Source organism: Bombina bombina, chromosome 8 (assembly GCF_027579735.1).
Source record: "Bombina bombina isolate aBomBom1 chromosome 8, aBomBom1.pri, whole genome shotgun sequence".
Classification (NCBI taxonomy): domain Eukaryota; kingdom Metazoa; phylum Chordata; class Amphibia; order Anura; family Bombinatoridae; genus Bombina; species Bombina bombina.
In genome coordinates this window covers 261,136,881-261,208,969 of record NC_069506.1, presented here as the reverse complement: position 1 = coordinate 261,208,969, position 72,089 = coordinate 261,136,881, and the positions used below count along the sequence as shown (strand labels likewise).

General features: G+C 35.9%; 1 protein-coding gene across 2 annotated transcripts; it reads right to left on the bottom strand.

The window, feature by feature from the left end:
• Positions 1-18,832: 18,832 nt before the first annotated feature.
• LOC128638175 (zonadhesin-like) lies at positions 18,833-50,991 on the bottom strand. 2 transcript variants are annotated; one of them, XM_053690040.1, is made up of 5 exons: positions 50,659-50,991; positions 23,865-23,949; positions 22,472-22,517; positions 20,266-20,313; positions 18,833-19,273 (listed from the first exon to the last, which is right to left on the bottom strand). In XM_053690040.1, exons 3-5 carry the CDS (start codon positions 22,509-22,511, stop codon positions 18,909-18,911), a joined length of 453 nt encoding a protein of 150 aa, XP_053546015.1. In that variant the 5' UTR covers positions 22,512-22,517; positions 23,865-23,949; positions 50,659-50,991; the 3' UTR covers positions 18,833-18,908. The 2 variants fall into 2 exon arrangements, with proteins under 2 accessions (XP_053546015.1, XP_053546014.1); XM_053690039.1 differs by lacking the exon at positions 23,865-23,949.
• Between the last annotated feature and the right edge of the window lie 21,098 nt (positions 50,992-72,089).

Genomic DNA, 72,089 nt, shown 5'->3' with positions numbered 1-72,089 from the left:
GCCGGCATCTAAACTTACATTCTTGCTTTTCAAATAAACATACCAAGAGAATGAAGAGAATTTGATAATAGAAGTAAATTAGAAAGTTTCTTAAAATTGCATGCTCTATCTGAATCACGAAATAAAAAAAATTGGGTTCAGTGTCCCTTTAATATCACAATAGATTGAGAGCTGAAATCCCGATACTTTAAATTTTTTGGGTGTGCAGACCCTTATAGCATCACATTTAGCTCTAGGCCGCCACATTTGGTTCTTTACTGCAGCACAGTTTTTATGTGCTCGCATTAGGTTGTTTCTAAGCAATGGTACCGCACACTGGTCTGCATGCACAGTCAGATCAGAGAAGGGGAGGGGTACCCAACAGCTTTTATAAAAAATTGGGGAATTCCAGTTATAAGAGACTATGAATATTATATATGATTTTAATGAAATAGTGACGATTTGAGGATGATCTCCCCTTCCTAAGAAAAAATAAATTTAAAAATAAAATATTGTAGTTGGTCTTTGGCCTTGGTAATTTGTGGCACCATCTCCAGCTCTATATTTCCTTTTCCAAATGTCTTTTTACCCTCTCACTCCCCTTCACCCCCCTATGTCTCACCCCCCCCTCTTCTCTCTCATTGTTCCTCTTTATCTTGCAGTCTCTACCACACTCATCCCCATGTTTTTGTCTCTAATGCTATAAGTTGACTGAAGGTGATAAAAGCAGATTTTGATAACTGCTCCAACAATAACTACTACTTTACTCATTTGCGTTTATAATGAATTTGAATGCACTCTTTTTAAATGGGGGGCATTTAGCAGTATATGTACTGTACATAAACGCGCACACACAGTAAGCAGTACTGTTAAACAATTAGAAACAAAGCCTATGCACTGTAGGTCATGTATTTAAGGGGTGTAAATGTCAAAATTAAATCATTTTGTGATTTAAAAAAATAAATCAAACTAACTTTTATCAAATGCATCTAGTTATCTTTGATAAAACGGCTCTTTGTCAGAAGAGGATACGGAGGTAGGTTCAGAAGCATGGATGTGAGCACTATAGCAATGTTTATAACAAGCTGTCATAGAAGATCTCAAAACACAAGTATGCTCATGAGCCTACCTCAATATGGTGTATCTGTACGATGAACATTTGAAATTCATTTCCCTTTAACACTACAGCTATTGATCATGTGACAGTGTTGTATCGTACACAAATTCAGAACTTTGAAAGGAGAATTTGAAACTAATTTGATTTCCTTCCAAGTATGCTTTACTCCCCAGCACCTATTTATACTATAATCGCGTTTGTAACATGTCCGTCGCCGTCAGCAGTTGCGCACGCATCCTCAAAGGAATGTTGGCAGTGCAAGGGTGGTGGATTCTTTCACCACCCTGCCATTTTCGGAATCCACCGGGATGCAGCGACGACAAACTGTGCATTACAAAACAAAAAAACTACCACACAACCTAACCGTCGTACAAACTATTAAGGAAAATAGATAAACTAACCGCCCGCAATAAGTAAAAAACAAAACAAACATTATTAGCCCCTAAATCCGCCAAGCACAACATCGCAAACTACCCTAACCCCTAATCCGCCAACCCCCCACAACGCATTAAACCTAATTTACCTATTAACTCCTAAACCACCAACCCCCACAAAGCAAAAAACTAATTTAATGACTAAGACCCCAAACCTAACATCCCCTAAATTAACCCCTTAGTTAACATTAAAAATAAAATACTACATTAAAATTTATTTTTTTTAAAAAATTTTTACATTAATCTAAAACTACAGAAAATAAAAAGGCTAACATTACAAAAAATAATAAACACTATCCAAAATAAAAAAAATGAAACCCAATCCCTATGAAAATAAAACGCCCCCCCGCAAATAAAAACACCCCCTAATCTAAGCATAAACTACCAATAGCCCTTAAAAGGGCTTTTTGTAGAGCATTGCCCTAAAGAAATCAGCTCTTTTACATTAAAAATAAACAAAGTCCCCCCTAACAGTAAAACCCCCCACCCACCAAAAAAAAAAAAAAAAATGTAAGTACCTATTTGGGGCTTTAGTGGTAGTTTTTTTTTCATTTATATTTGTTTTTTAAGTTAGGGTTTTTTGGGCAATTTGAAAAGGAGCTGAATATCCATACAAATGCCCTTTTAGGGGCAATGGGTAGTTTAGGTTTATTAGTGTTATTTTTTATTTTATTTTGGGGGGTTTGGTGAATGGGGGGGGGGTTACTGTTAGGGGGACTTTATTTTTAATGTAAAAGAGCTGATTTCTTTAGGGCAATGCCCTACAAAAAGCCCTTTTAAAGTGATGGAAATATCTCCCCTTTTTAAAATCAGATCTGGAATGTTTAATTCATCATGTGCAATGAAGATGCGCTATAACATATATAAGTTATTAATATAGATATGAAATTCAAATACTGCATGCTCCTCCGCCCACTTCAAAAGTAAAATGTTCTGTGAGCTAAGAGATTGAATTGTTGTCCAATCAGCACTCTCCCCATATGGCACTTTTGTTGTAGCTAGAGCATTGATCGGAGAGTAATTCAATCATTTAGCTGACAGGAAATTTTACTTTTGAAGTGGATGGTGTAACGTGGGGTATTTGAATTTCATATCTATATTAATAACTTATATATGTTATAGCGCATCTTCACTGCACATGATGAATTAAACCCCATCTAAAATAGTGCTTACATTCCAGATCTGATTTTAAAAAGGGGAGAGTTTACCATCACTATCGGTAGTTTATGATTAGGGGGTGTTTTAATTTTGGGGGGCTTTTTATTTTCATACTAGGGATTAGGTTTCATTTTATTATTTTGGATAATGTTTATTTTTTTCTGTATTTTTATGTTTTGAAGCTGGGGGAGGGGTTACATTTTTCACACATAGACTGCCCTCTGGGCAGGTTTATCAACTAGTAGCAGCATGAAGCCTAAATGCATATAATAAATCGTGCAGCCTATATACAAAGCAGAATATATTTTCATGATGCATATTCTTAATTTATTTGTAATACAAGCTTGTCCTCAGTACTTACCATAGTTGTCTGGATATTCATTGGATATCACGGAGGTCTGATGTAGTACTGCAAAGGAAAAGGGATGCTTAGATTAGAAAATTGATTTTGGATTACTGTCCCTTTAAATAAATAATTAAATTATACTAAATACATTGGTAAAACCAAAAAAAAAAAAAAAAAAAAAAAAAAAAAAATTTATATATATATAAAAAAATGTTTTAACACTGCAATAATCCAGCATGTGCATAATTTACTTTATTGATCTCCTCACCTTATAAAAAAACAAACTGTATTTATGTTGAAGATTAGTAAAGTGCTTTTCTAATATTCCCCAAGCCTTCTTTCCTGGCACTGCAAAAAAACAAACAAAAAAAACATGCACCACAGGGTTGTTCTTCAAGTCATGAAGGAGGGTATTGGGGATATAAGAAAATCACTTCATGGGTCATAAACAAATACAACTTAACTTTTTTATAAAAAAGGTAAAAATATCAATAAAGTAAATTATACATACACACAGAGAAGTGCACTCACAGGAACGAACAACTGGCTCAATACCATCGTTAGCCTGTTCTATGGCGATTTACCACCTGGGTGCAGCTTCTTTTAGCCCAGTAATGCATTTCACAGAGTAGAACTCTTCTGTAGTATATCAGTCCTGAGCAAGGAGTCCACATCTGGTTGCCCCTGGACTGACCGTAATAGGCGGGATCCGACTGATATATTACAGGAAAGTTCTACTCTGTGAAAAGCATTACTGGGCTAAAAGAAGCTGCACCCAGGTGGTAAATCGCCATAGAACAGGCGAACAATGGTATTGAGCTGGTTGTTTGTTCCTATGAGGAGGATAGAAAAAAAAAAAAAAAAAAAAAAAAGACATAATTTCATTTTTTTTTATTTTTATTATTATTCAGAGTATACAAATTTACTTATATTATCGAATTTGCATTGTTTATGGTATGCTTTGTTGAAAAAAAAAAAAAAAAAAAAAAGATACCTATGTAGGTAGCCTGCACATGTCTGGAATGCTACACGGCAGGAAAATGTGCTGTCATCTAGTGTTCTTGCAAAGGTACAACATGGTTGCAAAACTGCTGCAGACACATGTACACTCCTGAGCTTGTTTCCCTGTTTTTTAACACACACATATATACATACATACATACAAATAAATGTCCTCCAAAAAGAGATAAGCACAGTCTTACATTACCACAACTGCCATTTTTTCTACTTTGGGGACATGATTGTTCTAGGATATTGATGCTGGCAGAACATTTGATAAAGATGTCATAACGACATCGAAACGTTATGGATGTATTTGCTTTTTGACATGAATTAAAAAATTGTTTTCTCTAAAGACCAGTGAGTGCCTTCTTGCAAAACGAGGAATATATATATATATATATATATATATATATATATATATATATATATATATATATATATATATATATATATATATATATATAAATAAAACACACAAAGAAAAAGGTGATAATAGAAGTAAAATGTGAAATTGGTTTACAATAACATGCTCCCTTTAATATGTTGTATTGTGAGTAACAGTCCTTTCAAAATTAAGAGTTTATCTTTCAACAAATCTACAATCAGCTAAAAGATTTTTAACTTTTATACCTGATTGTGTGTGACGCCAAAAGGTTATAACATCCTAGATCTAGTAAAATGCAAGAAGGCACCTATTAACTATCAATAATCAGGAAATTGTTACCAAATATCCAGTTCATTTGCTAGATCAGGATCTCCAATGAGGAAAACGTTTTCATCTGTATACAGCATTCCTGTTTTTTAACCATTCATAAACAGGTTCAGCAAATGTAAACATTTAAAGGGACAGTCCAGTCAAAATTAAAACTTTCACGATTCATATAGGGTATGCAATTTTAAACAATATTTCAATTCACTATCATCAAATTTGCTTTATTCTTTTGGCATTCTTAGTTGAAAGTTAAACCTAGATAGGCTCATATGCTAATTTCTAAACCCTTGAACACCGACTCTTATCTGAATGCATTTAAGAGTTTTGCACATCTAGAGGGCTTTAATTTATGTGTGATATATATATATATATATATATATATATATATATATATATATATATATATATACACACACATATACATATATACACCATTGTGCTCATGCACATGGAGCTACTTATGAGAGGGCACTGATTGCCTAAAGTGCAAGTCTATCAAAGCACTTGAAATAAGGGGGCAGTCTGCAGAGGCTTAGATAGAAGTTAATTACGGGAGGTAAAAAGTGTATTAATATAACAGTGTTCATTATGCAAAACTGGGGAATGGATAATAAAAGGGATTATCTATCTTTTTAAACAATACAAATTCTGGAGTAGACTGTCCCTTTAAATATTGGCCTTTGTCAAAGGTTTTCCCTCTCAGTCTTTAGTGTGTGCAGTTGCGGTACTTACTGATGGCGAGCAGCAACATAAAGGGAGTATTATGCAGCATTTTGACCTGTGAAGAAAATATCCCCATTACTAAACCATACTATATTCAGATCACCAGGAAGCGTAGCCCCCAGCATTTACTAGTACCAGTTATACCTGTTGTATTTGACAACGTTTCCTCCTCATCTGTAACCAAATCATTTCCCTGCAATAAACTATGGGCTATTCTATTTATAATTTGCTTCCTCTGGGAGAAGATTTTATATAATAATGTTTATGCAGATTATTATGAAATAATTAAACATTATGTTTAGTTAATTACAGCCTCATACATTGATATGAGGAAGATTCCAGAATGCAAATTAATTTTGTTTGCAAATTACAGTGAAACCATAACATACGTTGCTAGGTGTATTTTGTATAATTTATTCCTAAGGCACGGATTACAAAAGCATTTGCAAACAGGAGCAAGTATAAGGAAAAGTCAGTATGTACTTAACTCATTCCTTACAGACACAAACATTATGCTGTTATCTTACAATATGGCATCCTAATTAAAGTACTCTGCATTCTAATAGCTTCTTTAACCTCTTAATGACAGCTGTAGTTTCTACATAACAGGTAATAAAGCGTGAATATCCTATAGGACACGCAACCTACAGGGTATGTCAGCATCATTAAGGGGTTAAAGGGACATGATTCCTAAAAGGTTAAAGCACCATATTGATGCATCATAACTATAAAAAGATGACTAGAAAATATCACCTGAATATATTTATGTAGAAAATGACATTTTTCCTGAAAATTTCATCAGTAGCCACATCCTATTGTAAAGGGCCTTTAAAGATCCAATCAGGATGCTATTCCCTGGTTTTACAAGGTAGTGTGCATCTGACATGTGCAGGGACTGTCACTTTATTATCCTCCTCAGTTTAAGGAAGTTCACCATAAAATCTCGCAAAATTTGGGTAAAATCCCAGGAGGAGATCACAGTAAAGCAGAGTGTGAACTCAGCACTAATAATGCTGATTAGCTGCCCCCCCCCAAAAAAAAATTCAGATGACAGTTAAAATAAATAAATAAATATTTGTAGCTAAATATAACTTTACAGGTAATTTTTTTGCATAGAAATCTTTATATGATATTTTCTTGTCATCTTTTTATGGATATGCTGTGTCAGTTTCAAGTGATTTAGCATGAGAGTATCATTTACTTTTAAGTTGTGATCCATTGTTCCCCCAAACACTTAGGGCTTAGATTATTAAACTGCAGATAAACTGAGTAGGCCGCATGTGCTGATCTGTTTTATAAGATTGACAAGTCCTGCTTTTGGACAGTTGGTTTTACAATAGCAGGGGTGGGGCAATAATAAAACTGCTCTCCCCCAATCAGGCAGACAGGCCCCCCAAATTATCCTTTGGAGACTACAACCTCAATAGAAGGGTCCCTTGCAATACTCTCCCTTTTCGTAGCATGGAGCCCAGACATTTTCTCACATAAAAACCAAACACACACACCAATTGGTTTATTGCTCAACCAATTAGGTTGGAGGAAGGGTGGTTCTTTTGGTACCCTGTACGGCGCTGATGCCCTGAGCTCTATGTGCCACAATCTTACTAACATCAGCAAGATCACACCATTTCTGGGGCAGTGCAGAAATAGTAGTGCAGGAGATTACCAATGCAGAGAGAGACACTGTGTCCCTCTCTGCATCAGGTTGCAGTGGTGCCAAAAGTTGGGGGTGTGGGAAGGTCAGGAGGAAAGCGGGTGGCCGGTCCATCGCTGGAGGGGGGGGAGGGAGCACACTGCAGAAAAGGGTTTAATGGTGGAAGGGAGAGATCCACTACACTACAGAAAATATGTTATTGGAGAGGAGAGTGGGGCCCTGGAAAACTATTGCTTGGAGGGTCATCGACTGCACTTCAGATAGAGATATATATATATATTATATCTATTTTTTTTTCTTTTTAATAGAGAATCAAGGTATATGGTGGAAACTAGTTAGAGGGGGGAGGGATCACACAGCAGGACTGCTCACAGGCTTGCATTTAGTGTACTATAGGATGCGTTACTGCCTATTACTAGAGGATCTCACTATCCCTCAAACCAGACTGTGCCCCAGCTCCTCCAACCAACAGCAGCAGTGTTTTCTGAAGCATTTCTGTTCTCTTTCCAGGGGGAATTTAGTTATTCCTGCGAAAATAGTGCAGGAACTCCGTTCCCATGCATTCCCGCTGGACTTACCCCTGGGTTTTAAGTTAGAATATAAAACATGACTGACTATAAATACACACACAACCCTGAAGTTAAAGGGACATGAAACACATATACATACATTTTTTTTTATCATGATACAGATAGAGAAAAACAATTTTAGAAAGAGATTTCCAATTTAGTTCTATCAAATTTTTGTGCTTGTTATTCTTTGTTGAAGAGATATCTAGATAGGTGGTGTGCACGTCTGGAGCACTACATGACAGAAAAATAGTGCTTCGATCTAATGCTCTTGCTAATGTAGAACATTGTTGCAAACCTGTGTGTCCAAAGACAAAAGCAAAAGAGGGCACTTCATGTGTATATCAATATCTCTTTTTCAAGGTGTAATAGAGAAAGCACAGGGTAGACAAAGTTGCAGCACCCTGATGTGCTGGTAGAGGCGGTCTGGAAACTCACAGTACTCCAAGCTCACTGGACATCAATCTGCATTACACCATATTTTATGGACTTCAATTAACTTTTTATATGAGAGATAAGTTTACACTTGTGACTCATACTTAATCTATACAATTCTTACTGTGTTCAGGTACTAGCTCCCCCTAGGGGCTGTTTATAATCCTAAGAGTTGGTATTGTGGCAACTGGCGGCCATAGTATTGCAGACACATGCACACTCCTTAGAAATATGAAACCCTAATATTTTCTGTCATGATTCAGATAGAAAGTTGCTTAAAACTGCATGCTCTAATTTACTCCTATCATCAATTTTTCTTCGTTCTCTAGGTATCTTTATTTAAAATGCAGGAATGTGATGCTTAGGAGCCAGCCCATTTTTGGTTCAGCACTTTGGTAGTGCTTGCTGTTTGGTTGCTAAATGTAGCCAACAATCAACAAATGCTACCCAGGGTGCTGAACCAAAAATGGACTGTCTCCTAAGCTTACACTCCTGTTTTTCAATTAACGATACCAAGAGAACTGAAAAAAAAAAAAATGATGATAGGAGTAAATTAGAACGTTGCATGCACTGAATCATGAAAAAAAAAATTGGGTTTCATATCCCTTTAACTTACCATCCTGCTTTTTATCAAAGGATAAAAAGAAAGGACATTTGATAATAGAAATAAATTGAAAAGCTGTTTAAAACTGCATGTGCTATGATTAAATAAAAAATTGGGGTTTTATGTCCCTTTAAAGATGATTAGTTGAAATAAATGATAGATTACTAAAATCTCATTCAAATGCATTGACGTAAAACGCATGAATGACAAATTAAACTGTTCCCAAGCTGTCACAGTCTTATGAAAGCAGGGTGTTCTGAAGTACACTAGAAAGAATTGTCTTTTCATAATCACTGTAAATGATCCCAACATCTATTATTCAATCCAGAAATAGTCATTTAGAATGCAAATGAGAGTACTGAAAAGTGATCAAAATGTTGTAAGTTAAATAAAAATATTAGATTAGGCTTAAGCAGTGTAGTAACTAAAAAGGACATGAACAGTTTCCAGTTTACTTCTGTTATCAATGTTCTTTGTTCTCATTGCGTTATTTGTTGAAGAAAATACCTAGGTAGGTTAGCATGCATGTGTCTGTAGCTAGGGTTGCCACCCAGCCATGTTTTCCTGGACACTTACGAGTTACACATGCTGCAACATGTATTATACCTGATGAACAGCACAACACAGTTCCCTCCCTGTACACCCTACAACATGTGCAACTCATAAGTGTCCAGGAAACATGGCAATCCTATCTGTAGCCCTATAGGGCAGCAGTTTTGCTAGAATGCAGCATTTGCACCTTGCATAGTATTTTAATAATCATATTTGCAACAATGTTGCCATATATTGATCAAAACAAGTGCCTGCTCCCAAAGCTACTTACCCAATAGAGGTAAATTAAGTGTGTTTTTTAAATTGTACACTCTATTTGAATCATGAAAAAAAAGTGGGCTTCATGTCCCTTTAATACCTAGTGCAATATAGATTTAGCTGTATGGCTACTCACCATTACCCAATGTTGCACTCATACAATAGAATGACTTATTTACTGGCTATGTTAAAACTAGGTACTTACAGCTGGTACTAAACTTACAGCATATCATTTTCATAGCAACTAACAAGTGAGACAAATGTAATCTACACTCCAGGACATAATGATTACTATTGCTTTATGTGTAGCTTAAAGGGACAATATACACCCATTGTCTTAACTGCAAGTAACAGACACTACTATAAAGAATAATATGCAAAGAAACTGATCTAAAAATACAATATATTAAAAAAAAAACCCACACACTTACAGAAGCTCCCAATTTGCTCTGTTGATGAGGTTAGATTAGGACACCCACTGAAATGGGCTGAGAGCAGACTCTCCCTTCATATGAAAAGACCCATTACACAAACAGGAGCAAAATTGAGTCTGTATACATCGCTATCCATCTAAAACTTTGGGGCTTGGTTAGAAGTCTGAAAATCAGCACAATGTTATTTAAAAATAAGCAAAACTATACATTGTTACAAAAACACTCCCAGATGGGTTATATAAATGGATCATCTACAAATCATTTATGCAGAAAAATTTAGCGTACAATGTCCCTTTAATAGTGTTTTGTTCTGAATAACATATGCTGACAAACATGACATTGTAGTATCTAACCTGAAAAAGCAGAATTTGGATTGTGCAAGCTCGCTGTCATAAAATCAGTGTTACTCAGTTTCATATCACCTTAGCATGCAAGGGTTTTAATATAGCTCTGCTTTAATTATAGGTGAATCAGTCAAACACGCAGGTGCACTCATTATCTACCTGATCTGGAGAGATTGTGAAATCCTGGCCTGTTTGGTTGTTTTAATGACTGGCGCTAGAGCATACTCCTCTGAGTGATTTTACTTGTTAACTACAGCATTTGTTAACTACAGCATTTTACTTGTTAACTACAGCATTTTACTTGTTAACTACAGCATTTGTTAACTACAGCATTTTACTTGTTAACTACAGCATTTTACTTGTTAACTACAGCATTTTACTTGTTAACTACAGCATTTGTTAACTACAGCATTTTACTTGTTAACTACAGCATTTCCCAGTTCCAGTCCTTAGGAGTCACAAACAGACCAGAGAAGTAATGTTATGGGAATATGTAAATACCGACTAGAAGCAGAATGCATACAATTTCTGTGCTGTTTTAACCTTTTAAAGGGACATCAAACTCAAGATTTTCCTTCCATGATTCAGATAGAGCATTGGTTTTTAATCCTGACCTCAGATCTCCCTAACAGGCCAGATTTTGAGGATATCTGAACTTGAGCACAGGTGAAACTATCAGCTGATTAGTAACCATGGTTATTTTACCTGCTCTCATCCAAATCCTGAGAACTTGGCCTGTTAGGGAAGCTTGAGGACAGTGAAAACCAGTGAGTCAGAGCATACAATTTTAAGCAACTTTATAATTCTATTATCAGTTTTTTTAATTCTCTTTGTATCTTTTGTTGAAAAGCAGGGACGTATGTTTAGGGGCCGGTCCATTTATGGAGCACTATATGGCAACAGTTTTGCAAGATTGCTATCTATTTACAAGAGCACTAGATGGCAGCTCTATTTGCTGCCATGTAGTGATCCAGATGACTACCTAGGTATCTCCTCAACATAGAATATCATGGGAACAAAGCACATTTTGCTTCATTCCTTTGGTATCCTTTATTGAAGGAGAATCAATACACTACTGGGAGCTAGCTGAACACGGTAAGCCAATATAACACGTATATGTGCAGCCAACAATCAGCAGCTAGCTCCCAGCTCCTGAGTCTACCTAGGAATGGTTTTCAATAAAGGATGCTAAAGAAAAACACAAATTAGATTAAAAAAATTTTATTGGAAATATGTATAAAAGTGTATGCTCTATCTGAATCATGAAAGGCCATTTTTGTGTTTTATGTCCCTTTAAATTTTAAAATATATTTATTCTCTTAATTCATCAGTGATGGTAAAGTTTTGCATTATGAAAACACTAGGCTGAATCTATAGCACAAATTAAACAGGACTAATTCATGATTTTTATGTTTAAACGGTTTAAACCATAACTTTATTTTATAGTGTTCTATTAAAACACCTCATTGAAATCACTGAGTCTCGTAAGGCTAGGACAGGTATTGGTTAATAGGTGGAAACATCACCTCAGATAAAAAAAATAGTTTTGCACTGGGTCGGCGGGAAGGGATGTTTTTTTAATATAAGATGCATTAAATAAATGTATAATTTAGAGCAGTTGAACCAAAAAATCATGAATTAAGGGCCTGTTCATTTCTGCTATAGATTAAGGGGACAGTACACTGTAAAATTGTTTTTATATTAATGTATTTTCAATGACTTGTTATACCAGCTGCAGAGTATAAAATATATGAGAAATTGCATTTTCAGGGTTTATTTATGTATATGAAGTAGCTGTTTTTTGTGCATTTAAACCACTGCCTATTACAATGGGTTGAGCCTCAGTTTAGGTAATATCATATCTCATTATGTTATCACTTTGTGTACATACACTTGCTTCCTTACCTTATATTTGTCTGGAAAACTAAAGCTCAATACTTAGAGAGAACAATGGAAAATGATAATGGTATTACTTAACTATCTTGCACCCCACTGGGAGTGTCATTTCTTCTGCTGGCTGTGTTTACTTAGGCTTATCAATAGCTTAGACTCCAGTATCAAAACTTTCAGTATAGGTTGGGATACGTCAAGCTAAATCAGCTATTTCAAAGGCCAAAATAGGGGTAAAGGAGCTACTTGTAAACAATTTAATACACTCCAGCAGGTAAAATGGATCATTGGGAACAAATTAAATGGGAGAATTTTTTTGGGTGAACGCTAAACTTTGCTATCATTTTAAAGGGACATTCTAACCATTTAACAGTGGTCTTTTTAATATGCACTGCAGTTTCCTGAAAAATATTTCTGGGTTAAAAATAAACTTATTTTTCTTTCATATCCATGATAGATATTTGATTATTTTAATGTTCCATTTAATCCAGCATGCAGGCTGATGAAAATAAATATGCATTCAACTATTCACAATGTTTAACTCATTGAGTGCCCTATTAGTGGGTAAATTCTCCTTTACCAGTTGCCATGCAGATTTCACATTTTGCTGGCTGGGGAGCAAAGGAAAAGAAATTGCAGGCAAGTTTGCCCTTATATTTATAAATGTATTGTATATACTGTATATGGCAAGCATTTATGCAATTCTTTTTTCAAATATTACAACAGAAGAGAGCATATAAGGGAAACTTGAGTTTCAATATGGCTGTTTCCATTACTTTGTAGAAGCTAAAACACTAAGGGCTAAATTACAAGTGGAGCGCTAATTTATGGCTCCATTAAAATTGCCCATTACAAGTGGCTGGTTATTGGTACTGCGAGCTCGCGGTAGCAATTAGCACTCATAAAATTAATCAGAGATCAGCTATCTGGTTAATGTTATAAATGTGCCCCAATTGCCCAAAAAAAACAGTGGGTTGTGGCATTTTAATTTCTAAAAAAAAAAGCGGCCCTGAAAAGTGCCTCTACATTGCGGTCAATGGGAATGGTGTGTTTCCTGTAAATATATATGTATATGCTTCTATACATAAATATTTATGTGCAACTTACCCCCTTTGCTGCACTAGTTCTCATGGCGTGACTGATGGCACGAGAACGAGGCTCCCATTGGAGCTTATAGAAGGGCGCTCCTGTGAGCGCAATGCTTCCATGCAATGCGAACGCGAGGTCATGTTCGCATTACATCTAACTCGTAATACTAGTGCACATTTGCGTGCACTGGTATTGCAAAGTGGAGCGCAAATATTGCTATAGCGAAAGTGATATTTTGCGCTCTAATTGTAATCTAGCCCTAATTTCTTAAATATTTGAGCAAATAACATCATTTTAAAAATGACTTCTTTATACTGTTAGAAAAATGGAATAAAATGACACTGTGTATATTTTGAGTGAAGAAAACAATTGGAGGACCTAAATATAGGTTAACTCAATTTTGTGCTGCTTTAATACTAACTAGAATTACACTTAGCATAAAAAAAAAGGGATAAAGGGAGGAAAAAAGAAATAGAGGTTTGGGGGCACAATCTCCTCCTACTGTTAAAATGTTCCTTTATTATTATAAATTAAAATAATCCTAATTGTATATAGGCTTAGATTGGTTAGTCACAGAGACGCATCCCCCAAGTATTCCCGGCCGATATACTGGAACCTCAGCATCGGTCTGGTTGATGTGTATGAGAAAGATCCACGCCTAGAAAGTCACACACAAATTAATTTCTGCCCGTAATTGGACCTTTTTCAATGTGAATAGTATGAATGACAACGTTCCAGTATATCGTCCGGGAATACTAGGGGGATGCGTCTCTGTGACTTACTAAGCATTTAGAGAAAAGAATGTATTTTTGTTCTGTGACCACTTAGTATTTTATCTGTATTATCCAGATTTTCAATATCCCTTTTTCTTTCTTCTATTGCTTCTTTTTCTTTCTTTGTTTTTCATTCTAATTGTAAATCTTTATACTGTTCTCAGCTTGGTTATTGCTTTGAACACACACACATATATATATATATATATATATAACACACTGCACTCACTAGCAAGCTCACAGCTAAGATTTAAAAGCAAAAATGGAAAGGTTAGTTACTGCATCTGGCCAAATGGGACAAGCCCAGGTACCACGTAAAAGTCCTTTCCAATACCTGGGACCCTAAAACAGCCACAAAATGCAAGCTCTCAAATCCAAACAAACTGGGAACAAGGGAAGGGTGCACAGGCTTATGTAATCACCCCAGGGTACCTGGGCTTGTCCCATTTGGCCAGATGTGTTAACTAACCTTTCCATTTTTGCTTTGAAATCTTAGCTGTGAGCTTGTTAGTGAGTGCAGGGTTTTCTCTGTGTGTTGTATTAATTTGTTTTGTAATTTCCCCTATGGTTCTTGCACCCAGATCTGTCTGGGGTTAACTACCTGTGACTCTGGTGACAGCACAGCTTCTTGTGAGTGCCACTGAGCAACCAGGGCTGAGCATGTTGCAGGGTCATGGGATGTGTACCCGGTCCAGTCTAGGAGTGCAGTCCGCTTCCGTGTTTTGTGTATATATATTGTATGTATATATATATATATATATATATATATATATATATATATATATATATATATATATATATACTGTAACTTGTTTGTCTGATCTGAGGACAAGGTTGATACCACAAAACATAATTTCAAAGATCTCGTTATCAAGTCCGATGAGTGCTATCCTTTGGGTGACATATTGCTTGTGTTTGTTAAGCACCCCGGCAGGAGGATGATTTAACGTGAGTTCTAAGCTCTGGTGGATGATTTTTTTAAATATATATATTTATATATACTGTATATATTTACAGAAAAAAGGGTATCAAATTGCGCTGTGTATCAATGCATGAAATTAAACTACAAACAGTCTCTCCTGATGTATTTTTCAAGGCAGCTGAAATGGATGGATCCACTATCACCAGTGGATATGGGGGAATCTTTGGCACTAGTATAGGCAGGAACAGCACTCATAGAAAGGAAGAGAAGACAAAGCAACCAATAGTGTAATTTGTACACACAAAGGTGATGTGTTTTGAAATGCAAAAAACTTGCTCACCTTGTAAGACCTCAAACATGTGAGATATGTGATGCTCAGGGGATATGTATCTCTATCTGTAATAAAGATGCGTCTTTATTTTCTGCTTCCACCTCTTGTATGGTATAGAAGTGATGATGAGATTGTGGCTCCAAATCAGAGTATTACAGACAGTTTACGTCTTGTTAAAGGAAAACAAATGGCTCTCCAGTCACAATGCTAATATAATAGAGGATTTATTGTTGAATAAATCTATGCAGTAAGGTGTAAAGATCCAGGCTTTCACCTATGCATAGTTCAAGATAAAACAATGAAGATTTTTAATGAATGCTGATTTAGTAACAGTTGCATAATGCTCAGTTCATTTAGCAGTGAAAGTTCAATAAACCTGGAGTCTTTCAAACTCCGTTTGCGTGTGTCAGACCGAAAGTGACGTCACTAAGTGGGCGGTCCCTTACGCATTACATGAACACTCTCTTCACTTCATCAGAGAATATTCCCATGCTGCACAGACGCTCACCTTAAATAGGCTGCCTATTCAACTCTGCTACCTCTTACTTAATTAGTTGTTAACAGTTAAAGGGATAGGAAAGTCACAATTAAACTTGCCTGATTCATATAGAGCATGTCATTTTAAGACACTTTTATTTTCAAATGTGCTTCATTCTCTTAGTATCCCTTGTTGAAAATGAATACGCACATATCATACACTATTTAGAACTGTTGCTAATTGGTGCTTGCACACATTTGTCTCTTGTGATTGGCTAACTAAATGTGTTCAGTTAGCTGCCAGTAGTGCACTGCTGTTCCTTCAGCAATGAATAACAAGAGAATGAAACCAATTTGATAATAGAAATACATTTGAAAGTTGTTTAAAATTGTATGTTCTATCTGAATCATAAAAGAAAATTTTTGGATTTACTATCCCTTTAATTGCTTAATCATTAAACGGTTCACACATGAAAAATATGTATACTGTATATGGCTCCGGAGGCTATTTGGAATGATTAAACAACAATTTTTGCTACAACCCTTTGCCAATATGTGTCAGTTTTTTCTGTTACTGACAACAATTTAGATAGTTTAAACGTGTGATTATACAAACAAATAAACTGCAGTGTAATATCGAATATAGTGATATTACTAATCCATTGTTAATTAAGCATATTGTTTGTTCATTTGATATTTTACTTTTTCACATTAAAGTCATACTGGAGAAAATGATTATTTAATGGGTTTATATTATTACTCGAGATGCCGCTAAACTTGGCATATTATTTAGGCGTGCAACTTTCATTTTCGCATTTTTGTGTGCATGGACTGTAAATGCAATAGGATAGAATGCATCTAAAATAAGAAGTGGGAAGAATAATACAATAGTGCTTAGGTGGACTAAGGGGTATCATACCTAGTGATCAGAATATGCACTAAACTGAAATGATTTATGGTAACTTTCAGCTGATGATTTGTCTTACAAATCTTATCGACTTATGCAATAACGTTTACAAAAATGCTGCTAAGTCTATGGGGCCTATTTAAGAAGGTGCGAGCGGACATGATCCGATATTGAGGATCATGTCCGCTGCACATCAATAAATGCTGACAGCATAGGCTCTCGGCATTTATCATTGCACCAGCAGTTCTTGTGAACTGCTGGTGAAATACCGCCCCCTGCAGATTTGCAGCCAATCGGCAGCTAGCAGGGGGAGTCAATCAACCCGATCGTATTTGATCGTGTTGATTTCTGACGATGTCTGTCCGCCGCCTCAGAGCAGGCGGACAGGTTATGGAGCAGGGGTCTTTAGAAACACAGGGAATCAAGCTCCAACTGGAGCTTGATAAATATGCCGCTATGTCTTTTTTTAATCCTTGAGGTTGTAGGGTTTTCAAATGGTGAATGCAGTAAGTCTCCCTTTTTCTGAGTTCTAGAAATCTTTCTCTTTAGACTCTGGGATCTTTTCTATGGCTTTTATTTTAAAGTCATTGCTGTTTTTGTTATGGAAATGCTCAAAGCTTTTGCCTATTCCATATTCAGAATCATCCTCTTTGATAGTGTTTATTTGTTCAGGGACGTTTCATTTCAGACTCCTTTTTGTGCGACCAATGTAAAAATGTTTGCACTTATTTAGCCACCATTTAGCAAGCACTACCCAGGTGCTGAACCAAAGGCCCGTAAGCTTACATTCCTGCTTTTTAAAATAAAGATACCAAGAGAACAAAGACAATTTGATAATAGGACTAAATTAGAAAGTTTCTTAAAATTGCATGCTCTATCTGAATCACAAAAGAAAAAAATTGGGTTCAGTGTCCCTTTAATGTGTGAGCTATGTATGTGCAAAAACCTTAAAACATCACTGTACTCAAATTTCACTCACATGAAAGAGAAGCATTTAAACATGTTGATTTTTCTTTTTTTCCTTTACCAGAAAATGTGAAGTAAAGTAAAAGATATTAACATTTTAACTGAAACTTACACAGCAGCATTTGATGTGCACTTTTCACTCCTACTCTCTGGCTTTTGGTTTATAGCTTTTACCTACTAATTCTTATTGGTTGATAGGTACTTCCTGCCAATCCTTATTAGCTGATAGGTAGTTCCTACTAATGCTCATTGGCTGTTTGGTACTTCCTGCTAATTATTATTGGTTTATAGGTACAAATGTTCATTAGTAGTAAGTATACAATTCAACAATATCAAGGCAAAAATATCTACTTTTAATGCTGTTAATTTCATATAAATAGTTATTTTTTTAGTACAAAAATCCCTTTAACAATAAAAAATAACCTGTATGAATAGCCAAAATAATGCTGCTCAATACAGGGCGAAAATGGTTTCAAGTTGGCAAAGTTGTTAAAATCCAAATATAAAAAAAAATCCTTCTCAAATATTGTTTTCTGATTGGTTGGAATAATTCCAGTCAGTGCAAAGTATTAGTGTTGCTAACACAATTGAAAACCAATGAAAATCCACACTTTCTGGGGTTTCTAGCATTCTAAATAGATTCAAATAGGCCCCACTATACTAGACCTCTCCAAAGGACAGTGAACAAAGATTTGCAACATATCTCACTTAAACTTGTTTTACAAACATTGCAATAAATGCCAAATTTCAAATTTGAGCTTTTGAAAATAGAAACACCTTTCAAAAATTTGAGTTAAACACAATATAACACAATGTAACATATATGAGCAATTAATTGCAAAACAATGTTTTAAAATTATTTAACTGTCATTTGTTGCACATCAAGAGCAGTTCAGGGATAGACCTCTTGGAAAGCCTGGTGAAATCTATGTTTCTGGTCTCTTCTGCAATAGCAAATTAGGAATATATGCAAATAAGCTTGCAATCTGGGCTAACTAATTCCTGTTTAAAATGTTACGGGCTAAGGTAAATTACACAATACTAAGTATGATGAGGCTTTTCAGCCTCTTATGGGGAGGGGGAGTGGAACTAAAACAATATTCATAGTTATTTCACAGCAAAGGCAGACAGAATAAGTACAAATAAATATCAAAGATATATTGAAAGTTTGTTTTATTTTCTCAATTGAAGTTGTGCATAACCCAAGGGCATTTGAAAACATAAAATTCACATCATGGTATAATGTAGCCTTTGGTCGGTTTTGGACACTTTGAGGGCAAGATGCAACTTCCATTGTTATTGACATAGCCATTCTTGCATTTACAACCAGATGTACAAATTTTGGTACAGATAACTGGACCATCACAGGTGTCATAGCAGTGAGCAGTGCACTCATCATACACTTCAAGCTTGCCACATTTCTCACATTTTGCTTCAGGAATGCATTGTGGTGATAAGGAACTCGCCATGAAATAACCAGGTTTGCAGCCACAGCCAGGTTTGCAAGGTATTTTGCACATGATCTCTTTATTTCCACAATGTTTGGGACAGGGCATACATTCAGTATAATATTGCTCATTAACGCCACATTTTGGCTCTGCAAGGAAAGATAAAGAAATGATGAGGAAAAAAGATAATTTAAATGTCTAGTTGATACAAAAGATAAATGCAGTTAAGGATATTGTATTTCTCTAGCTAAACACTACCCCTTCTCCCCTTCTCTCAGTTAAATCTTTCTGGAGCAACACTGCACTGGCATTAGGGAGTCCATGTTTAAAACTCATGTTAGCAAAGCAAAAAGACAAGCGCTTTAAAGTTCATTTGCATATAATTACTTACAATTCTTTGCTCCAGGAAAAACATCATCTACTTTGTGTGTGTGCAGATGCCCTATTTAATAACCACTTTAGTGCCACTTTAAATATAGTGGAGGGGATATTTCCTCATCACTTTTTTGAGACTGGTTTGTATATTACTAAGATTTTCAGGGTCATATGATTGTCCTAAACTGTACTTTTCTTACTACAAGGCACTGCAAAAATGCCTAACTAAACTAGAAATGTCACTGAGAAAAACATAGTATGTGACATATTATCATGAAGAATAACTTTACAAGCAATGCAAAAACAATATTTAGTTTTATTCCACTTTTGATAGGAAGGTGCGTATATGTGTTTTTTTATTATTATATTATTTATGACAATCAGTTGCTCCCTAATTAAACTGTTGCATGACACTAGAAACATCATTGACTATATTATGGATACATATAAATCCATTTTAAAAATGTTTAAATTGTGAAATAAAAAAAACATGAAGCATAAATCTGCACATACATCTTTAACTGACCTAATAATGTTACATTGTTTTGTGCTTACTATATAACCGTCATGTATTAGGATGGGTAACAAATACATATTTTCACCAATAGAAAAGTAATAGAAAACATAACGTAGAGTAATGTATAATTATGGAACCTGATCAACAATGTATTTACTGTATTCTTTCATAGCATGAAAACATTTGTCAGACTTTTACAAAGTATATTTTCATAATACAATAAAAAAAACATGTTTTTAAAATTCTTACCAGGTTTCAATGGGTATGATTCAGCTTTTACATAAGTCAAAGGCAGTACTGTGGGTGAAAATGGGATATTGATTAGAAATATGATTTTCTGCTGTGTAAAATGACATGTATTTATCTTATTTTATATCATTGAGGTGAGGTGAGGTGAACTGTAATTAATTGCATACAGCATAGAGTACTCCCTAGATCTATTACTCACAATGTTTCCCTCTCTGAGTCATATCAAACTTAGGACATGTTTTGAGTATTTAAATATACTCAGATATCCATGTGATTTATGAAGCATAATAGTACAGAGCAGAACTCTGGAAAATATAATACAAAATACTCTTTCCTGTCTTTTACTTCTGTGTTTAGAAATCAAATGAAAACACTGAAACAAATATCTGTAAATGCAATGTTAGAGGACAAAATGCTATAAAATTCTTATCATAGCATAGATTACTTTACTTGCTATTTCAGAATGCTGATTTATTTATATACAGGCTATATAATCTCAGGATATCACATGTATAGATATATTATGCCTTTGTTTGGATGAAAATGACATTTATGAATCATTATTTATACTAATACCTGCGTTTTACTTATGCGTGTATGTATCATGTGTTTCACATTTCACACGGGCATCAATGAGATAACTTTTTGAGTTGCATGGCAAGCAATGTATTTAATGGACATTGGACTCAGGTGCTGCAGGTCTATGACTAAGACACGCAGCCAAAACGAGTAAGACCACTGTAGCTTTGGTCTGTGCCATGCATGGTTTTATATTTTATAATATTTTTTTCCAATAAAAGTTATGCCCTAAACTTTTTTCCTGCCTCACTGAACGTTGTTTTGGAGTGGTTTGTTAGGAAGAATCAGGGTCTTCACTTGGCGGTTTGCAAGGAGTTCAAAGCCGGTAACAGGAGTTGTGTTTTTGACTGTGGAGTTGGTACATTAGGGAGTGTCATTATTGCAAGGCTGAGAGCACAGCTTGGCGTGCAGGCAAATGTGAAAAGTTGTGTATTAGTCAGATCGGATCTGTGTCCCTTATAATTGTTTTACATATTTAGAGAAATGTGTCTATCAGCGCTAGACTAGGATGGCTATCTACGGCTCCACAAAAGCAAAGGGTCCTCAGCTGACCCTAATAGGGAATCAATGTAATTAATAAATGCTAGGGAGCGCCAATACAGGCAGAGATAGAATATTTAATAAACAATGTTACTTTTAACAATAACTTAGACAATGCTAAAATTCATGGATCCATGATGTAAATAAACATAGTATTACACAAATGATTAAAATATAGGACATAAAACATAAAACCAAGGTGATACGGTTCAAACACTGGTAACAATATAAAACTATAAAAACAGATGAATATATAACCAAAAATATACAATTGAAAAGAAGCTCACCATAAATTGACAATTTATTGTGAGCTTCTTTTCAATTGTATATTTTTGAGTTTTAGCGATATTACACTATGTACTGTTTTCTATTCACAGGTAAACAGAAAATGAACATTTGAGGAAACCATTGGATAATTTTTTCCACACACAATTATCACTTGGAACATTCTATCTATATTTTTGAGGAACTATTTATAAACATTTGACTTTTATTTCCACACTACTTGGATGATATCAGATTTTTGGACTTTATTGTTTTTTCATCACTTTAAGCATCTTATTTTGACCATTAGTCACCTGTTCACGCTTTTTTTTAATATATATATATATATATATATATATATATATATATATATATATATATATATATAAAATAGTTTTTTTGCCCTTTTTTAACATTTTTTGAGATTTTTGTACACATCCACAGGACCACATCATTATTTTGATTTTTTATTATTTTTTAAGTATATATTTGGTTTCGAATGAAAGCGCAACATTAACGTTAATGTTAACTTACACCTACCCAAAAAGAGCGTTGTACGCAATGCGCAAAGTATTTCAATGAAAACCTGGTACTTAATTGGAGCCGTAAACTACTTTTAGCTGTTGCAAACTTCAGTAGTTTACGGCTCTATTTTTTACGGCTCAATGGAAGCGAGCCCTAAGCATGGTTTGAGAACTAATATAAAAATATTTGAAAGGCTTTCTTAAAACTACTTTTTTTTATATATATAATATTTGATATAGAATGACTTATATAGTAAGCACTACTGGTAGTTTTCAATGTAGTTATCTGTATAGCTTACCCATTGCCAGCAACAGAATAATGACTGTGTTGTGCAGCATCTTTCCCTGTGAAGAGATTATTCACATTAATAGGTGTTTTTTCCTTCAGGTGTAGAACTATATATATGTATCTCAAAACTCTTGTTCCACAACACATAATACTTACCCTCAGTCCTTACCTACCCCCAGCCCTTACCTGTCCCCAGTCCTTACCTAACCCCAAGCCCTTACCTACGCCAGTCCTTACCTACACCCAGCCCTTACCTATGCCCAGCCCTTACCTATGCCCAGCCCTTACCTATGCCCAGCCCTTACCTACCCCCAGTCCTTACCTATGCCCAGCCCTTACCTACGCCCAGCCCTAACTTACCCCCAGTCCATACCTACCCCTAATCCATACCTGTCCCCAGCCCATACCTGTCCCCCAGCTCATACCTGTCCCCCAGTCCTTACCTGTCCCCCAGTCCTTACCTGTCCCTAGCCCTTACTTACCCCCAGCCCATACCTGTCCCCCAGTCCTTACCTGTCCCCAGCCCTTACTTACCCCCAGCCCATACCTGTCCCCCAGTCCTTACCTGTCCCCCAGTCCTTAACTGTCCCCAGTCCTTACCTACCACCAGCCCTTACCTACCCCTAGTCCTTACCTACCCCCAGTCCTTACCTACCCCCAGTCCTTACCTACCCCCAGCCCTTACCCATCCCCAGCCCTTACCCGTCCCCAACCCTTACCTGTCCCCAACCCTTACCGTCCTCAACCCTTACCTGTTCCCAACCCTTACCTGTTCCCAACCCTTACCTACCTCCAGTCCTTACCTGTCCCCAGTCCTTACCTGCCCCTAGTCCTTACCAACCCCAGCCCTTACCTGTCCCCCAGGCCTTACCTGTCCCCCAGGCCTTACCTGTCCCCCAGCCCTTACCTACCCCCCCAGTCCTTACCTACCCCCTAGTCCTTACCTGCCCCTAGTCCTTACCTGTCCCCCAGTCCTTACCTGTCCCCAGCCCTTACCTGTCCCCCAGCCCTTACCTGTCCCCCCAATCCTTGCCTGTCCCCAGCCCTTACCTGTCCCCAGACTTTACCTGTCCCCCAGACCTTACCTGTCCCCCAGACCTTACCTGCCCCCAATCCTTACCTGTCCCCAGCCCTTACCTGTCCGCGGCCCTTGCCTGTCCACCAGTCCTTACCTGTCCCCAGCCCTTACCTGCCCCCCAGTCCTTACCTACCCCCAGTCCTTTCTTGTCCCCAGCTCTTACCTACCCCCAGTCCTTACCTGTCCCCCAGCCCTAACCTACCTCCCTAGTCCTTACCTACCTCCCTAGTCTTTACCTGTCCCCCAGCCCTTACCTGTCCCCCAGTTCTTACCTACCTCCGGCCCTTACCTACTCCCTAGCCCTTACCTGTCCCCCAGCCCTTACCTGTCCCAGTGATGATCTTGTGCTCTTCAGCAGTCGCTTGCTGATTTGGACCTGTATCTTGCTGTGCAAAAAGTTCTATTTCCTTCTATTTATAATCAGATTACAGTGGATGTTAATTTTAATAAATAACGTCATCCACAAAACTTTTTATTGTTATGAAACAATAATTATATGTTTCAAACTCATATTAATTGATGATGTCTAAGGAAAAATGATTGCGCAATGACCTATAATGGCACAATGATGACACAAAAAAGTGACATGAGAGATATAGAATGATAGAGAATATACTGAACACTAGACATTTGTATCAGGAAAAACAAAAATACTATTTAATTTACAAACTGGAGAAATTCACAGATGTTCAAGAAAATGGCTCATTATGGGATGAGAAAAATCATTTACGTTTAAAAAAAATACAAATCTGCTAACCCTAACTGCTAAGTGTAAATATATGTAAACAATGCTTAAAGGGATAGTAAACTCCAAAAAAGATATTGTTTAAAAAGATAGATAATCCCTTTATTTACCATTCCCCAGTTTTACATAACCAACACTGTTATAAAAATATCCTTTTTACCTCTGTAATTACCTTGTATCTAAACTTTTTCTAACTGCCTCCTTATCTCAGATCTTTTGACAGACTTGCATTTCATGCAATTAGTGCTGACTCTTAAATAAATTCCCATGCATAAGCACAATGTTATTTCTATGAAACACATGAACTAACTTCCTCTAGCTGTGAACAATTGTCAAATGCATTTAGATAAGAGGCAGTCTTCAAGGGTTTAGAAATTAGCATATAAGCCTACCTAGGTTTAGCTTTCAACTAAGAATAACAAAAGAACAAAGCAAATTTGAAGATAAAAGTAAATTAGAAAGTTGTTTGAAATTACATACCCTATCTGAATCATGAAAGTTTAATTTGGACTTTACTATCCCTTTAAGGGTCTCTAATAGTGATAATTCTACCAAAAGAGACATGGCTAGATGTTCAGTCAAAGAGGCTGATTTATCAAATTGCAACTGACATGATCCGCTGTAGCAGATCATGTCCCCTGCACATCGATAAATGACGACAGAATACGCTGTCGGTATTTATCATTGCACAAGCAGTTCTGGTGAACTGCTTGTACAATGCCGCCCCTGCAGATCTGCGGCTAATCAGCCGCTAGCATGGGGTGTTAACCAACCCAATCGTATTCGATCAGACTGATTGCTGTCCGCCGCCTCAGAGGTGGCGGAGGAGATAAGGAGCAGCGTTCTTAAGACCGCTGCTTCTTAACTCCTGTTTCCGGCGACCCTGAAGGCTCGTGTGGAAACAGCTGCATTGGGGCCCATTGACCGCTTGGTAAATCGACCCCAAAATATTACCCTATGAAATAACTGTACCATTATAACAATAATGCCCTTAAATCCAGCTGTATATGTGAAATCAACAATGTGCTGCCCTAGGCTTCCAACCCTCAGTCTTGCCTTCCTGCCAGGCACACATGAAAGAGTAATTCAATTTTAGTTTGAACCAGGCTTAAACATTTTTTAGCCACTTATCCTAACCAGTTACAAAGTAGTTTTTACATTTTATTAAATCTTGGCAGCATAAACAGTCCTCAGTGACTAACATAATCTGTTTAAATCCTCTCTCTATATCGCTTAATGGGTTTATAACAATTTATAGTTTGACAATTATCATTACAATAATAACTGCAGATGAGCTCTTCAATGTCAAATCAAATTGTTTATTGGAAGCATTTTTTTGTTAGCATTTTGGTGAAAAATAGCCCTATACTTAACAAATGTAAATTATTGATATGTAGTGTCATAATAGTGGTTTGGTAAAAGAGTTTTTGCTGTTCCTGCTTGGTTGAAGTATACTGTGCCTTTAAGGAGACCTAGGAGGATATAATCAGCCTTAAAGGGACATAAAACCCAACAGGTTTCATTCAGGATTGAGATAGGGCACACGCTTTTAAACAGCTTTCCAATTTACTTCTATTATCAAATGTTCTTGGTTTTTATAGTTATCCTTTGTTGAAAAGCAGATATACATGCTCAGGTGTGTGCACATATCTGCAGTGCTAAATGGCAGCAGTTTTGTAACAATGTTATACATTAGTAAGCACTGTTTCCTGTCATGTAGTGTTTCAGTCATGTGCATGCTACCTACCTAGGTATGTCTTCAATAAAGAATAACATGAGAACAAAGCAAATTTGATAATCTAATAAATTGGAAACTTTTTTATAAGTGTATCCTCTATCTGAATATCGAAACACAAAGTTTGGGTATCATGTCCCTTTAATTGCAGTAGCCTTTATATTCCCTTAGTTGTGCAGTGTTTAGTTGCTTCTGCATTGAGGCTATCATACTGGGGCATTTGTTTCCTTGCTTATGGACTCTTGGTTTTGGCTTCGGCTTTCCTGATGCTACTTGTGTTTCCTGGTGATTTTTGTTACTAACTCTGGTCTGTTAGTGACTATGTTTTGTTTGCTGATTTGGTATAATAATGTTTGAGCTTGTTTTGACCTAAACAGTTTGACTACAACCGTTCTGCCTACCCTGTTCTGATCTCTTTTGCCTTGTTAATGTTACATTAGAGTTTAGTATCCCTGCATCTCATAGCCTCCATTTAATATGAGCTGCGCTAAAATGCGGAACTACTGCCAGTGCACCAGGGATAGGCAAGGTGTCCGTACACGGACACTTGGGTACGTGACTGGTCCTTGCAGTGTCCGCCACCCGTTTTGCGGTGGGGAGGGAGGAGTAGGACAGATGAATGCTGGTCCTCACTCCTCCTTGACCCAAGCGGCACCAAACTTGCGTAACCAAGTAAGTAACCAACCATGATGATCATGCAATTAACATCAAGGTGGGTGGGTTTGGTCAGGAATGGCAGACTCTCAATATAACCAAAAAATAAATAAAAGGTAATACCACAAGCAGTCTTTATATAAATGTTATTTTAAACTAGTTTGATTATATGACTAATTTTTACTTGTGGAACTAAACCAGGGGAGTCCAAAGTGCAGCCCATTTGACAGCAAAGTGTCACTCTCCTAATTTATAGAAACATAGAATATGTTGGCAGATAGGAATCATTCGGCCCATCTAGTCTGCCCAATTTTCTGAATACTTTCATTAGTTCCTGGCCTTATCTTATATCTAGCATGACCTTGTGCCTATCCCATGCATGTGTAAACTACTTCACTGTCTCTACCACTTCTGCTGGATGGCTATTCCACCATGTATCCACTACCCTCTCTGTAAAGAGAGTGTTTTTTGATGTTTTTAATTTGAAATGTACCTTGGTGTCCTTCACTAACATCTGTACTTTGGAAATGTCCGCCACAGCCTTGGTCCATGCCTTTCCCTGCAATGTACCCAGTGCAGTACCACCCGGGCCTCAGTGTTGGGGGGCCCTAGCAGCTGGATTTATATTGCTTTTAAAAGGCTTGGGGGTTCTATTAAAAAGAAATTAAACCCAAATTGTTTATTTCATGATTCAGGTAGAGAATACAATATTAAACAACACTCTAATTTACTTCTATTTTCTAATTTGCTTCATTCTTTAGATATCCCTTACTGAAGAAATAGCAATGCACATGGGTGAGCTAATCACATGAGGTATCCATGTGAAGCTACCAATCAGCAGCTACTGAGCCTATCTAAATATGCTTTTCAACAAAGGCTATCAAGAGAATAAAGCAAATTAGATATTATAAGTAAGTTGATAAATTGTTAAAAATTGCATGCTCTTTCTAAATCGCGAAAGAAAAAAATTGGGGTTTTGTGTCCCTTTAAGCAGAGCAAAAATGGGCCCTTTAAGAGCTGTCAGTAAGGGGACTGTAGTATGTATGTAGTTTGGATGAATGAGTAAATAATGCTTTCACCACCCTGCCATTTTCGGAATCCACCGGGATGCAGCAAAGGCAAACAGAGCATTACAAAAGCAACACCTAATCGCCAACATTAAAGTATTTTTTTTAAAAACTAACCGCCTGCATCAAGTATTAAAAAAAAACACAGCCCGCACGAAATATAACAAAAAAAAAATCCTACACAAAGTATTATCTCCTAAACCGCAAAATCCATACATCGCAATAAACCTATTTTCCCTATTAACCCCTAAACCACAAAATCCCTACATCGCAAAAAAACCTATTTACCCTATTAACCCCTAAACCGCAAAACCCCTCCATCGCAATAAACCTATTTACCTTATTAACCCCTAAACCCGAAAAACCCTTACATTGCAATAAACCTATTTAACTTATTAACCCTTTAAACTGCAAAGCCCACAACGCAAATAACTATTTAAATAACTAAGTACAGTACACTAACCTAACAACCCCTAACCTAACAACCCCTAACCTAACACCCCCTAACCTAACAACCCCTAACCTAACACCCCATTAAATAAACCCAAATTACCTAAACTAATACATTCTAAAGTTACAAAAAATAAAAAAAAAAATAGGTTTACAGAAAATAAAGAAATCAAATGACCAAATATAACAAAATTAAGCCTAATCCCTATTAAAATAAAAAGACCCCCCAAAATAAAAACACCCCTACTCTAATAATAAACTTTCAGTAGCCCTTAAAAGGGCTTTTTGCAGGGCATTGCCCCAAGATAATCAGCTCTTTTACAAAAATATACAAAGTCCCACCTAACATTAAACCCCCCACCCTCCAAAATAAAAGAATCTACCACTAAAAAAACCTAAACTACCCATTGCCCGAAAAGGGCATTTGTTTGGGCATTGCCCTTAAAAGTCCGGCGGAGAAGGATGTTCCTGGAAGAAGAAGAGTTTGCGCTTGGATGAAGACATCACAGCCTGGAACAGGACCTTCTCCGCCGGACTTCAGGAACCGTGAGTACCAACCTGGGGGTTAGATTTAGGATTTTTTAAGGGTTTTTTGGGGGGATTTGTTTTATTTAGATTAGGGATGGGCAAAAAAATAGCTAAATGCCCTTTTAAGGGCAATGCCCAAACAAATGCCCTTTTCAGGGCAATGGGTAGTTTAGGTTTTTAGTGTTAGGTTCTTTTATTTTGGTGGGTTTAATGTTAGGTTGGACTTTGTATATTTTTTGTAAAAGAGCTGATTATCTTGGGACAATGCCCTGCAAAAAGCCCTTTTAGAGCAGGGGGTGTTTTTTTTTTTAAATAGGGATTAGGTTTAATTTTTTTTAATTTGGTAATTTGATTTTTTTATATTCAATAATTTTAGCTTTTTTAATTTTTTGTAAACTTATTTATTTTTTATTTTTTGTAACTTTAGAATGTATTAGTTTAGGTAATTTGGGTTTATTTAATGGGGTGTTAGGTTAGGGGTTGTTAGGTTAGGGGGTGTTAGGTAAGGGGTGTTAGGTTAGTGTACTGTACTTAGTTATTGAAATAGTTATTTGCGTTGTGGGTTTTGGCGGTTTAAAAGGTTAATAAGTTAAATAGGTTTATTGCGATGTAAAGGTTTAGGGGTGTTAGGAATTGTTAGCATGACTAGCACCATCTTGTTCTTCGCCGCAATTTTGTCTTAGGCATCCATCTTGTCTAATGAATCTTTTATTATAGCAGTTATTATGTAGTGAGAAATATGCTGATGTTAGTAAGAATTGTATTAGTAATATTGGCCTTGCAAAGGTTCCTGGCAAGACACCCAGAAGTCCGTTATCTAGGTAAGAGGCCCAAATGACCTTGCTTGAAGCTGAAATAGGTGCACAGATGTATCTTTGCTACTGTTATCAGAAATACTCCTTCATACTCTTCTTTCTCTCATATATTTTAATAAGCTTCTTTTGTTCATGAAATATGGTATGATATGACGCAGTCATAACGTGTCATCAAGTTAACCCTGTATGCTGTACTTGCTGTCTATAAGACATGTTGTGTGTCTTACAATAAACAGAATTGTTTTTAGACTCATTGCTGCGTGGTCTGAATTCTATTCTTATGGATATCCTGAACAAATAATGTATTAATTTCCAGTTGGTACGGTGTGCCCGATGCCCTGTTCTGAACTGACACCCCCCTCATGAAAACAACGCCTAACAGTTTCTGGTGTCAGCTCGTGGGATTTACACAGGGTAAGTGGATGAGTGTTTTTTTACTCTACTTTCCCTCTGTGAATCTGAACCTAAATTTAGTTGGTTTTATTTTTTTGTAATAGGTGTTGGTAATATATGATAAAGGGTTAAAAGGGATTCCTTCTTCCTGCAGTAAAGAAAGAAGCAGGGTTTGTGCGAAGGGTCTTAGTCCTGTCGGCATGTGTGACAAATCCCTCTAGACAGGTATTGTAGTCCTGTCTGTTGAAGCATGCAAGATAAAAATTAGCATGCAGTTGACGGAGGTTATCAGTCACCCGGGCAAGCTGGCATCGCTTTGTGATAAGTGGGTTTGAGTCCCACTTGTGTTGAAGTTGTCCATATCCATTCCTATAGTAGACTTTTTGTTACTTATCACTGGAAATAAAAATACTATTTGCTTGCTTGCTTTTATTGCTATAAAATTGTGCTGTGCTGTGCTGTGCTTAGACATTATTAAGTGGCTGTGCATTTTATCATTGCTGCTATTATTGTGTTGTGGAAATAGGGTCTGCTCATAGATAATAATGCACAGAGAAGATTACATATTTAATGTCTACAAAAGGGTTAACAGTTTCTGTTAAAGACAGAAACATTTCAGGCAGAGACATCCACTAGAGAAAGGGAGGGGGATCATAAAAAAACTGTCAGTAAGCACTGCTGTGTAGATTCAAAGAGAAAACTCTGTGTTAAAGAATGTTGAGGGTAAAGAAGGGGGGCCACCGAGCGCACACACAGGGTCACATATTCAGAGAACAGAAAAAAACTGTTACAGCAGCTCTGTTTGTAAAACTCTTTCTCTCTTTGTTTGCAGTAACAAAATGTAGATTTTGTGCATTTGATGTGTCGTGTGATGGTCTGTCGGTTTTCACTGTGTCTTTTATGACGTGACATCCACTCGAGAAAGGGAGGGGGATCTTAAAAAAAAACTGTCAATAAGCACTGCTGTGTAGATTCAAAGAGAAAACTCTGTGTTAAAGAATGTTGAGGGTAAGGAAGGGGGGCCACCGAGGGCACACACAGGGTCACATATTCAGAGAACAGAAAAAAACTGTTACAGCAGCTCTGTTTGTAAAACTCTTTCTCTCTTTGTTTGCAGTAACAAAATGTAGATTTTGTGCATTTGATGTGTCGTGTGGTGGTCTGTCGGTTTTCACTGTGTCTTGTATGACGTGTAAAAGATTTACTTTAAAAAAAAAAAAGAGAGAATGTATTATTTTGTTTGAAAAATGTCTCAATCACCTGGAAAATGGCCATTTCTTGCAGATTCGGGCACTTTCAAATACATTTTAAATTTGGTGGAAAGTTAATCTTATTGTATTTTTATATGTCTTTGGGATGCTATGAAATATATGTTTTCCTGAGAAGGAAAGGAAGGAAAAAGGGAGTGAATTCCTGGTATGCGAGATGATATGAGCTTGTGTGTGTGTATCAACCTTGGTGCATTTTTCTTTCTGTTTCTTAGCTGGGAAATCAGACGTTGTACAGAGGTATTTTGTAGTGTTATTTTTTATAACTGTATTTTAAAGTCAACAGCATGTTTTAAGTATGTGTGTTATTAATAGTGATATCGCGAACTTAAAAATTTCGGTTCGCGAACGGCGGACTCAAACTTCCACTATTGTTCGCGAACCTCGCGAACCGCCATTGACTTCAATAGGCAGGAGAACTTTAAAACCCACAAGGACTCTTTATGGCCACAATAGTGATGGAAAAGTTGTTTCAAGGGTACTAACACCTGGACTGTGGCATGCGGGAGGGGGATCCATGTCAAAACTCCCATGGAAAATTACATAGTTGATGCACAGTCTGCTTTTAACCCATAAAGGGCCTAAATCACCTAAGATTAATAAATTGTTTGCAATAACGTGCTTTAAAACATCAGTTATGATGTCGTATCGATAAGGTAGTGTAAGGGTTATGCCCGCTTCACAGCGACAGACCAAACTCCAAGTGTAACGCACCGCAAACAACCGCAAACAGTCCATTTGCACAACCACGAGATAGATTTGATAGATAGATACATAGATTACATAGCTCAATTGATGCAATATACATATGATCCATACAAATTACATAGATCAATAGATGCAATATACATTTGATAGATATGAATTACATAGATCAATAGATGCAATATCCATTTGATAGATACGAATGTTATCGATCCAAAGATGCAATATACATTTGATAGATACGAATTACATTGATCAAAAGATGCAATATACATTTTATAGATGCGAATTACATCGATCAATAGATGCAATATACATTTGATAGATACGATTGATAGTTAGATAGATTTGATAGATAAATATATAGATTTGAAAGATATATAATTTCTCTGACAGAGTATAACAATAAGACATGCGGTCTGGCACCCGTGGTGTGTTAAGTAGTACTATTCTTAGCAGTTTACTACTACCTGTTACTCCCCCTATCGGGGGAGGTCTATATGGCCTGCATATTTGGAACAGGGAGATGGAAGAAGATGATTGGTACTTCAAATTTGTCAAAAAAAAGTGGCTGTCTCAAAACAGTCCGGACACGAGATAGATAGATTTGATAGATAGATATACATAGATTGATAGTTAGATATAATCGATAGAAGATAAATAGATAGATTTGATAGATATATAATTACCCTGACAAAGGCCTGATGGAAAATGAAATTAGATTAAACTTGAAATTAGCAAACTAATGTAAAAGTTTTTTTTATTTTTTTTAAAATAATGTTAAACCAACAGGTATGAGTGATTGCACAGAGCAATTAATCACAGTATATGCTTGCTGTTAGCCTGGCACACAGGCCTGATGGTAAATTAAATTAGATTAAACTTGCAATTAGAAAACAAATGTAAAAGTTTTTTTATTTTAATTTAAAATAATGTTAAACCACCAGATATGAGTGGTTGCACAGAGCAATTAATAACAGTATATGCTTGCTGTAGGCCTGGCACACAGGCCTGATGGAAAATAAAATTAGATTAAACTTGCAATTAGCAAACTAATGTAAAAGTTTTTTTTATTTTTTTTAAATAATGTTAAACCAACAGGTATGAGTGGTTGCACAGAGCAATTAATCACAGTATATGCTTGCGGGGGGGGGGGGGGGGCCTGGCACACAGGCCTGATGGAAATTGAAATTAGACTAAACTTGCAATTAGCAAACTAATGTAAAAGTTTTTTTTATTTTTTTTAAAATAATGTTAAACCAACAGGTATGAGTGGTTACACAGAGCAATTAATCACAGTATATGCTTGCGGTGGGCCTGGCACACAGGCCTGATGGAAAATGAAATTGGATTAAACTTGCAATTAGCAAACTAATATACATTTTTTTTTTTAAATAATGTTAAACCAACAGGTATGAGTGGTTGCACAGAGCAATTAATCACAGTATATGATTGCTGTTGGCCTGGCACACAGGCCTGATGGTAAATGAAATTAGATTAAACTTGCAATTAGCAAACTAATGTAAAAGTTTTTTTTATTTTAATTTAAAATAATGTTAAACCACCAGATATGAGTGGTTGCACAGAGCAATTAATAACAGTATATGCTTGCTGTAGGCCTGGCACACAGGCCTGATGGAAAATAAAATTAGATTAAACTTGCAAGTAGAAAACTAATGTAAAAGATTTTTTTATTTTTTTTTAAATAATGTTAAACCAACAGGTATGAGTGGTTTCACAGAGCAATTAATCACAGTATATGCTTGCGGTGGGCCTGGCACACAGGCCTGATGGAAAATGAAATTAGATTAAACTTGCAATTAGCAAACTAATGTAAAAGTTTTTTTTATTTTTTTTAAATAATGTTAAACCAACAGGTATGAGTGGTTGCACAGAGCAATTAATCACAGTATATGCTTGCGGTGGGCCTGGCACACAGGCCTGATGGAAAATGAAATTAGATTAAACTTGCAATTAGCAAACTAATGTAAAAGTTTTTTTTATTTCTTTTTAAATAATGTTAAACCAACAGGTATGAGTGATTGCACAGAGCAATTAATCACAGTATATGCTTGCTGTTAGCCTGGCACACAGGCCTGATGGTAAAAAAAGTTAGATTAAACTTGCAATTAGAAAACTAATGTAAAAGTTTTTTTATTTTAATTTAAAATAATGTTAAACCACCAGATATGAGTGGTTGCACAGAGAAATTAATAACAGTATATGCTTGCGGTGGGCCTGGCACACAGGCCTGATGGAAAATGAAATTGGATTAAACTTGCAATTAGCAAACTAATATACATTTTTTTTTTTTAAATAATGTTAAACCAACAGGTATGAGTGGTTGCACAGAGCAATTAATCACAGTATATGGTTGCTGTAGGCCTGGCACACAGGCCTGATGGAAAATAAAATTAGATTAAACTTGCAATTAGCAAACTAATGTAAAAGTTTTTTTTTTTTTAATTTAAAATAATGTTAAAACAACAAGTATTAGTGGTTGCAAGGAGCAATTAATAACAGTATATGCTTGTTGTAGGCCTGGCACACAGGCCTGATGGAAAATAAAATTAGATTAAACTTGCAATTAGCAAACTAATGTAAAAGTTTTTTTTTAAATTTAAAATAATGTTAAACCACCAGATATGAGTGGTGGCAGTGAGCAAGTTGGCACAATATATGCTGTGAGGCTCACACACAGGCTGGTAGCAGGCAGGCAAATGCAAAAAAAAAATGACTGGAGTTCTAGCTCTATGCAAAAAAATAAATAAAAAAAATTTAGCCCTGAAAAGGGCTTTTTGGGGTGCTGTCCTTACAGCAGAGATCAGATGAGTCCTTCAGGACTTTAGTGGAGACTGAATAGACTAGCCTAGCTATCAATTTCCCAATAAATTCAGGAGCTGCAACAATAAACCTCCTCTCTCTTCAAAAGCTGCATCACAATGATTCTAAAATGGCTGCTGCCCGGGACCTGGGAGGGTCTGGAAGGGAGTGTCTGCTGCTGATTGGCTGTAATGTGTCTGCAAAACAGTCCGGACACGAGATAGATAGATTTGATAGATAGATATACATAGATTGATAGTTAGATATAATCGATAGAAGATAAATAGATAGATTTGATAGATATATAATTACCCTGACAAAGTATAATAATTAAACATGCGGTTTGGGACCCATGGTAACTAGGTTGTGTTAAGTAGTACTATTCTTAGCACTTTCATCCCTGTAACTCCTCCTATCGGGGGAGGTCTATATGGCCTGCATGATTACCATGACAAAGTATAACAACAAGACACACGGTTTGGGACCCATGGTAACTAGGTTGTGTTAAGTAGTACTTTTCTTAGCAGTTTAATCACTCTTACTCCCCCTTTCGGTGGAGGTCTATATGGCCTGCATGATTACCCTGACAAAGTATAACAACAAAACATGCGGTCTGGGACCCATGGCAACTAGGTTGTGTTAAGTAGTAACAAACTAATGTAAAAGTTTTTTTTTTTTTTTTTTAAATAATGTTAAACCAACAGGTATGAGTGGTTGCACAGAGCAATTAATCACAGTATATGCTTGCGGTGGGCCTGGCACACAGGCCTGATGGAAAATTAAATTAGATTAAACTAGCAATTAGCAAACTAATGTAAAAGTTTTTTTTTTTTTTTAAATAATGTTAAACCAACAGGTATGAGTGGTTGCACAGAGCAATTAATCACAGTATATGATTGCTGTTGGCCTGGCACAAAAGGCCTGATGGTAAATGAAATTAGATTAAACTTGCAATTAGCAAACTAACGTAAAAGTTTTTTTTATTTTAATTTAAAATAATGTTAAACCACCAGATATGAGTGGTTGCACAGAGCAATTAATAACAGTATATGCTTGCTGTAGGCCTGGCACACAGGCCTGATGGAAAATAAAATTAGATTAAACTTGCAAGTAGAAAACTAATGTAAAAGTTTTTTTTTATTTTTTTTAAAATAATGTTAAACCAACAGGTATGAGTGGTTGCACAGAGCAATTAATCACAGTATATGCTTGCGGTGGGCCTGGCACACAGGCCTGATGGAAAATGAAATTAGATTAAACTTGCAATTAGCAAACTAATGTAAAAGTTTTTTTTATTTTTTTTTAAATAATGTTAAACCAACAGGTATGAGTGGTTGCACAGAGCAATTAATCACAGTATATGCTTGCTGTTAGCCTGGCACACAGGCCTGATGGTAAATTAAATTAGATTAAACTTGCAATTAGAAAACAAATGTAAAAGTTTTTTTATTTTAATTTAAAATAATGTTAAACCACCAGATATGAGTGGTTGCACAGAGCAATTAATAACAGTATATGCTTGCTGTAGGCCTGGCACACAGGCCTGATGGAAAATAAAATTAGATTAAACTTGCAAATAGCAAACTAATGTAAAAGTTTTTTTTATTTTTTTTAAATAATGTTAAACCAACAGGTATGAGTGGTTGCACAGAGCAATTAATCACAGTATATGCTAGCAAACTAATGTAAAAGTTTTTTTTATTTTTTTTTAAATAATGTTAAACCAACAGGTATGAGTGATTGCACAGAGCAATTAATCACAGTATATGCTTGCTGTTAGCCTGGCACACAGGCCTGATGGTAAATTAAATTAGATTAAACTTGCAATTAGAAAACTAATGTAAAAGTTTTTTTTATTTTAATTTAAAATAATGTTAAACCACCAGATATGAGTGGTTGCACAGAGAAATTAATAACAGTATATGCTTGCGGTGGGCCTGGCACACAGGCCTGATGGAAAATGAAATTGGATTAAACTTGCAATTAGCAAACTAATATACATTTTTTTTTTAAATAATGTTAAACCAACAGGTATGAGTGGTTGCACAGAGCAATTAATCACAGTATATGGTTGCTGTAGGCCTGGCACACAGGCCTGATGGAAAATAAAATTAGATTAAACTTGCAATTAGCAAACTAATGTAAAAGGTTTTTTTTTTTTTAATTTAAAATAATGTTAAAACAACAAGTATTAGTGGTTGCAAGGAGCAATTAATAACAGTATATGCTTGTTGTAGGCCTGGCACACAGGCCTGATGGAAAATAAAATTAGATTAAACTTGCAATTAGCAAACTAATGTAAAAGTTTTTTTTTAAATTTAAAATAATGTTAAACCACCAGATATGAGTGGTGGCAGTGAGCAAGTTGGCACAATATATGCTGTGAGGCTCACACACAGGCTGGTAGCAGGCAGGCAAATGCAAAAAAAAAAATGACTGGAGTTCTAGCTCTATGCAAAAAATAAAATAAAAAAAATTTAGCCCTGAAAAGGGCTTTTTGGGGTGCTGTCCTTACAGCAGAGATCAGATGAGTCCTTCAGGACTTTAGTGGAGACTGAATAGACTAGCCTAGCTATCAATTTCCCAATAAATTCAGGAGCTGCAACAATAAACCTCCTCTCTCTTCAAAAGCTGCATCACAATGATTCTAAAATGGCTGCTGCCCGGGACCTGGGAGGGTCTGGAAGGGAGTGTCTGCTGCTGATTGGCTGTAATGTGTCTGCAAAACAGTCCGGACACGAGATAGATAGATTTGATAGATAGATATACATAGATTGATAGTTAGATATAATCGATAGAAGATAAATAGATAGATTTGATAGATATATAATTACCCTGACAAAGTATAATAATTAAACATGCGGTTTGGGACCCATGGTAACTAGGTTGTGTTAAGTAGTACTATTCTTAGCACTTTCATCCCTGTAACTCCTCCTATCGGGGGAGGTCTATATGGCCTGCATGATTACCATGACAAAGTATAACAACAAGACACACGGTTTGGGACCCATGGTAACTAGGTTGTGTTAAGTAGTACTTTTCTTAGCAGTTTAATCACTCTTACTCCCCCTTTCGGTGGAGGTCTATATGGCCTGCATGATTACCCTGACAAAGTATAACAACAAAACATGCGGTCTGGGACCCATGGCAACTAGGTTGTGTTAAGTAGTAACAAACTAATGTAAAAGTTTTTTTTTTTTTTTTTAAATAATGTTAAACCAACAGGTATGAGTGGTTGCACAGAGCAATTAATCACAGTATATGCTTGCGGTGGGCTTGGCACACAGGCCTGATGGAAAATTAAATTAGATTAAACTAGCAATTAGCAAACTAATGTAAAAGTTTTTTTTTTTTTTAAATAATGTTAAACCAACAGGTATGAGTGGTTGCACAGAGCAATTAATCACAGTATATGATTGCTGTTGGCCTGGCACAAAAGGCCTGATGGTAAATGAAATTAGATTAAACTTGCAATTAGCAAACTAACGTAAAAGTTTTTTTTATTTTAATTTAAAATAATGTTAAACCACCAGATATGAGTGGTTGCACAGAGCAATTAATAACAGTATATGCTTGCTGTAGGCCTGGCACACAGGCCTGATGGAAAATAAAATTAGATTAAACTTTCAAGTAGAAAACTAATGTAAAAGTTTTTTTTTATTTTTTTTAAAATAATGTTAAACCAACAGGTATGAGTGGTTGCACAGAGCAATTAATCACAGTATATGCTTGCGGTGGGCCTGGCACACAGGCCTGATGGAAAATGAAATTAGATTAAACTTGCAATTAGCAAACTAATGTAAAAGTTTTTTTTATTTTTTTTTAAAATAATGTTAAACCAACAGGTATGAGTGGTTGCACAGAGCAATTAATCACAGTATATGCTTGCGGTGGGCCTGGCACACAGGCCTGATGGAAAATGAAATTAGATTAAACTTGCAATTAGCAAACTAATGTAAAAGTTTTTTTTATTTTTTTTAAAATAATGTTAAACCAACAGGTATGAGTGATTGCACAGAGCAATTAATCACAGTATATGCTTGCTGTTAGCCTGGCACACAGGCCTGATGGTAAATTAAATTAGATTAAACTTGCAATTAGAAAACAAATGTAAAAGTTTTTTTATTTTAATTTAAAATAATGTTAAACCACCAGATATGAGTGGTTGCACAGAGCAATTAATAACAGTATATGCTTGCTGTAGGCCTGGCACACAGGCCTGATGGAAAATAAAATTAGATTAAACTTGCAATTAGCAAACTAATGTAAAAGTTTTTTTTATTTTTTTTAAAATAATGTTAAACCAACAGGTATGAGTGGTTACACAGAGCAATTAATCACAGTATATGCTTGCGGTGGGCCTGGCACACAGGCCTGATGGAAAATGAAATTGGATTAAACTTGCAATTAGCAAACTAATATACATTTTTTTTTTTAAATAATGTTAAACCAACAGGTATGAGTGGTTGCACAGAGCAATTAATCACAGTATATGATTGCTGTTGGCCTGGCACACAGGCCTGATGGTAAATGAAATTAGATTAAACTTGCAATTAGCAAACTAATGTAAAAGTTTTTTTATTTTAATTTAAAATAATGTTAAACCACCAGATATGAGTGGTTGCACAGAGCAATTAATAACAGTATATGCTTGCTGTAGGCCTGGCACACAGGCCTGATGGAAAATAAAATTAGATTAAACTTGCAAGTAGAAAACTAATGTAAAAGATTTTTTTATTTTTTTTTAAATAATGTTAAACCAACAGGTATGAGTGGTTTCACAGAGCAATTAATCACAGTATATGCTTGCGGTGGGCCTGGCACACAGGCCTGATGGAAAATGAAATTAGATTAAACTTGCAATTAGCAAACTAATGTAAAAGTTTTTTTTATTTTTTTTAAATAATGTTAAACCAACAGGTATGAGTGGTTGCACAGAGCAATTAATCACAGTATATGCTTGCGGTGGGCCTGGCACACAGGCCTGATGGAAAATGAAATTAGATTAAACTTGCAATTAGCAAACTAATGTAAAAGTTTTTTTTATTTCTTTTTAAATAATGTTAAACCAACAGGTATGAGTGATTGCACAGAGCAATTAATCACAGTATATGCTTGCTGTTAGCCTGGCACACAGGCCTGATGGTAAAAAAAATTAGATTAAACTTGCAATTAGAAAACTAATGTAAAAGTTTTTTTATTTTAATTTAAAATAATGTTAAACCACCAGATATGAGTGGTTGCACAGAGAAATTAATAACAGTATATGCTTGCGGTGGGCCTGGCACACAGGCCTGATGGAAAATGAAATTGGATTAAACTTGCAATTAGCAAACTAATATACATTTTTTTTTTTTAAATAATGTTAAACCAACAGGTATGAGTGGTTGCACAGAGCAATTAATCACAGTATATGGTTGCTGTAGGCCTGGCACACAGGCCTGATGGAAAATAAAATTAGATTAAACTTGCAATTAGCAAACTAATGTAAAAGTTTTTTTTTTTTAATTTAAAATAATGTTAAAACAACAAGTATTAGTGGTTGCAAGGAGCAATTAATAACAGTATATGCTTGTTGTAGGCCTGGCACACAGGCCTGATGGAAAATAAAATTAGATTAAACTTGCAATTAGCAAACTAATGTAAAAGTTTTTTTTTAAATTTAAAATAATGTTAAACCACCAGATATGAGTGGTGGCAGTGAGCAAGTTGGCACAATATATGCTGTGAGGCTCACACACAGGCTGGTAGCAGGCAGGCAAATGCAAAAAAAAAATGACTGGAGTTCTAGCTCTATGCAAAAAAATAAATAAAAAAAATTTAGCCCTGAAAAGGGCTTTTTGGGGTGCTGTCCTTACAGCAGAGATCAGATGAGTCCTTCAGGACTTTAGTGGAGACTGAATAGACTAGCCTAGCTATCAATTTCCCAATAAATTCAGGAGCTGCAACAATAAACCTCCTCTCTCTTCAAAAGCTGCATCACAATGATTCTAAAATGGCTGCTGCCCGGGACCTGGGAGGGTCTGGAAGGGAGTGTCTGCTGCTGATTGGCTGTAATGTGTCTGCAAAACAGTCCGGACACGAGATAGATAGATTTGATAGATAGATATACATAGATTGATAGTTAGATATAATCGATAGAAGATAAATAGATAGATTTGATAGATATATAATTACCCTGACAAAGTATAATAATTAAACATGCGGTTTGGGACCCATGGTAACTAGGTTGTGTTAAGTAGTACTATTCTTAGCACTTTCATCCCTGTAACTCCTCCTATCGGGGGAGGTCTATATGGCCTGCATGATTACCATGACAAAGTATAACAACAAGACACACGGTTTGGGACCCATGGTAACTAGGTTGTGTTAAGTAGTACTTTTCTTAGCAGTTTAATCACTCTTACTCCCCCTTTCGGTGGAGGTCTATATGGCCTGCATGATTACCCTGACAAAGTATAACAACAAAACATGCGGTCTGGGACCCATGGCAACTAGGTTGTGTTAAGTAGTAACAAACTAATGTAAAAGTTTTTTTTTTTTTTTTTTAAATAATGTTAAACCAACAGGTATGAGTGGTTGCACAGAGCAATTAATCACAGTATATGCTTGCGGTGGGCCTGGCACACAGGCCTGATGGAAAATTAAATTAGATTAAACTAGCAATTAGCAAACTAATGTAAAAGTTTTTTTTTTTTTTTAAATAATGTTAAACCAACAGGTATGAGTGGTTGCACAGAGCAATTAATCACAGTATATGATTGCTGTTGGCCTGGCACAAAAGGCCTGATGGTAAATGAAATTAGATTAAACTTGCAATTAGCAAACTAACGTAAAAGTTTTTTTTATTTTAATTTAAAATAATGTTAAACCACCAGATATGAGTGGTTGCACAGAGCAATTAATAACAGTATATGCTTGCTGTAGGCCTGGCACACAGGCCTGATGGAAAATAAAATTAGATTAAACTTGCAAGTAGAAAACTAATGTAAAAGTTTTTTTTAATTTTTTTTAAAATAATGTTAAACCAACAGGTATGAGTGGTTGCACAGAGCAATTAATCACAGTATATGCTTGCGGTGGGCCTGGCACACAGGCCTGATGGAAAATGAAATTAGATTAAACTTGCAATTAGCAAACTAATGTAAAAGTTTTTTTTATTTTTTTTTAAATAATGTTAAACCAACAGGTATGAGTGGTTGCACAGAGCAATTAATCACAGTATATGCTTGCTGTTAGCCTGGCACACAGGCCTGATGGTAAATTAAATTAGATTAAACTTGCAATTAGAAAACAAATGTAAAAGTTTTTTTATTTTAATTTAAAATAATGTTAAACCACCAGATATGAGTGGTTGCACAGAGCAATTAATAACAGTATATGCTTGCTGTAGGCCTGGCACACAGGCCTGATGGAAAATAAAATTAGATTAAACTTGCAATTAGCAAACTAATGTAAAAGTTTTTTTTATTTTTTTTAAATAATGTTAAACCAACAGGTATGAGTGGTTGCACAGAGCAATTAATCACAGTATATGCTAGCAAACTAATGTAAAAGTTTTTTTTATTTTTTTTTAAATAATGTTAAACCAACAGGTATGAGTGATTGCACAGAGCAATTAATCACAGTATATGCTTGCTGTTAGCCTGGCACACAGGCCTGATGGTAAATTAAATTAGATTAAACTTGCAATTAGAAAACTAATGTAAAAGTTTTTTTTATTTTAATTTAAAATAATGTTAAACCACCAGATATGAGTGGTTGCACAGAGAAATTAATAACAGTATATGCTTGCGGTGGGCCTGGCACACAGGCCTGATGGAAAATGAAATTGGATTAAACTTGCAATTAGCAAACTAATATACATTTTTTTTTTTAAATAATGTTAAACCAACAGGTATGAGTGGTTGCACAGAGCAATTAATCACAGTATATGGTTGCTGTAGGCCTGGCACACAGGCCTGATGGAAAATAAAATTAGATTAAACTTGCAATTAGCAAACTAATGTAAAAGGTTTTTTTTTTTTTAATTTAAAATAATGTTAAAACAACAAGTATTAGTGGTTGCAAGGAGCAATTAATAACAGTATATGCTTGTTGTAGGCCTGGCACACAGGCCTGATGGAAAATAAAATTAGATTAAACTTGCAATTAGCAAACTAATGTAAAAGTTTTTTTTTAAATTTAAAATAATGTTAAACCACCAGATATGAGTGGTGGCAGTGAGCAAGTTGGCACAATATATGCTGTGAGGCTCACACACAGGCTGGTAGCAGGCAGGCAAATGCAAAAAAAAAATGACTGGAGTTCTAGCTCTGTGCAAAAAATAAAATAAAAAAAATTTAGCCCTGAAAAGGGCTTTTTGGGGTGCTGTCCTTACAGCAGAGATCAGATGAGTCCTTCAGGACTTTAGTGGAGACTGAATAGACTAGCCTAGCTATCAATTTCCCAATAAATTCAGGAGCTGCAACAATAAACCTCCTCTCTCTTCAAAAGCTGCATCACAATGATTCTAAAATGGCTGCTGCCCGGGACCTGGGAGGGTCTGGAAGGGAGTGTCTGCTGCTGATTGGCTGTAATGTGTCTGCAAAACAGTCCGGACACGAGATAGATAGATTTGATAGATAGATATACATAGATTGATAGTTAGATATAATCGATAGAAGATAAATAGATAGATTTGATAGATATATAATTACCCTGACAAAGTATAATAATTAAACATGCGGTTTGGGACCCATGGTAACTAGGTTGTGTTAAGTAGTACTATTCTTAGCACTTTCATCCCTGTAACTCCTCCTATCGGGGGAGGTCTATATGGCCTGCATGATTACCATGACAAAGTATAACAACAAGACACACGGTTTGGGACCCATGGTAACTAGGTTGTGTTAAGTAGTACTTTTCTTAGCAGTTTAATCACTCTTACTCCCCCTTTCGGTGGAGGTCTATATGGCCTGCATGATTACCCTGACAAAGTATAACAACAAAACATGCGGTCTGGGACCCATGGCAACTAGGTTGTGTTAAGTAGTAACAAACTAATGTAAAAGTTTTTTTTTTTTTTTTTAAATAATGTTAAACCAACAGGTATGAGTGGTTGCACAGAGCAATTAATCACAGTATATGCTTGCGGTGGGCCTGGCACACAGGCCTGATGGAAAATTAAATTAGATTAAACTAGCAATTAGCAAACTAATGTAAAAGTTTTTTTTTTTAAATAATGTTAAACCAACAGGTATGAGTGGTTGCACAGAGCAATTAATCACAGTATATGATTGCTTTTGGCCTGGCACAAAAGGCCTGATGGTAAATGAAATTAGATTAAACTTGCAATTAGCAAACTAACGTAAAAGTTTTTTTTATTTTAATTTAAAATAATGTTAAACCACCAGATATGAGTGGTTGCACAGAGCAATTAATAACAGTATATGCTTGCTGTAGGCCTGGCACACAGGCCTGATGGAAAATAAAATTAGATTAAACTTTCAAGTAGAAAACTAATGTAAAAGTTTTTTTTTATTTTTTTTAAAATAATGTTAAACCAACAGGTATGAGTGGTTGCACAGAGCAATTAATCACAGTATATGCTTGCGGTGGGCCTGGCACACAGGCCTGATGGAAAATGAAATTAGATTAAACTTGCAATTAGCAAACTAATGTAAAAGTTTTTTTTATTTTTTTTTAAATAATGTTAAACCAACAGGTATGAGTGGTTGCACAGAGCAATTAATCACAGTATATGCTTGCGGTGGGCCTGGCACACAGGCCTGATGGAAAATGAAATTAGATTAAACTTGCAATTAGCAAACTAATGTAAAAGTTTTTTTTATTTTTTTTAAAATAATGTTAAACCAACAGGTATGAGTGATTGCACAGAGCAATTAATCACAGTATATGCTTGCTGTTGGCCTGGCACACAGGCCTGATGGTAAATTAAATTAGATTAAACTTGCAATTAGAAAACAAATGTAAAAGTTTTTTTATTTTAATTTAAAATAATGTTAAACCACCAGATATGAGTGGTTGCACAGAGCAATTAATAACAGTATATGCTTGCTGTAGGCCTGGCACACAGGCCTGATGGAAAATAAAATTAGATTAAACTTGCAATTAGCAAACTAATGTAAAAGTTTTTTTTATTTTTTTTAAATAATGTTAAACCAACAGGTATGAGTGGTTGCACAGAGCAATTAATCACAGTATATGCTAGCAAACTAATGTAAAAGTTTTTTTTATTTTTTTTTAAATAATGTTAAACCAACAGGTATGAGTGATTGCACAGAGCAATTAATCACAGTATATGCTTGCTGTTAGCCTGGCACACAGGCCTGATGGTAAATTAAATTAGATTAAACTTGCAATTAGAAAACTAATGTAAAAGTTTTTTTTATTTTAATTTAAAATAATGTTAAACCACCAGATATGAGTGGTTGCACAGAGAAATTAATAACAGTATATGCTTGCGGTGGGCCTGGCACACAGGCCTGATGGAAAATGAAATTGGATTAAACTTGCAATTAGCAAACTAATATACATTTTTTTTTTTTAAATAATGTTAAACCAACAGGTATGAGTGGTTGCACAGAGCAATTAATCACAGTATATGGTTGCTGTAGGCCTGGCACACAGGCCTGATGGAAAATAAAATTAGATTAAACTTGCAATTAGCAAACTAATGTAAAAGGTTTTTTTTTTTTAATTTAAAATAATGTTAAAACAACAAGTATTAGTGGTTGCAAGGAGCAATTAATAACAGTATATGCTTGTTGTAGGCCTGGCACACAGGCCTGATGGAAAATAAAATTAGATTAAACTTGCAATTAGCAAACTAATGTAAAAGTTTTTTTTTAAATTTAAAATAATGTTAAACCACCAGATATGAGTGGTGGCAGTGAGCAAGTTGGCACAATATATGCTGTGAGGCTCACACACAGGCTGGTAGCAGGCAGGCAAATGCAAAAAAAAAATGACTGGAGTTCTAGCTCTATGCAAAAAAATAAATAAAAAAAATTTAGCCCTGAAAAGGGCTTTTTGGGGTGCTGTCCTTACAGCAGAGATCAGATGAGTCCTTCAGGACTTTAGTGGAGACTGAATAGACTAGCCTAGCTATCAATTTCCCAATAAATTCAGGAGCTGCAACAATAAACCTCCTCTCTCTTCAAAAGCTGCATCACAATGATTCTAAAATGGCTGCTGCCCGGGACCTGGGAGGGTCTGGAAGGGAGTGTCTGCTGCTGATTGGCTGTAATGTGTCTGCAAAACAGTCCGGACACGAGATAGATAGATTTGATAGATAGATATACATAGATTGATAGTTAGATATAATCGATAGAAGATAAATAGATAGATTTGATAGATATATAATTACCCTGACAAAGTATAATAATTAAACATGCGGTTTGGGACCCATGGTAACTAGGTTGTGTTAAGTAGTACTATTCTTAGCACTTTCATCCCTGTAACTCCTCCTATCGGGGGAGGTCTATATGGCCTGCATGATTACCATGACAAAGTATAACAACAAGACACACGGTTTGGGACCCATGGTAACTAGGTTGTGTTAAGTAGTACTTTTCTTAGCAGTTTAATCACTCTTACTCCCCCTTTCGGTGGAGGTCTATATGGCCTGCATGATTACCCTGACAAAGTATAACAACAAAACATGCGGTCTGGGACCCATGGCAACTAGGTTGTGTTAAGTAGTAACAAACTAATGTAAAAGTTTTTTTTTTTTTTTTTTAAATAATGTTAAACCAACAGGTATGAGTGGTTGCACAGAGCAATTAATCACAGTATATGCTTGCGGTGGGCCTGGCACACAGGCCTGATGGAAAATTAAATTAGATTAAACTAGCAATTAGCAAACTAATGTAAAAGTTTTTTTTTTTTTTAAATAATGTTAAACCAACAGGTATGAGTGGTTGCACAGAGCAATTAATCACAGTATATGATTGCTGTTGGCCTGGCACAAAAGGCCTGATGGTAAATGAAATTAGATTAAACTTGCAATTAGCAAACTAACGTAAAAGTTTTTTTTATTTTAATTTAAAATAATGTTAAACCACCAGATATGAGTGGTTGCACAGAGCAATTAATAACAGTATATGCTTGCTGTAGGCCTGGCACACAGGCCTGATGGAAAATAAAATTAGATTAAACTTGCAAGTAGAAAACTAATGTAAAAGTTTTTTTTTATTTTTTTTAAAATAATGTTAAACCAACAGGTATGAGTGGTTGCACAGAGCAATTAATCACAGTATATGCTTGCGGTGGGCCTGGCACACAGGCCTGATGGAAAATGAAATTAGATTAAACTTGCAATTAGCAAACTAATGTAAAAGTTTTTTTTATTTTTTTTTAAATAATGTTAAACCAACAGGTATGAGTGGTTGCACAGAGCAATTAATCACAGTATATGCTTGCGGTGGGCCTGGCACACAGGCCTGATGGAAAATGAAATTAGATTAAACTTGCAATTAGCAAACTAATGTAAAAGTTTTTTTTATTTTTTTTAAAATAATGTTAAACCAACAGGTATGAGTGATTGCACAGAGCAATTAATCACAGTATATGCTTGCTGTTAGCCTGGCACACAGGCCTGATGGTAAATTAAATTAGATTAAACTTGCAATTAGAAAACAAATGTAAAAGTTTTTTTATTTTAATTTAAAATAATGTTAAACCACCAGATATGAGTGGTTGCACAGAGCAATTAATAACAGTATATGCTTGCTGTAGGCCTGGCACACAGGCCTGATGGAAAATAAAATTAGATTAAACTTGCAATTAGCAAACTAATGTAAAAGTTTTTTTTATTTTTTTTAAATAATGTTAAACCAACAGGTATGAGTGGTTGCACAGAGCAATTAATCACAGTATATGCTAGCAAACTAATGTAAAAGTTTTTTTTATTTTTTTTTAAATAATGTTAAACCAACAGGTATGAGTGATTGCACAGAGCAATTAATCACAGTATATGCTTGCTGTTAGCCTGGCACACAGGCCTGATGGTAAATTAAATTAGATTAAACTTGCAATTAGAAAACTAATGTAAAAGTTTTTTTTATTTTAATTTAAAATAATGTTAAACCACCAGATATGAGTGGTTGCACAGAGAAATTAATAACAGTATATGCTTGCGGTGGGCCTGGCACACAGGCCTGATGGAAAATGAAATTGGATTAAACTTGCAATTAGCAAACTAATATACATTTTTTTTTTTTAAATAATGTTAAACCAACAGGTATGAGTGGTTGCACAGAGCAATTAATCACAGTATATGGTTGCTGTAGGCCTGGCACACAGGCCTGATGGAAAATAAAATTAGATTAAACTTGCAATTAGCAAACTAATGTAAAAGGTTTTTTTTTTTTAATTTAAAATAATGTTAAAACAACAAGTATTAGTGATTGCAAGGAGCAATTAATAACAGTATATGCTTGTTGTAGGCCTGGCACACAGGCCTGATGGAAAATAAAATTAGATTAAACTTGCAATTAGCAAACTAATGTAAAAGGTTTTTTTTAAATTTAAAATAATGTTAAACCACCAGATATGAGTGGTGGCAGTGAGCAAGTTGGCACAATATATGCTGTGAGGCTCACACACAGGCTGGTAGCAGGCAGGCAAATGCAAAAAAAAAAATGACTGGAGTTCTAGCTCTATGCAAAAAAATAAATAAAAAAAATTTAGCCCTGAAAAGGGCTTTTTGGGGTGCTGTCCTTACAGCAGAGATCAGATGAGTCCTTCAGGACTTTAGTGGAGACTGAATAGACTAGCCTAGCTATCAATTTCCCAATAAATTCAGGAGCTGCAACAATAAACCTCCTCTCTCTTCAAAAGCTGCATCACAATGATTCTAAAATGGCTGCTGCCCGGGACCTGGGAGGGTCTGGAAGGGAGTGTCTGCTGCTGATTGGCTGTAATGTGTCTGCAGACTGTGAGATATAGGGTCAAAGTTTACTCAATGATGACAAATAGGGGGCGGATCGAACATCGCATATGTTCGCCCGCGGCGGCGAACGCGAACAAGCTATGTTCGCAGGGAACCGTTCGCTGGCGAACAGTTCGGGACATCACTAGTTATTAATAGCAGTTTTTAGTTTTAAGTGATAATTGTTGTATGCAAATATAAAAACTGTCCACCTGTTGCGGCATATACATATATTGTTTTTGCAAGTGAACTAATTAAGGCCTAGATTTAGAGTTGGGCGGTAGCCGTCAAAACCAGCGTTAGAGGGTCCTAACGCTGGTTATTACCGCCCGCTGGTATTTGGAGTCAGTCAGGAAAGGGTCTAACGCTCACTTTGCAGCCGCAACTTTTCCATACCGCAGATCCTCCTACACCATTTGCGTATCCTATCTTTTCAATGGGATCTTTCTAACGCCGGTATTTAGAGTCTTGGCTGAAGTGAGCGTTAGAAATCTAACGACAAAACTCCAGCCGCAGAAAAAAGTCAGTAGTTAAGAGCTTTCTGGGCTAACGCCGGTTTATAAAGCTCTTAACTACTGTGCTCTAAAGTACACTAACACCCATAAACTACCTATGTACCCCTAAACCGAGGTCCCCCCACATCGCTGCCACTCTATTAAAATGTTTTAACCCCTAATCTGCCGCTCCGTATACCGCCGCCAGCTACGTTATCCCTATGTACCCCTAATCTGCTGCCCCTAACATCACCAACCCCTATATTATATTTATTAACCCCTAATCTGCCGCCCCCGCTATCGCTGACACCTGCATATTTTTTTTAACCCCTAATCTGCCGCTCCGTACACCGCCGCCAGCTACATTATCCCTATGTACCCCTAATCTGCTGCCCCTAACACAGCCGACCCCTATATTATATTTATTAACCCCTAATTTGCCGCCCCCAACGTCGCCTCCATCTACCTACAATTATTAACCCCTAATCTGCTGACCGGATCTCACCGCTACTATAATAAATGTATTAACCCCTAAAGCTAAGTCTAACCCTAACACCCACCTAAGTTAAATATAATTTAAATCTAATGAAATAAATTAACTCTTATTAAATAAATTATTCCTATTTAAAGCTAAATACTTACCTGTAAAATAAACCCTAATATAGCTAAAATATAAATAATAATTATATTGTAGCTATTTTAGGATTAATATTTATTTTACAGGCAACTTTGTAATTATTTTAACCAGGTACAATAGCTATTAAATAGTTAATAACTATTAAATAGTTACCTAGTTAAAATAATTACAAAATTACCTGTAAAATAAATCCTAACCTATGTTACAATTAAACCTAACACTACACTATCAATAAATTAATTAAATACAATACCTACAATTATCTACAATTAAACCTAACACTACACTATCAATAAATAAATTAAATAAACTACCTACAATTATCTACAATTAAACCTAACACTACACTATCAATAAATAAATTAAATAAAATACTGTCATGCACAGCTAAGAAAGAAAAAAATGTGTGCAGCTTAGTTATTTGGACCACAACTGCTGGGAATGAAAAAAACAATAAAAATTGTATGGTTGTTTGCAACAGAGTGATAAGGTAAAACAAAGATTAGGAATTAGGCAGCTATGTAAAACCTTATTCCTTATTGCAATGTTTTAATATACAGGCAGTAATTGAGCATATTCCCTATGGCTGCCACATGTGTCTGGGTAGTCACTGTGAGAAAGTAAATGCAGCAGGGATATGCACATATAAACCTGAGATTTTACCATTAATGAGGGAAAAAATAAATAAGCAAGGAAAAAATGGTACTATGATCATAGAAAAAAAATAAGCAATTGCTATTGTGTACAGAGTTATGGTAAAACAGCAGGATATGAGGGAATGAAAATAAAAGTCACAGAAAAATAACAGCAGCAACTGAGATACTAATCTTAGAGTATAGCAGCAAAGTAAAATACAGAGACTGGCTTACCCCTAACAGGACTGTTATAATGATAGTTGCAAACACCGGGTTGTAATGGCGACTTGCCAGAGGGAGCAGGGAGGCTCAGTAGCAGCTGGCTGATGACGTCACAGCATGAGGAAGTGGAGCTCAGTGAAAATTGAATCCCAAGGCCGGTGAGCTGCAGGGGAAACTGAGTTAGAGGTAAAGGTATGAATGAGGCTTTTGAAATAGCTGAATCTTCTTGAGGGAGAAGCAGGCAGGAAGGAGAGATGACAACAAAAATCCAGCTAGCAGGTGTAGAGGAATCCAACAAACAGAAGTAGTAAGGTAAATCTTACAGAGAGCAGGCTCAGGTTAAGGTTTAAGACAAACTTCAATACTAAGCAATGTGAAAATGCTGGGAGGGGCCTTAAATAGGTTGATGTTAATGAGAGCAGGATGCTTTAAAGGGACAGTGCAGAGAAATAAGTAACCATTATCCTGACAGAATCCCCCCTCCAAGGAGCCACTCCAGAGGCTCAAGGCCCAGGACGATCCGGATGTCTTTGGTGGAAATGAGATATCAAACGAGGAGCGGATATGTTGGTAGCTGGTTCCCAGGAATCATCATCTGTAGAGAAACCCTTCCAACGAACAAGATATTCAATACGTCCCCTACGGAAACGGGAATCCAGGATTGAGTGAACTTCATACTCCATTTCAGGGTCGAGAGAAATAGGTGGAAGAGACGTTTGTAAAGAGAAATCCCTGAGATCCTTATAGGGTTTGAGAAGGGATACATGGAATGTGGGATGAACTCTTAAATTATCGGGTAATTTAAGCCGGACAGCATTGGCATTAATGACAAGTTCAACAGGGTATGGACCAATGAACAAAGGAGAAAGTTTTTTCGAAGGGGTTTTCAAACTTAGGTGTTTGGTGGATAGCCAGACTAGATCACCTTTGGTGTAGACAGGAGGTGGAGTTCTGCGGCGATCATAATACTGTTTCTGGAGTTGTTTTGCTGCTATGATGTTGGACTCGATGGTTTTAAAGTTGGAAGAGATGGAATTAGACAAATCTGATATACTAGATACTGGAACAGTAAAAGATGGTAGGATGTGAAACTTGGGGTGAAAACCGTAGTTTGCGAAGAAGGGAGTTTGACCAGTAGTGGAATGAATAGTGTTGTTGTAACAAAATTCAGCGTAATGCAGGAAGTCACTCCAAAGATGTTGTTGATAGGAACAGAAGAGTCTTAAAAATTGTTCCAACCACTGGTTACAACGTTCAGTTTGACCATTACATTGCGGGTGGTAAGCAGTAGTCAACTTTCTCTCAACAGATAAAGTTTTACAGAAATGGTACCATAGTCTGCTAGAAAATTGACTGCCACGATCACTGAGGATTGAAGTGGGAAGTCCATGATACTTAACAATATGTTTTAGAAGCAAATGTACTGTCTCCAAAGCGGTAGGAAGTTTGGAGAAGGGGATGAAATGGCACATCTTCGTGAAGAGATCTACAACGACAAGGATGGTGGTATTCTTTGAAGAGACTGGCAAATCTACAATAAAGTCTAAAGCAATCTCAGACCATGGATTCTTTGGAGTAGGCAAAGGCAAAAGCAACCCATAGGGAGAGTGTTTATCCCTTTTTGAAATGGTACAATTAAGACAAGAGTTTATATAGTCCTTAACTTGAGTTGCCATATGAGGCCACCAGTAATCTCTTTTTACTAGATCCAGAGTTTTATGGATACCTGGATGACCAGCTAGAGGTGAATCATGTACAGATTGAAGGAGAATGAGTCTGAGGGAAGGTGGAACATATATCTTTGAATCATGAGAATAAAGTCCTTGAGTATTAAGTTGAAGAAGGTGTAATGGCTTTGTAGAGTCGGCCAACTGTTCCTTTTTAAGGTTAGATGAGACTTCAAGAGTAAAAGAAATGAAGTTTTCTTTTGGTATGATGGATTGGTCAATCGTTTGATGTGGAAGATTTGTGGGTAACCGGGATAGTGCGTCGGCTTTTTGGTTCTTTCCAGCAGGATGGTATGTGATGAGGAAATTAAAACGAGAGAAAAAGAGATTCCAGCGAACCTGTCTTGCTGACAAGGTTCTAGTGGCCTTCAAGTACTGCAGGTTCCTATGATCTGTATAGATGAGTGTAGGAATGGAAGTACCTTCAAGGAGGTGTCGCCAGTGTTCCAGGGAGAGTTTTATGGCTAAGAGTTCTTTGTCACCAATAGGATAGTTTTGTTCCGCACTATTCAAAGTCTTGGAGTAAAAAGCCACAGGATGTAAAGGTTTTGACAGGTTTTCTCTTTGAGAGAGAACAGCGCCAATAGCAGAATTTGAGGCGTCCACCTCAAGAACAAATTGTAGATTAGGGTCAGGAAAACGGAGTATTGGTGCTGAAGTGAACTTTTGTTTGAACAAATCAAAAGCGGATTGTGCTTCTTTAGTCCACGTGAAATGTGAATTATTTTTTGTTAGAACAGTTAAAGGAAGAGCAAGTTTGGAGAAATTTTTAATAAATTTGCGGTAGAAATTCGCAAAACCCATGAAGGACTGAACTTGACGTTTAGTTGTTGGTATGGGCCAATTTAAAACTGCATCAACCTTTTTTTGTTCCATATGGATACCTGAAGGAGAAATTTCATATCCCAGAAAGGATATGGTCTGTGAATTGAACAGGCATTTCTCAGCCTTAGCATACAAGTGGTTACCTCTGAGCCTTGATAAAACTTGTCTAACATGGGAAATGTGTTCCTGATAGGTCTTGGAATAAATTAAAATATCATCCAGATAGATGACAATAAAGACATCTAATATGTCCCTAAAAATGTCATTAATTAAGTGCTGGAAAGTTGCGGGCGCGTTGCAGAGCCCAAAAGGCATCACGACGTATTCGAACAATCCGTATCTTGTTCGAAACGCCGTGAGCCACTCATCTCCAGATCTAATTCGGATGAGATTATAGGCTCCTCTTAAGTCCAATTTTGTGAAAAATTTTGCTCCCTCCAACCTTTCAATTAACTCCGGGATGAGGGGTAAAGGATATCTGTTTTTTACTGTAATTTTATTTAGTTGTCTGTAGTCTACGATTGGCCTTAATGAGCCATCCTTATTTTTAACAAAAAAAATCCCAGCACTAGCTGGGGAGGTGGAGGGACGGATGAAACCTTTCTTTAGATTTTCATCTAAGTAAGATTTAAGGTGTATTAACTCTGGGTTTGAGAGTGGGTAAATATGACCCGTGGGGATCTCAGAGCCAGGTATGATCTCAATAGGACAATCATACTTCCTGTGAGGAGGAAGATTGTCGCACTGGGTTTTGCTGAATACATCTGCATAATCCTTATAAACCTCAGGAATTTGAATTGTCTCATTGGATTCAGTGGTTTGCAAAATAGTAGCTGGGAAACAAGTAGTTGAGCAGAATGTAGAATTAAATGTGACTGTTGAGGTAGACCAATTTACTTCAGGATTATGAATTCGGAGCCAGTTTATACCGAGAACTATGGGTGAAATAGGGGATGATATTACATCAAATGACAAATACTCCCTATGGTGGTCTTGGGTAACAACAAGTAAGGGTATTGTTTGATATTTAACTGGACCTGATGTAATTGGATTACCATCTATTCCACGTAATAACACAGGAGACCTTTTTTGCACAAGTGGAATTTTATTGAATTTAGTGAATACAGTATCTATGTAAGATGCTGTAGCTCCTGAGTCAATAATCGCGGGAGCGTTGATTCGATGTGACTCCCACTGTAAAAGAAGAGATAAATTTAGGTAAGGGAGAGCATGATCCTGAGTGGTACAACAAAAAGGTTCTTTATACATCTTACCCTTGTTTTGTTTCAGGAGGGAAGGACAGTCCCTGACAGTGTGTTTGTCTGAAGCACAGTATAAACAGAGGTTATTAACCCTTCGTCGGATCTTCTCCTCAGGGGTTAATGGTCCCTTTATAAAACCTATATCCATAGGTTCAGCAGTTGATTTGCTGGGGCTGGGTGTATTTTGTTTCTTTGCAGGATATTCATGAAATGATCTCTCCTGCTGTCTCTCTCTCAGTCTTCTGTCTATAGTTATGCTAAGTGACATTAAAGCCTCAAGAGTATGTGGTAGTTCAGATCTAGACAACTCATCCTTAATTCCTTCTGAAAGGCCTAATCTAAACTGATTTCTCAGTGAAAGGTCATTCCATTGAGTGTCTTTCGCCCATTTTTTAAATTCGGCAATGTAATCTTCAACTACTCTTTTCTTTTGTTTCAAGCCTCGCATTGCAGTTTCAGCAGTAAGCTGTTTATATGGATCCTCATATAGCTGACCCATAGCAGAAAAAAAACTTTCCAACGAATTAAGTATATCATCGTTATTCTCGAAGTAAGTGTTGGCCCATGTGCGGGGCTCACCTCTCAAATAGGATATAACTGTGAGTACCCTTGCTCTATCAGTGGGATAGGTATGAGGTTTAAGGGAGAACATAAGCAAACAAGCATTCTTGAAATCTCTATACTCAGATCTCTCACCACTAAATTTTTCTGGTGTACTAACCTGTGGTTCTAATATAGGTACTCTCTTATCAACCACATCCCTGATATAAGCTTTTAAAGTATCATTTTCTGTTTTCAGAGAATTAACAGCTTCAGTTAATAAATCAACCCTCTGTGTGATATTTTGCACATGTGCGTTCATTCCAGCTGGGTCCATAGTTTGGGCTTAGTATTATGTCATGCACAGCTAAGAAAGAAAAAAATGTGTGCAGCTTAGTTATTTGGACCACAACTGCTGGGAATGAAAAAAACAATAAAAATTGTATGGTTGTTTGCAACAGAGTGATAAGGTAAAACAAAGATTAGGAATTAGGCAGCTATGTAAAACCTTATTCCTTATTGCAATGTTTTAATATACAGGCAGTAATTGAGCATATTCCCTATGGCTGCCACATGTGTCTGGGTAGTCACTGTGAGAAAGTAAATGCAGCAGGGATATGCACATATAAACCTGAGATTTTACCATTAATGAGGGAAAAAATAAATAAGCAAGGAAAAAATGGTACTATGATCATAGAAAAAAAATAAGCAATTGCTATTGTGTACAGAGTTATGGTAAAACAGCAGGATATGAGGGAATGAAAATAAAAGTCACAGAAAAATAACAGCAGCAACTGAGATACTAATCTTAGAGTATAGCAGCAAAGTAAAATACAGAGACTGGCTTACCCCTAACAGGACTGTTATAATGATAGTTGCAAACACCGGGTTGTAATGGCGACTTGCCAGAGGGAGCAGGGAGGCTCAGTAGCAGCTGGCTGATGACGTCACAGCATGAGGAAGTGGAGCTCAGTGAAAATTGAATCCCAAGGCCGGTGAGCTGCAGGGGAAACTGAGTTAGAGGTAAAGGTATGAATGAGGCTTTTGAAATAGCTGAATCTTCTTGAGGGAGAAGCAGGCAGGAAGGAGAGATGACAACAAAAATCCAGCTAGCAGGTGTAGAGGAATCCAACAAACAGAAGTAGTAAGGTAAATCTTACAGAGAGCAGGCTCAGGTTAAGGTTTAAGACAAACTTCAATACTAAGCAATGTGAAAATGCTGGGAGGGGCCTTAAATAGGTTGATGTTAATGAGAGCAGGATGCTTTAAAGGGACAGTGCAGAGAAATAAGTAACCATTATCCTGACAAATACCTACAAATAAATACAATGAAATAAACTAACTATAGTACAAAAAATAAAAAAAGCTAAGTTACAAAAAATAAAAAAATATTTACAAACATTTGAAAAATATTACAACAATTTTAAACTAATTACACCTACTCTAAGCCCCCTAATAAAATAGCAAAGACCCCCAAAATAAAAAAATGCCCTACCCTATTCTAAATTAAAAAAGTTCAAAGCTCTTTTACCTTACCAGCCCTGAAAAGGGCCCTTTGCAGGGCATGCCCCAAAGAATTCAGCTCTTTTGCCTGTAAAAAAAACACATACAATGCCCCCCCAACATTACAACCCACCACCCATATACCCCTAATTTAACCCAAACCCCCCTTAAATAAACCTAACACTAAGCCCCTGAAGATCTTCCTACCTTATCTTCACCTCGCCGGGTATCACACCGATCCGTCCTGGCTCCGATGTCTTGATCCAAGCCCAAGCGGGTGGCTGAAGATGTCCATGATCCGGCTGAAGTCTTCATCCAAGCGGGAGCTGAAGAGGTCCATGATCCAGCTGAAGTCTTCTATCAACGGCATCTTCAATCTTCTTTCTTCCGGAGCCATCATCTTCCAGCCGACGCGGATCCAACCTCTTCTACCGACGCCTACTCGCCGAATGACGGTTCCTTTAAATGACGTCATCCAAGATGGCGTCCGTCGAATTCCGATTGGCTGATAGGATTCTATCAGCCAATCGGAATTAAGGTAGGAAATCAGCCAATCAGAATCAAGTTCAATCCGATTGGCTGATCCGATCAGCCAATCAGATTGAGATCACATTCTATTGGCTGATCGGAACAGTCATTTAAAGGAACCGTCATTCGGCGAGTAGGAGTCGGTAGAAGAGGTTGGATTCGCGTTGGCTGGAAGATGATGGCTCCGGAAGAAAGAAGATGCCGTTGATAGAAGACTTCAGCCGGATCATGGACCTCTTCAGCTCCCGCTTGGATGAAGACTTCAGCCGGATCATGGACATCTTCAGCCCCCCGCTTGGGCTTGGATCAAGACATCGGAGCCAGGACGGATCGGTGTGATACCCGGCGAGGTGAAGATAAGGTAGAAAGATCTTCAGGGGCTTAGTGTTAGGTTTATTTAAGGGGGGTTTGGGTTAGATTAGGGGTATGTGGGTGGTGGGTTGTAATGTTGGGGGGGGGGTATTGTATGTGTTTTTTTTACAGGCAAAATAGCTGAATTATTTGGGGCATGCCCCGCAAAGGGCCCTTTTCAGGGCTGGTAAGGTAAAAGAGCTTTGAACTTTTTTAATTTAGAATATGGTAGGGCATTTTTTTATTTTGGGGGTCTTTCTTATTTTATTAGGGGGCTTAGAGTAGGTGTAATTAGTTTAAAATTGTTGTAATATTTTTCTAATATTTGTAAATATTTTTTTATTTTTTGTAACTTAGCTTTTTTTATTTTTTGTACTTTAGTTAGTTTATTTCATTGTATTTATTTGTAGGTATTTTATTTAATTTATTTATTGATAGTGTAGTGTTAGGTTTAATTGTATTTATTTGTAGGTATTTTATTTAATTTATTTATTGATAGTGTAGTGTTAGGTTTAATTGTAGATAATTGTAGGTAGTTTATTTAATTTATTTATTGATAGTGTAGTGTTAGGTTTAATTGTAACTTAGGTTAGGATTTATTTTACAGGTAATTTTGTAATTATTTTAACTAGGTAGCTATTAAATAGTTATTAACTATTTAATAGCTATTGTACCTGGTTAAAATAAATACAAAGTTGCCTGTAAAATAAATATTAATCCTAAAATAGCTACAATATAATTATAATTTATATTGTAGCTATATTAGGGTTTATTTTACAGGTAAGTATTTAGCTTTAAATAGGAATAATTTATTTAATAAGAGTTAATTTATTTCATTAGATTTAAATTATATTTAACTTAGGGGGGTGTTAGTGTTAGGGTTAGACTTAGCTTTAGGGGTTAATACATTTATTATAGTAGCGGTGAGCTCCGGTCGGCAGATTAGGGGTTAATAATTGTAGGTAGCTGGCGGCGACATTGTGGGGGGCAGATTAGGGGTTAATAAATATAATATAGGGGTCGGCGGTGTTAGGGGCAGCAGATTAGGGGTACATAACTATAATGTATGTTGCGGCGGTGTACGGAGCGGCAGATTAGGGGTTAATAATAATATGCAGGTGTCAGCTATAGCGGGGGCGGCAGATTAGGGGTTAATAAATATAACATAGTGGTCGGCGATGTTAGGTGTACATAGGGATAACGTAGCTGGCGGCGGTGTATGGAGCGGCAGATTAGGGGTTAATAATAATATGCAGGGGTCAGCGATAGCGGGGGCGGCAGATTAGGGGTTAATAAGTGTAAGGTTAGGGGTGTTTAGACTCGGGGTACATGTTAGGGTGTTAGGTGCAGACGTAGGAAGTGTTTCCCCATAGGAAACAATGTAGCTGCGTTAGGAGCTGAACGCTGCTTTTTTGCGGGTGTTAGGTTTTTTTTCAGCTCAAACAGCCCCATTGTTTCCTATGGGGGAATCGTGCACGAGCACGTTTTTGAAGCTGGCCGCGTCCGTAAGAACCGCTGGTATCGAGATTTGCGGTGGCGGTAAATATGCTATACGCTCCCTTTTTGGAGCCTAACGCAGCCCTTCTGTGAACTCTAAATACCAGCGGTATTTAAAAGGTGCGGGAGAAAAAAAGCACGCGTAGCTAACGCACCCCTTTGGCCGCAGAACTCTAAATCTAGCCGTTAGGGATTTGTGAATGTGTGGATGATTGAGTGACCTTTGGTCATGTTCGGTTAAATGAAAAAGATTAACATTGTATTTGCAAGATCTGTGCACGGCGTTAGTGGTTAAGATAAATTATAGTTATAGGCTGTATATCATTAAATTTATCTAAAAGTAATTGGGTCCGTTTCTGTTGCAAGTAAATTAATTCAGTAGAAGTTTTAATATACATGGGTGTTACGTGATAAATGGTTAGTCCTTAAAGGGACAATACACTGTAATATAGTTTTGATATAAAGGTATTGTCAATGGCTTGTTATACAAGCTGAATAGTATTTATGAGTTTCTTTGTGTATATTAAGTAGCTAGTTTTGTGCTTTCAAGACACAGTTATTGCAATGGGTTGAATTTCAGGTAATAAGTATATTTTATTGTGTTATATTTGTCTGTAAAACCGAAGCTTAGGGCTTAGATAGAGCAATGGAAAATTGTCATTTTATTATTTAAAGGACCAGTTCACTCATGTGAAAGGAGTTCATGAGTAGCAATAGCACTGTATTAGCAGTTTGCAAAATATATTTTTTGAGACCTTTCTTTGTATTATTCTTTTTAAATCTGCTGTTTAGATAGCAGATATTTATGCAGTGTAACTTAATTCTCTCTGTAATGCAAGCTGAACTGATAAATTGTCTACAATCTTGGTGTTGCGATCTGTGAGACTAGCGGAGAAGAAAAAAAAAAGAGGAGAGAAAATATTTAAAGGGATACAGGCAAACTGATATAAAATCTGAGATTTTAAGGAAATATTTACAAAGAAGACAATGAGGTTTACTGTAAGCCTAACACTAGTATATTTAACTGTGTCAGCAGTTTCAATTAAATATAATTTTTAATTTGGGTAAAATGCCCCTTTAACTAGCCTGCACCCCACTGTGAGTGTGTTTTTTATGCTGGCTGTGTTTCCTTGGGCTATTTAACCTCTTAAGGACATATGACGGATTTTTTCGTCATAAAACAATTGAGCAAACTGAAAGCTGTGTCCTTAAAGGGTTAATGAACGTCAGTATACATTTTTATTATAAGTAAGGCCAATGGATCATTGGGAACAATTTAAAGGGAAAATTTTATTATTATTCTTTTGTAGAAAGATCACGTTTTTGTTATATACATTTGTTATATTTGGCTAGAGAGCTGCAGAATGGTGAATATCAAATTATAAACAAAGTTAAATCAAATAATTGTGTTGTTATTAAATTTTTGGTTATGTAAAAGTATAGCCTGGATTCTAGAGCTTTTCACAAATTATTTGTGCCACACCTGATTTATTTAACAGTGGATTTGCATGGTGCATGCGAGCAGGAGCTATATAGAACAGTGGCTGTACCATTTTTATCTAATCTTTCCCAAAAAAGGATACTTAGGTGTTTGTGTGTTCCTTTGTAAATTTATGGTTAGGGATTTTATTTGTAAATATGCAACTGGAGTTTATTGATCATCTGAAGTGATTGTATTATTAGTATGATCTCATAGTATTGTACATGGTAGAATTTGCAGAACGAGGGTATAGATGGTTGTTATAGGATTTGAATTATTTGTAGTGTTTTGTGAGTGCTGTGTTTCAGTGAATGTAAGTATATGTTTTGAATTTCAGGTTTATTGTGGTTGTTTAAAGTTTGTGTCAGCTGTTAATGTTTTGTTTTGTGGAATGGACAAGTGGTTTTAACTGTTTTCTAAGAGATTGTTATATTTTTCTCTTTTCTGACTGCGTGTGGAAGCGTGCTGTATGAATGGCATATTGAATAGTAAGGTGTATTTGATTTTGCTTGCTATTGAGAATAGTATACTGCATGCATGAGTAGGAGTGCATGATTTGTCTTTTAGTTTATTGTTATATTGTGTTTGCGTGCCACATGGGATGTTTTACACAAACAAGGGGGAAGTATTGATGAGTATCTTATGTGATTTGGGTGATTATTATTTTTAGTAAGAAAGTGAACCTAAAATGTTTTTATTTTTCTATTTTGTTCTTAACACAATATTTGTATTTGCAGGATGAGATCATGCAGTTGTATCCAGAGATTAAAGACACTAACTGAATTATTTTTGAGTTTTCCATATTTAGGTAAAATCTGTACAGATAAAATTCTATAAGTGCACTCTTCAAAAGATTGAAGATTGAATGCACGTAAACCTTTTAAAGAGAGAGAAAAAAATTAAGATAAAAGACCTTTTGTCAAACTTGTTTTAACCACCATACTGCAGTAACAGTTGCTGAACTATCTTTGGATCCATTCTTTGCTTTGCATGCTGGTACCAGCCCCAGAACTGGACTCTGGGTAATCCATGACTGTTTCCTCTGATGTGTGTCGTCAGGACATAAAGACTATCCTTCTCTGGACTGTGCCTTGCTGGTTGATATTGAGGACCTGTTATGCTGTTACAGGGTCAACCAATTAAATTAGGGGAGTATTGTTTTAACTCGTTTACTTATATTTATTGTTTTGTATGCTCTTGTATTGGTGTATTTTTGTTGATCATATTAGTTATAAGAAATCATATAGTTTTTTCTACAGAAATGCATGCCTTATTGGTATTAGTGCACATTGTAGTTTATGTACTTAAAGTAACCCTTTAGATAAGCGTAACTCTAAACCTTGCAGTATTGTAACCTATTGAATGGCCCACTGAGTATAGAAAATATGTTTGCACCTTTATAGTTTAAACAAAATGCTGCAATATATCAGAATATTTTAGACCCTTGACCCTATGGAACATAGTGAGGACACGTCTCAGACAGAAATTTATGTTAATCGTACAGAGAAATATTTGTTAAGGGAGTAGCATAATTATAGTCATATTGATGGTATATTTTCTACCTACCTTGGCTCTTATTGGAGCTATGTTATGAAAGCAAATGTATTTTTCCCTTTTATTAATTGGTATGGTATCTGCAATTTGAATTTTGTAGTTCCAGATCTTTGTCAAAGAAAAGATTTATCTTACCATAAAGATGTGTTTACCTTTAAGAGATTTTGTAGTTTTAAATTATGTTATGATTGTATTCTTTCCTCATACAGGAGTGTGAGAGAATTTAGGTGGCATAAAATAATTATTTAACTAGTAGTGTTTAGATCAGATGAGATTGTTGACTATTAGGATCATAGTTGGAGAATTATAAACATTATAGATAGTAGCTTTGCAGAATAAAGCAACACTAGGTTCTTTTATTTTAGTATTTCCAAGTAACAGTGTAAAGAGATTAATTTTTTTTAAGAAAATATTTTTCATTTTTGCTACAGGGCAGGCCTTAGCATAAGTTTTAGCATAGCCATTCATCCTCTTGATGAAGTCTAGCAGTTTGCACTTGCTTAGTATTCATGAAGTATCATTTAAATTGTATAGAGAAGCTGTGAATTATTCTCTGTAAAAGTAGCAATGTTTTTAGTTTGTATTATATATCCACAATGTTTTTTTTTGGTTTTAAATGACATAGGATGAGTTAAGCTAAAGGAATTGTGATGCTTACAAAAAGATGAAAGAAGTTTTATTTGGACATAGTTGTGATTGTATGTTTTTTTTTTGTTTTAAATGCCATAGGATGAGTTAAGCTAAAGGAATTGTGATGCTTACAAAAAGATGAAAGAAGTTTTATTTGGACATAGTTGTGATTGTATTGGGGTGTGTACTCATCTTGTGCTGTTTTTGTTTCCTTCTCAGACTCTTTCTGACTCGAGTGTCTGCTTGCTATGGGGATCCACTTGCTACCATGTCTACCCCATGAACAAACCATCAGATTTCCAGCATCTCCCTATGGAAGAACACTGGATAAGCACCCCTACTGCAAATTAACTGTGTTAAAGCAAAGTGTCTGAGGAAGGTGGAGCTCTAAGAGGACAAAGACTGTTCTTAAAGTGATCAGAGGCCACCTAGAGACATTTGTGCTGTTCCCATGTCATGCTTCACTGTGGAGAGTGTACAGAGCAAAGAACTGTTGGACATATTGGGGAGTTCTAGCAATGCAGGTGGAGAAATAAAAGATGCAGCGTTTTTTGGGGGTAGATGGGGGGCTGGTTGGGTCTTTGTGCAGATAGACCAGTAGTTTGAGGATGCTGGAAGGTAGATGGAAAGTATTTTGGAGACGCCGCACCTATGTGCAGTGACAAATTGTGCCCTATTAGCCTATAAAATTATACCACGACATGTGAATATTTTTCTCTATAGTATTCTCACATAGAGTCCTGTTCCCGTAGTATTAGGCTCAGACTGCTGTTAAAGGATTTCCTCATTTTCTGCACCTTTCTATTTTATGTTATTCTGTTAGAATAAAAGGGTGGTATGTTAGGAATTGTTAGCATGACTAGCGCCATCTTGTTCTTCGCCACCATTTTGTCTTAGGCATCCATCTTGTCTAATGAATCTTTTATTATAGCAGTTATTATGTAGTGAGTTAGAAATAAAAAAGAGGGTGCCACATAGTGTGATACTGTTGAGTCAAGATCAAAGGGAGAATATTCAAAAAGGCTTACCGAAAAGCTATGCACCGTACTGTGACCGGTGCTATCAGGCGGACTAACACTCTCAGTGGTTAGCACACTGGGTGGTCTCAGATGTACTGCAGGCAGGTGAATCTCTGCGTGGCTTGATTGGAGTAACCTACGTCTGTGCGGAATTGTATTACAGACTGCGGTAGGTTTTAAGATCAAACACCTTTCCAGAGTGTATCAATAAAAGCATAAGATAACTTCCGTGAGATAAAATTACAATCTTTAATCCATAAAAGAATTGCTACGCGTTTCTAGACCAATGTCTGGTCTTTTCCTCAGGCATAAAACAATTATGTAGTGAGAAATATGCTGATGTTAGTAAGAATTGTATTAGTAATTTTGGCCTTGCAAAGGTTCTTGGCAAAACGCCCGGAAGTCCGTTGTCTAGGTAAGAGGCCCAAAGGACCTTGCTTGAAGCTGAAATAGGCGCACAGATGTATCTTTGCTACTGTTATAAGCAATACTCCTTCATACTCCTCTTTCTCTCATATATTTTAATAAGCTTCTTTTGTTCATGAAATATGGTATGATATGACGCAGTCATAACGTGTCATCAAGTTAACCCGGTATGCTGTACTTGCTGTCGATAAGACATGTTGTGTGTCTTTCAATAAACAGAATCGTTTTTAGACTCATTGCTGCCTGGTCTGAATTCTATTCTCATGGATATCCTGAACAAATAATGTATTAATTTCCAGTTGGCACAGTGTGCCCGATGCCCAGTTCTGAACTGACACCCTCCTCCTGAAAACAACGCCTAACAAGGGGTTAATAGGGTAAATAGGTTCATTGTGATGTAGGGGTTTTGCGGTTTAGGGGTTGATAGGGTAAATAGGTTTATTGCGATGTGGGGGTTTTGTGGTTTAGGGGTTAATAGGGTAAATAGGTTTATTGCGATGTGGGGGTTTTGCGGTTTAGGGGTTAATAGGGTAAATAGGTTTATTGCGATGTAGGCATTTTGCGGATTAGGGGTTAATAGGGTAAATAGGTTTATTGCGATGTAGGCATTTTGCGGATTAGGGGTTAATAGGGTAAATAGGTTTATTGCAATGTAGGCATTTTGCGGATTAGGGGTTAATAGGGTAAATAGGTTTATTGCGATGTGGGGGTGATGCCTGTTTTACTAAAAAATATTGTATATAAAGAAATATATTTAAAGTAGATATAATTTAAAGAGAAGTAATTTTGTATTTATTTAAGACAGTAGTTTGTCCAATTAGAGTGTGGCTATATCTGTAGTTTATTATATAAAAAATATTTTTGATATATTTAAGATAGTAGTCCATTAAAATTACAGTATTGCTACACCTGTAGCTTAAATATTTATATAAAAGGAGAGTTACAAAATAGGTTGTTTCTACATATGTAGTTTATAAAAATAATTACACTGCCCTCTGGGCAGGCTTATCGACTAGTATGATATATTTTGATTATAATACATTACTCGTTGCAGAGCTGGGATTTGTTTAGTTTATTGTATGGATTAAGGGTGGTTTGACTACAGCCTATCCCGGTCATGTAGAGTTATTGAAAAGATTATTTTGTGGAAATAGATAGGGTATATATATTTAGACATATATGGTATATTTAGACATATACAGTATATTTAGACATATACTGTATATTTAGACATATACGGCATATTTAGACATATACTGTATATTTAGACATATACTGTATATTTAGACATATACGGCATATTTAGACATATACTGTATATTTAGACATATACTGTATATTTAGACATATACTGTATATTTAGACATATACTGTATATTTAGACATATACTGTATATTTAGACATATGTATGTATGAATCTCTTTGTTAATGCCCATGTGCAGACCTTTTTTTTTTTTTGAGCCTTTATAACTTTTTATTGCTTTTTTAAATATTATTTTTTTAAATATTGTTATGAGTGTAACTGTACTTTTAAATATCATTTTGATGTGTTTTGTGCAACTTTTTAGTCGAGTGTAACAGTTAATCAGAGCTCTGAAGTCATGCTTCCTTTTAAACTCAATTGCGCTCATGGGAAGCGTTTACTTTCAACTTGTAATACGTGCGCTACTTCCAATGCACAAAGAGCTGCAATAAACCCCTTTTCGCTTACACACAACAGTTATCGTGCCACTTGTTATCTAGCCCTAAGTTTGTCTTTATTCTTGAATTTGATTGATATAAATTTTACTAGATAAAAATAAATGCTTAAATAAATTAAATTGCCAGCGATTGTTGGATATATTTAAAACAAATAAAGTTTTTATAAAAACAATGGGCGGAACACTTTGGAAAAATGTTTATGTTCTACCTAGAAACATTTTCTTAGAGTTTAAAGGGACAGTAAAGTCAAAATTAAACTGTGCAAATTTAAACAACTTTCCAATTTACTTCTATTATCAAATTTGCTATGTTCTCTAAGTTTCTTTTATTGAAGAGTAAAACTAGGTAGGCCCACAAAGCTACAAATAATGTTGCAAAACACCGCTAACATAGATTACCAAAGACACGTGCACACTCCTGGGCTTTTATGGGCCTACCTAGTTTTACTATTTAATAAAAGATACTAAGAGAACATGGCAACTTTGTTAATGGAAGTAAATTGGAAAATTGCATGCTCCATTCAAATCATGAAAGTTTAATTTTGTCTTTACTGGCAATTCTGTAGACTTAAGTCCTAAAGAGTTAGAATGAATATGCTTAATGACAAAAAGATGATTAGCACTTGAGTGACAACACAGACTTTACTCAATTAATCTCATTTGATTTATTTTAGAAACAATTATTAACTTTCAACTTGATATTTTGACAAAAGAAACAGATTTTTCCAAAACTGAAGCTAATATGATTATTGTGCATAACCTACGGTGGATGTGAACGTAAAAAAATAATAATTTCATGATAACAATTAGTTGTTGGATTTTTTTGGACACATTGATGGCATAATACACTTTCCCTCGTGTCTGACATAGTTTTCCTTGCATTTGCAACCAGGTTTACATATGAAAGTGCACGCAGCTTGACCATCACAAGTATCATCGCAGTGAGAACGGCAAGCATCATAAACTTCCAGTTCTCCACATTTAATACATTTTGCTATTGGGATGCATTCTGTAGAGGAGGAAGTCTGATGAACATAGCCAGGTTTGCAGCCACAGCCAGGTTTACAAATTGCAGAGCATATAACAGGTTTATTTCCACAGTATGTGGGGCAGGGCTTGCAATCAGAATAATATTTTTCATTAGTCCCACATTTTGGCTCTGCAAAATAAGTTTGAGATTATGAGAAAAAATATTTTAGTTAAATAATAATTTCAAAGCACAACAAAATTACTAGAAACAACATTGAAACATAAAACTGGCTAAGAAAAATAAATTGTTTAAGTTACGCATTCAAAGTCTTATACTCTCATTTGTTCTTTAAGAGCATAAATACGTATGGCATACACTTATGTAGGTATATACTTAAAGGGACATGAAACCTTCATTTTTCTTTCATGATTCAGATAGAACATGCAATTTTAAACAATTTTCTAAATTATTTCTATTATCAAATCTCTTTGTTCTCTTGATATATTTTGCTGCAAAGCAGGGAGGTGAGCTCAGGAGCGTGCACGTCTAGAGCACTATATGGCAGCAGTTTTGAAAGAATGTTATCCATTTGCAATAACACTAGATAGCAGCACTATTTCCTACCATGTAGTGTTCCAGATGCCTACCTAGGTATCACTTCAATAAAACAAAGAATAACATGGGAACTAAGCAAATTTGATAATAGAAGTAAATTGGAAAACAATTTCTTTATGTTTGTTCTATGCTCTGCCTGAATCACAAACTACATTTTGTTTGGTTTCATATCCCTTTAATGGAATATTTGTGGAGCTTACAGAAGCTTTGTGGCAAAAATGATATGTTAATACTTAGTTGTCTATATTATAAACTACTGTACTAAATTTACATAAAAGTGACTTTTATGCTCAGCCATCTTTCACAAATGCCAATTTATATTTGTCATAATATTAAAGGGACATTAAACAGAAAATGAATTCTAGACATTGTGATTGATGTATGCAGAGCAAAGACATTGCAGAGAATAATATGCAGATGTATTTTTAAACTGAAATCTTAAGAATTTAATGTATATGTTCCACATCCATAAAGCTACTTGGCTTTACTAATTTCTAAATAAACCTGACAAAGGGGTAAATCACAAACTTTAGAAAAGCTTATCAAGGGATAGTTCTACAAAAATCCCAAAAGACTTTAAAGGGACATGAAACTCAAATATTTTCTTTCACGATTCCAAAAGAACATACAGTTTTAAACAACTTTCCAATTTACTTCAATTTTCAAATTTGTTTCATTCTCTTGGTATCCTTTGTTGAAGGAGCATCAATGAACTACTGGGAGCTAGCTGAGAATATCATGGCCAATGATCAGAGGCATATATGTGCAGCCACCAATCAGCAGCTAGCTGCAAGTAAAGCACTGAAACCCCTGAGCCTACCTAGGTATGCTTTTCAGCAATGGATACTGCTCTGAATTATGAAAGCTTAATCTTAACTTTACTGTCAATGGTGAATTTTGTAGAACAATCATTAGATAAACTGTAATAAAGGATTGTGATCAACCTATAAGTTTTATTAAGACTAAAAAGTATTTTTCACAACTTTTAAAATACATGATACTCCTAAATATATTTATTTTTAATTGAATCGTTGATAGATCGTTATAATAAATACATACCAGGGGTTCTCACATTTCAATATTTAAAGGGATGTGGCACTCAAAATGTTTATTGTGTATAATAAAAATATATTGCATGAGACTCTACTGCTCACAGGCTAATAGTGTCAACTCCTACAGATAAAATATTTTTATTCAGTTTCTAAACATATTTGTATTAAAAAATAAATACAAATCTCTATAATACATTTTGATGCATTATCTTTTAGATAGAGCAGAGAAATGTTTGAGTACCATGCCCCTTTAATTTCAAAGGTCTGATCCACCTTGTATATAGTTCTCTTTCACTGACTTGATATAAAAATCATAGAAGTAAAATAAACATTACACTAAAAATCATACAAATAAATAACATTGCAACATATATCCATTATTTATTTTATTTGCCTTTTAAAGGGACATTTTATTTATTGTTTGAAAAGATAGATAATCCCTTTATTACCCATTCCCCAGTTTTGCATAACCAACACAGTTATAATAATATACTTTTAACCTCTGTGATTATCTTGTATCTAAGCTTCTGCAAACTGCCCCTTTATTTCAGTTCTTTTGACAGACTTGCAGTCTAGCCAATCAGTGTCTGCTCCCAGATAACTTCACGTGCACGAGCACAGTGTTATCTATATGACATACGTGAACTAACACCCTCTAGTGGTGACAAACTGTTAAAATGCATTCTGAAAAGAGGTGGCCTTCAAGGTCTAAGAAATTAGCATATGAACCTCCTAGGTTAAGCTTTCAACTAAGAATACCAAGAGAACAAAGTAAAATTGGTGATAAAAGTAAATTGGAAAATTATTTAAAATTGCATGCTCTATCTGAATCATGAACGTTTATTTTGGCCTAGACTGTCCCTTTAATGAAAAATGTTTTCAAAACCTTTATTTTGAGTGCATCTGTTTTACAATTCAGTACATAATTACTTCTACCTACTGTGCATATATAAAATAAATGTAATATGTCTTACCAGGTTTCACAGGGTATCCTTGGGCTTTTACCAAAGTCAAAGGCAGCACTGCTGGAGAAAATAATATGTTAATTACACATGTAATACTCTGTTTCACATTGCTTTATCATGCATTGTAGTAAGTCATAAAAAAGCAAAACTGTAAATAATTATATACAGTATTTATTAATCATTAGAAAAATTACCCAGCAACCCTTGATTATTTGGAAATATGTTTTGAATACTAACTACAAACTAAAATATGAAATTTGATTAAAAGGGACAAGGAGTTTAAATGTATATTAAGGGCTCCATGTACTAAGCAGTCAGCGAGCTACCCGCAACAAATCTCGCGTCAAAACTCGCAAACTGATATGTACAAAGTCGTCAACTATGTTCAAACTCGCATCTTTAAAATTGCGAGCGTACTTATCCGCCAAACCTCGCTACCTCTCCATTTTTCACTGTAATTAGACACATTTGACCACCAACTCGCCAAAAACAAATGTACTAAAAAATCTATTTGTCCGCTCGCGACATTTTCCACTCCCACCTCGTTATTTTTGCCTCGCCACCTTTTAGGTGGCGGGCAAGGTACAAAACAATAGGAAAGTCACTCTAGACGCCTAGACATATATAAAAGGCAGTAATATCAGCATTGTACTTACAGCATAACCGGCGTCTAATTTGTCTCTCATTTCCATGTACAGAAATTGCGCCCAATTTGTCGACTGTAATTAAAGAGTAATTTGTATTGTATAGTTGTCAATCTTTATAATTATTTTTATATTAATATTTATATTTATTATATCTTCTATTAGGAGATGGAGGCTACTCATGTACAGAATGTCTGTTGACTCCCTATAACAACCCACAGACCAGAAGTCAAGTACGTTTCAATGAAGCTCACCGATCTACCAGGGGGATAATTGCTGATGCGAAAAGTGAGGATTCTTGGATTTGAAGTGGTTTCAGATCCAGATGAAGCCATATCCAAATTGTAAATAAATATTACAAAAATAACGCTCTGTAATCACTCTTCAAAAATTTTTGAACAATAATAAAGTTGTTTAGATAAGTTGAACTTTTATAGGAGCAAAATTCTATTCCCTCGACTACTATGATGTTCGTGACACCTTGCATGTCACGTGTTAATAATTGGCCAGACAATTCAACTGAAAGTTAAGTACATCAGCTTAGTCGCGGTAAGCGAGGTGTCAAATTTATCAATAATCCGCCACTGCTCGCGGCGGGCTAGACGTGTCTATTTATTGGGGGATTATTAGTACATAGCAACAGCGGACACCATTTCGCCCGCGGCGAGTAACGGCGAGTTTATCCGCGTCTACAATGACGGATGAATTGACGGCTTAGTACATGGAGCCCTAAATGTACAATAAGTTTTCTGTCCCTTTAAGCATGGTGACACAAGTAATGATGAAGAGATACTGTTGATTGAAATAAAGCGTGTGGAAAAAATCCCTGAAATTATTTTTACAAACAAGTTTCAAGCTCCAAACATTAGTAACAAGGAAGAAACCCAACTACTTATGCAAATAATAAGAGCAGCTAATAATAACTGTGTTGTAATTATGGAAGATTTTAACTACCCTGAAATAAATATGCGCAATTAAACTAACAAAAACAGATAAGCGAGAGAGATTTTTAAATATACTCAAAGATAACTTCATTCCACAATTAATATAAGAAAAAGCTAGAAATAAAGCTATACTGGATTTACTGCTATCAAATAATACAGAAATAATATCAACCATAAAAGTCAAAGATTATTTAAGTAACAGTGATCATAACTTGGTCATGTTTGAAATCACTTTCCATAAGCAGTGTTAAAAGGGATCAACTAAGACTTTTAAATTTAACCCTTTAATGACTGTGACCTCACATGTACGTTGCCGGTCGTTAAGGGTTTTCTTGTTTATAATAGCGCGGGTCCCACAGCAAGCAGTGGGACCACACTATTTTACCCTTCTTTCTTGTCACTGAAAATAGTGTGGTCTCGCTGCCAGAGGCGAGACTGTGCTATTAATAACGCAATCCCCATAGAAAGACAGGGTACGTCGCTGGTCCTTAAAGGGACATCATACACTCATTTTTTTCTTTGCATAAATGTTTTGTAGTTTATCTATTTATATAGCCCATAAAGATTTTTTTTTTCTTAAAAAGAATTATAGTTTTGCTTATTTTTAAATAACGTTGCTCTGATTTTCAGACTCCTAACCAAGCCCCAAAGTTTTAGGGGATATCCCTACTCCAGCTTGCTCCTGTTTGTGTAAAGGGTTTTTTCATATTCAAAAGAAGGGGGAGGGGCTTATTTCCCACTTGCCGTGGGTGTTCCAGCTACCTTTTCAACGGAGCTAAACTGAGAGCTTCTAAGTAAGTTTTAAACTGGATTTTTAAATCAGTATCTGTGCATCTTATTCTTTATAGTAGTGCCTATTACATGCAGTTATATGAAAATTGGTGTATACTGTTCCCTTTAAGGGGTTAAAAAAATATCAAATTTCAATTATTTAAAGGGACATAAACCCCATATTTTTCTTTCATGATTCAGATTAAACACACAATTTTAAACAACTTTTCAATTTAATTCTATTACCAAACATTCTTTGTTTTCTTGTTATCCTTTGTTGAAAAGCAGGAAGGTAAGTTCAGGAGTGTGCACGTGTCTACATCACTATATGGCACCAGTTTTGCAGCAATGTTATATATTAAAAAGTGCACTGGATGGTAGCAATATTTCCTGTCAATTAGTACTCCAAACATGTGCACAATATCTATCTAGATATCTC

What these genes read in the sequence shown, in the direction of transcription:
- LOC128638175 (XM_053690040.1), bottom strand. Translation starts at nt 22,511, where the DNA reads ATGCTGCACAACACAGTCATTATTCTGTTGCTGGCAATGG. An exon ending in TATTCTGTTGCTGGCAATGG is followed by an intron (nt 20,314 to 22,471) that starts GTAAGCTATACA and finishes TTTCACCCACAG; the next exon opens with TACTGCCTTTGACTTATGTA. An exon ending in ATCATACCCATTGAAACCTG is followed by an intron (nt 19,274 to 20,265) that starts GTAAGAATTTTA and finishes CTTTCCTTGCAG; the next exon opens with AGCCAAAATGTGGCGTTAAT.